General features: G+C 34.7%; 5 protein-coding genes across 6 annotated transcripts; 3 read left to right on the top strand and 2 right to left on the bottom strand.

Moving 5' to 3' along the window:
- The first annotated feature begins 20,009 nt into the window (after positions 1-20,009).
- LOC133824329 (D-galacturonate reductase-like) lies at positions 20,010-24,453 on the top strand. The gene is made up of 4 exons (XM_062257209.1): positions 20,010-20,388; positions 20,626-20,869; positions 21,389-21,568; positions 24,022-24,453. Exons 1-4 carry the CDS (start codon positions 20,072-20,074, stop codon positions 24,232-24,234), a joined length of 954 nt encoding a protein of 317 aa, XP_062113193.1. The 5' UTR covers positions 20,010-20,071; the 3' UTR covers positions 24,235-24,453.
- A 323-nt stretch (positions 24,454-24,776) lies between these two features.
- On the bottom strand, positions 24,777-29,020 carry LOC133824328 (transmembrane 9 superfamily member 2). Its single transcript, XM_062257208.1, has 7 exons — positions 28,774-29,020; positions 28,326-28,366; positions 27,049-27,634; positions 26,810-26,947; positions 26,558-26,714; positions 25,973-26,457; positions 24,777-25,278 (listed from the first exon to the last, which is right to left on the bottom strand). The coding sequence occupies exons 1-7, from the start codon at positions 28,920-28,922 to the stop codon at positions 25,059-25,061; spliced, it is 1,776 nt and encodes a 591-aa protein (XP_062113192.1). The 5' UTR covers positions 28,923-29,020; the 3' UTR covers positions 24,777-25,058.
- A 9,781-nt stretch (positions 29,021-38,801) lies between these two features.
- On the top strand, positions 38,802-42,502 carry LOC133824327 (transmembrane 9 superfamily member 2-like). Its single transcript, XM_062257207.1, has 8 exons — positions 38,802-38,940; positions 39,051-39,222; positions 39,399-39,439; positions 39,549-40,095; positions 40,199-40,312; positions 40,405-40,561; positions 40,673-41,199; positions 42,122-42,502. Exons 2-8 carry the CDS (start codon positions 39,080-39,082, stop codon positions 42,333-42,335), a joined length of 1,743 nt encoding a protein of 580 aa, XP_062113191.1. The 5' UTR covers positions 38,802-38,940; positions 39,051-39,079; the 3' UTR covers positions 42,336-42,502.
- Positions 42,503-48,023: 5,521 nt separating this feature from the next.
- Positions 48,024-52,199, bottom strand: LOC133824326 (uncharacterized). 2 transcript variants are annotated; one of them, XM_062257205.1, is made up of 3 exons: positions 52,043-52,199; positions 50,177-50,250; positions 48,024-48,644 (listed from the first exon to the last, which is right to left on the bottom strand). In XM_062257205.1, the coding sequence occupies exon 3, from the start codon at positions 48,616-48,618 to the stop codon at positions 48,232-48,234; it is 387 nt and encodes a 128-aa protein (XP_062113189.1). In that variant the 5' UTR covers positions 48,619-48,644; positions 50,177-50,250; positions 52,043-52,199; the 3' UTR covers positions 48,024-48,231. The 2 variants fall into 2 exon arrangements, with proteins under 2 accessions (XP_062113189.1, XP_062113190.1); XM_062257206.1 differs by having other exon boundaries at positions 50,177-50,244; positions 52,043-52,175.
- An 11,187-nt stretch (positions 52,200-63,386) lies between these two features.
- LOC133825724 (transmembrane 9 superfamily member 2-like) lies at positions 63,387-67,013 on the top strand. Its single transcript, XM_062258630.1, has 7 exons — positions 63,387-63,622; positions 63,998-64,038; positions 64,151-64,733; positions 64,832-64,969; positions 65,072-65,228; positions 65,337-65,857; positions 66,610-67,013. Exons 1-7 carry the CDS (start codon positions 63,453-63,455, stop codon positions 66,827-66,829), a joined length of 1,830 nt encoding a protein of 609 aa, XP_062114614.1. The 5' UTR covers positions 63,387-63,452; the 3' UTR covers positions 66,830-67,013.
- The last annotated feature ends 5,076 nt before the right edge of the window (positions 67,014-72,089 follow it).

Below are 72,089 nucleotides of genomic sequence, written 5' to 3'. Positions count from 1 at the left end.
CAGGAGCCAGGTACCTTAAGATGACCAGCCCAATAGACGGGACGCTGGGGGGCAACCCAGGCAAAATAATGTCTTCAACCGGCTCGGGGGTAGCGAGCAGCGGAGAAAAGAATAGGACCTGAGAGATGTACTCAACGACCGCCGTGAGCGGCATGGCGAGAATGTCCCTCCAGCAACAGAGGCCACAGCGATTCTTGCCGTTGTACAGGCCCAGATAGACGCCCTCAACCAGGCAGTGCAACAGCTGGTCGGGGGGAGGACATCTTACATCGACCATGATAGGAGGAAAGGCACTCCTTTCGTGCAAAGGATAGCTAATGCCGAAACCCCGAGAAAATTCAAGATGCCTACGCTCCCGAACTTTGACGGATATGGGGACCCAGTGTCCCATGTCAACAAGTTTGAAATTCAGATGGACATTCAGAAAGTATCCGAAGACGCTCGGTGCAGGATCTTCCCTGCAACACTTTCTGAAGCTGCGCAGGAATGGTTTTTTAAGTTCCCTCCTGCAAGCATAGTTTCTTGGGAAATGTTCATAAGGGAGTTCTACGGACAGTTCTACGCAGGTCGTGTGCATCCGACCGAAGCGAACCAGTTGGTTGAAATTCGCCAACAAGATGGGGAGTCAGTGAAAGACTACATCCAGCATTTTATGCGAGCAGCAGCTGGAGCGAAGACGGTCGAGGACGAAGGCAAGATGATGGCCATAACTGCAGGAGTAAAACGTCGTTCTCCCCTCTGGAAGAGTCTCCGAAAGGAAGGGGTGAGAACTACCCAAGAATTTTTTGATCGAGCTGATCGCTATATCAAGCTTGAAGAAGCCATTGCCGACGATGGAAAGCCCTCAGGCAAGGATAAGAAGGCTTCTGAACCTGCCAAGGCCGCCAATGGATCCAAACCTAATGGCAACGGCAAAGGCAACGAGAACGGCAACAGTAATGGCAAGAACGGTGGAAAACGGCCGTATAACGAGCCTTCCACCTCCGACGACAAACGAGCCAAGGGTAATCGTTATGAGCCTCGATTCACTAACTACACTGCCCTCGTTGAGTCTCGGGGAGAGGTTTACCAGGCCACAAGTTCCAGTGTGCCTTACAAGAAACCTGGACCCATTCGAAAGGACATTTCGAAAAGAGACACCACCAAGTTCTGTCGTTACCATAATGACTACGGACATGACACTAATGAATGCAACCAGTTAAAAGACGAGATCGAGTTCTTTATTAAACAAGGACACTTGAGAAGGTACGTACGGGCCTCGGGAAATTCCCAAGGAGAAGCTCCGGGTAGCAACGAGCAGGCGCCCACGCGCCAACACTCGCCACCCTTGCAGCCTGCCCCAGTGGCTGGCACGTTATTAACCATCTGTGGAGGCCCGCACCTCACGGGAACTAGCGGAAAGGCCAGGGAACGATACGCTCGAACCCTGCGCCACGACCAGGACATCGAGATGATGAATGTGGAGGATCGCGCTCCTGAGAAGGCTCGGTCAGAGGAAGGTGAGATAACCTTCTCTGATGGTGATGCCCAGCATGTCCGTTTCCCGCATTCCGATCCACTGGTCGTGGATGTCCAAATGGCTAACATGATGGTGAAAAGAGTGCTAGTCGATACAGGATGTTCAGTGAATATCCTGTATAAGTCTTCTCTGGAACGCATGAAACTGTCCGTTAAGGATTTGGAGCCTTGCAACCAAACGATATACGGCTTCTCTGGGGAAGGACTCGCCCCCACAGGATTAATCAAACTCCCAGTGACGACAGGTACAGCGCCTGCTACAAGGACATTACTCGCCACTTTTGTAGTGGTCGATTGTCCTTCGGCGTACAATGCCGTCATTGGAAGGCCTATACTGGTTGATCTACTGGCCGTCATTTCTATGTGGCACTTGGACATGAAGTTCCCAATGGACGCAGGGGTAGGATGCGTGTTGGGGAACCAGAGAGAAGCCAGAGAATGCTACAACGCCTCAATCACAAAGGCAAAGAATGGCACTCTCTCTGATAGGTTGCAGATGGCAGTTGATACACCAACCCAATCCAGTGAAGAAGTCACCAAATAGGGTGTTGCCCAAAGTGAGGATGGAGATCTGGATCCTCGCTTTGGGGATTTTGAAGAAATTATTGGACCTTTCGAGGACCTAGAGGAGGTCCAACTCAACAATGAAGACCCGACCAGAGTCATAAAGGTTGGGAAAAACTTAGAGCCTACCACGAAGCACGCACTGGTGGAATTCTTGCGAAAAAACCAGGAGGTTTTCGCCTGGTCGCATAAAGACATGGTTGGGATAGATCCTGCAGTAATCAGCCATGTCCTGAATATAGACAAGACCTTCCCTCCAGTGCAACAAAAGAGAAGGCTGCTCGATAAAGATAGATCGCGAGCCTTAAAAGAAGAAGTCGAAAGGCTAAAGGAGAATGGGTTCATCCGAGTGGCATTTTATCCGTCGTGGGTCTCTAATCCGGTGCTGGTCCCCAAGCCTAACGGCAAGTGGCGGACCTGTGTGGATTTTATAGACCTCAATAAAGCCTGCCCAAAGGACTGTTTCCCGCTCCCGAGGATCGACCATCTGGTCGACGCTACTGCAGGACATGAGATCCTCTCATTCATGGATGCATATTCAGGCTACAACCAGATTAGCATGCATCCCTCTGATGAGGATCACACCAGCTTTCAGACCGATACGGGCTTGTACTGTTACAAAGTAATGCCCTTCGGACTGAAAAACGCAGGTGCGACTTACCAACGGCTTGTCAACCACATGTTTAAGGAGTTAATCGGTGTAAACATGGAGGTATACGTGGATGACATGCTGGTAAAGTCTAAGAAGGCAGAAGGACATGTGAGGGATTTACAAGAGTGCTTTGATGTGTTAAACAAGTACCAGATGAAGTTGAATCCCCTCAAGTGTTCCTTTGGAGTCGGATCAGGGAAGTTTTTGGGGTTTATCGTGAATTCAAGAGGAATCGAGGCCAATCCCGACAAAATAAAAGCCCCGATCGACATGAAGTCGCCAGAGAAGATCAAAGATGTACAAAGTTTAACGGGGAGGATCGCAGCCCTGAGTAGATTCATTTCGAAATCAACAGACAAGTGCGTCCCATTCTTCAATCTACTTAGGGAGAATAAAAAGTTTGAGTGGACAGAAGACTGCGAGCAAGCATTCCAGGCGTTGAAAGCACATATGGCACAACCTCCCATCTTGTCGAAGCCGATCGAAGGAGAAACTTTGTTTGTTTATCTGGCGACTACCGAAGTTGCTGCTAGCGCGGTACTTTTGCGGGAGGAAGAAAGCGTACAGAAAGCAGTCTACTATGTCAGCAAGAGGCTGATCGGTGTAGAATTACGATATTCGCCAATCGAAAGGTTAGCATATTGCCTAATTCTAGCCTCTAGGAAGTTACGTCCTTACTTCCAAGCCCATCCTATCACAGTTCTAACTGACCAGCCCCTTCGGCAAGTCCTCCAAAAACCTGAGGCGGCTGGGCGATTGTTAAAATGGGCAGTCAAACTAGGGCAGTTAGATATAACCTATTCACCGCGAGCAGCAGTAAAGGGACAAGTCTTGGCCGATCTTATTGCGGAGTTCACCGAACTCCCGGACAGTGAGCAGTGCGAACTGCCTGAAGCGCCCGTGCCTCAAGACAAAACTCCTTCGTGGAAGCTATTCACGGATGGTTCATCCAACGAATCCCACGCTGGAGCGGGAGTGATATTGATAATGCCGGAAGGGCATCGATTTCACTGCGCCATCAGGTTCGACTTCACCGCATCAAATAATGAAGCGGAATATGAAGCACTCCTCACTGTATTGAGAATGGCAAAGGATATGAGCATAAAGACGCTTGATATCTACAGTGATTCACAGCTGGTGGTGAATCAGGTCCTAGGAGAATATCAAGCACGAGGTTTGAAAATGGTGGCCTACTTGAATAAAACAAAGGACCTGCTAGCCCTGTTCACGAAGTACACCCTCCAGCAAATCCCGCGGGATCAGAATTCAAACGCAGACGCCTTAGCCAAACTCGCAAGTGCGAAGGATGCTGACACTTTGAACATTGTGCCAGTAGAAAGACTGAGTAAGCCGAGCATACAAGCAGCTGAGTCCAGTAAGGAGATTCGGATGGAGGATACATGGATGGCGCCTTACTTGGAGTATCTGACAAATGGTTCGCTGCCAACAGATAGAAACAAAGCCAGAACTCTACAAAGACGAGCTGCTAGATACATACTGGTCGATGGCGTTATGTACCGAAGAGGATATTCGATGCCACTACTCAGGTGTGTTACACCAAAAAAAGCTAAGGAACTCATGAAAGAGGTGCATGAAGGCTTCTGCGGGGATCACGCTGGGGGGCAGAGTTTGGCAAAAAAGATTCTAAGGTAGGGCTACTTCTGGCCAACGATGAACGAAGATTCGATGGAGTTTGTACGAAGATGTGATAAATGTCAAAGGTACTCCAAGATTCCACGAGCAGCTCCAAATGAATTGAAACAAATGCAGAGTCCGTGGCCTTTTGCAGTATGGGGGATAGATTTGATTGGATCCCTACCTACAGGGAAAGGCAGAGTAAAATACACAGTTGTAGCAGTTGATTACTTCACCAAATGGGCCAAAGCTGAACCACTCGCAACCATCACGACCAAGAAAGTTCTCGACTTTGTCATCAAGAACATTGTCTGTCGATACGGTTTGCCCAGAAAGATAGTTTCAGACAATGGGACCCAGTTTGACAGCGACTTATTCACCGATTTCTGCGAAAGGCATGGAGTTATTAAAAGCTTTTCTTCAGTCGCACACCCCCAGGCGAATGGGCAAGTCGAAGCCGTAAACAAAACTCTTAAAGACACCCTGAAGAAAAGACTAGAGGAAGCTAAAGGAGCGTGGCCAGAGCAGTTGCCTGAAGTCCTCTGGTAGTATAGAACGTCTCACCGAACAACGACAGGACATACTCCATTTTCCTTAGCCTATGGGTATGAGGCTATGTTGCCTGTTGAGTTAGATCCCCCCTCACATCGGCGTTTGACTTACGACCAGGAACAGATTAGCCAGCTAATGATGGATTCCCTTGACTAAATCGATGAGATACGAGAGAAATCTCAACTCCGAGTTGCTGCATACCAGCAAAAAGTCGCCCGGTACTTTAACTCCAAAGTTAAAGAAAGAAAATTCAACGTCGGTGACTTGGTGTTACGACGAGTTTTCTTAAATACCCGCGACCCTACTGCTGGAGTACTCGGACCCAATTGGGAAGGACCTTACCAGATTGAAGAAGTCCTTCATCCAGGCACCTACAAACTTGCACGCTTAAACGGAGATCTCGTTCCACGCTATTGGAATGGAGAATACCTGCGCAAGTATTATCAGTAAACAGTCCTTTTTAAAGGACTGGCTTGTATTAAATTTCAATTTTTACAAGTTTTGCAAAGAGGGTTAGCCACGTTGTATGGCTAACTGCTCGTATATGTAAGGTTCTATTATAGAATCACTCGTAAAGACATGTTTAGTCCATTTTTAATACGAGATTATAAGGGACTGTGCGCAGCCAGTCATTCTTGCCAACCATTGTGAATTTACATTTACAAGTATTTGTTCATTACGTGTGTTGTTTTGCTATATTACAAGTATCATTTTTCACACGAACAGGAATGTTCGAACAGGCCATGGTCAGGGCAAGTGACCAAGGACCTAAAGCTCATCGATCACTTGGGGGGCATATAAGGCACATCGATAGCAAAGCATACTCGCAAGGTATGTAAACACATGAACAAAATGAGTGAAAGCATGCTACAGTACTTAGAGTATTTTTCAAAATTTATGTTTTGTTAAATCATGCCAAAGTACTATGCTAAGTTCGGTCATACGGACAAATGTTATAATAAATAAAGATATTATAGCATCAAGATTTAAGCTTTTACACCGCAAGCATCGCTGCTTGGATGTAATTGTTCGAGTAAAAGAAAAAAGATTTACTGCCCGTGCAGCAAAGTTTAAAACGAAAATATTGTCTTTACATCACGACCCGTGGGTCGTGTAGCCAAAAAGAAAGAAAAAATAAGGGAAAAGTTTAAGAGGCACTTGGGGCTGGAGGGTCCTGAGCAGCATCCTGGTTGGTCGCATCCTCAACAACTTCTTCTTCTACAACAACAATGCTTGGAGAGGCGGGGATCCTTACTCTTGCCTCCTCTTCGGCCAGTTGGGCAGTGCAGCGAGCCAACTCGGCAGTCCTGATGTCTTCAGAAAGATAGCTGAAGTCGGCACCCTGATTATGTTTCCAAAAGTTGTAGAAACATCGGAGCGTCGTCCTCTTGTACCTCTCCAGATTTTTGGAGTTGTCGAGTTCCAACTGCACGACTTTGCCTTCGAGAGTAGCAATGGCCTCATCCTTTGGCTTGAGCATCTCTTCCAGCCTTTTGATTTCGCGAAGATGGGTTACGCTGGAATCTCGATACTGCTGCCGCGACTTTATTGCAGCTTCAGCCTCTAACAGCTTAGTCACCACAGCGTCCCTCTCTCGAACCATTGCCTCCAACTCCTTGGCATGCCTAGCCTCTGCAGCCGAAAGCTCCTCAGCTGCCTTCACCTGATGCCTCTCAGTGGCCTTTGCCTTAGCCTGCTCGATGGAAGCCTGGGCACGGGTACGAGCAGTGATAGCAGACAGCAAGGCCTGTGAATAAAGGAAAAAGTTAGAGCCTGGCGTGAAGAATAAAAGACTAAGGCTTAAGAAATGAAGAAGTACTCACACTGGAGATTTCGTTCAGGGTCCTGTTCAGAATCTGGTCGACCCCCATGTTTTCAGCCTCGACCATTGCATCCTTGACACGGTCACTTTTACCGATGCGTTCAAGGCGATCCTTGCCTGATCGAAGGGCACGGCTCATGAGTTTGGCCCCGAGAGCTTCTTCACGAGTAATTTCCTCTCTGGCGGGCGCAGCCGGAGGATTTGGCGGGGCAAGAGGGGTCTGCTTCTCAGTAGGAGCTGGTGGATGAGTAGAAGTTTTCCCAGTTGGCGCGTCCTTGGGAAGATCTTCTGTTCGACCCTTCTTGGCTGGGTGACCTAGGCTGGATTCACCAGTTCTCCTCTTGGACCTCCGTTGGAGTTGAGGAACTTCCTCTTCCTCCTCAGCCTGATACATGTCAAAGATGTTGGGAGTGGCCATGTCTGCATGAAAGTAAACACAGGAAAATGATAAGATAAGAGGCAGATGAAAATCTATTATACAACAGAAAAGAGGTAACAAAGTGAATACCCGAGCTATAACTACTGGTCGCTACACTATTGACTCTATTAGTCATATACTCATTATCTGGCATGAAGAAGTCTGGCCCTAGGTTTGGAGCATATGTAAAGTTACCCTCCCCGTCAAACATATGACAGGGAATTGGCAAACCATTTAAAAGCGAAATAACTTTACCGTTATCATCAGAGGATTCTCCCAAGTCCACAATAGGCTCTTTGGCCTTTTGTTTACCCTTGCCTTGGGGAGCAGAAGGTCTTTCTGCAGAAGGATTACCCGTGGGCTCCCTGATTGTAACCCCCGTTGGCCTCCTCCGAGGAGGAGACATAGGGAGTTGCTGCTCGGGAACCCCCTCGGCAGTGGTTTCGTCCACCACGGACCCTCTAGTTTCATGGCGAGGAGCCAGGAGGCCAGACAACCTCAAGTTTTCTTCAGTCACCAGGGTCTTGACGCTTTTTGCTGCGTCGGACATCCTGGCCAAAGTATTTGACCTCAACACCATGTCTGGTGTTGGGGTCGGACGTAACCAGGGGCCTGAAAAACAGATTACAGTTTAAGAAAAATGAAAGGGAACACCTCGACAAAAAGTATCGACCAGTCGAAGACAAACACTTACCTCCTCGAGTGAAGGCCAGGTTGTTGCTGGTTATATCCGGGGTAAGGAAGTACTCCTTACTATACTGCCCCACATTAGAGATGTGCGTAGTGTCACTCAGGAATGTTCGGTTGGTCTCCTGGTGACAAAAATGGAAGAAACCTGTTCCGTGCTGTTGCGGGTTAGACTTAAGGTCAAAAAGATAGTTGACCTCATGGGGCGAAGGTTCTGGCCATTTCTTAAGTTTATACAGGATATAGAGTGCGGTCAGCATTCTATATCCGTTTGGAGTTATTTGGAAGGGGGCAACACCGAAATAATTGGCCACCCCCTCAAAAAAGGGATGAAGAGGGAGATAAGCTCCCGCCTCAATGTGATACCGGGACCAGGCGCTGTTTGCACCTCCGAGGAGGTTAGCCCTCTGGTCTGCGGCAGGACGTATAATGGAAACCCCTGTCAGAGGGAATTTCCTGAAGCAGTTAGCAACCATCTGAAGGGTCACTGAACTGGCCGGGGAAGTATACCACTCGACATCAGGCAGATTCTGATGGCGAGGGCGGGCCCTAGTTTGGATATTAGAGTCATGAACAAGATTTTCTCGACCACTGGTCGAGGGAGCCCTAGCCTGCGAATCAGGCTGGGCAGGAGAATTTGGGCTGTTTTCGGACTCAGGTCTTTTCTTGCCTGAAGACTTGGAACGAGCCATTGGAGGAGAAGGATGGGGTCTGGAAGAGGATCGCGAAAAAGGGATCTCGTGGACACGGTCAGCCGGTTGTTTTTCTCCCTCGAGCAGTTGGGCGAGAAGGTCGTCGTCAATGGGCCTTTCACCTCCCCACAAATCTGGCATTAAAGTCTGCATACAGAAGAATGGGGAGGTGAGGATAGAAAATTTTTAAAAGCTTTTTAGAATAACGCTGGTCGAGTATAAAAGTTGAGCTTTTATACAACAGCATTCTAACAAAAAGCTAAATTTTTCTACACGAACAGTTTGAAAAACGGATCAAAGGGTGAAAGTAAAAAGTTTTCTGAAAAAGCTTTTTCAACTCCCCTTAGGATGGGAAAAATTTATTTTTTCAACTAGCTTAAAGATCGAATTTTTACTTCGATGTTACGTCCTAAAAAGCATGATCCTGGATTTTAAACTAACTCGTAACTCTATTTTGCCTACAAAATATTCTTTCTACAAGCATCTCAAACCAGAAACAAATAAACTCAAACAGTCCACATTCAGAAGCATGCACCACGAAAAATTAGAAGCATGGTAATTCGAAAACTTACCAAGAAAGTGACCGTGGAGGTAGAAAAAAGGGTCTTCGGAGATCAAGGAGCTCTCGGACGGGGTCCTAAAAGTACAGAGGGAACGGTCTTCGGGAACGTTAAGAGCTCTGGATTTTAGGTTTTCTTGTGAAGACGATAGCGTGCGTAAAAAGAAAATACAGACTTCGAATGTCTTATATAAGTTTGTCTGTGGCATTAAAAGGATGTAATCATCAGTTTCCCTTTTTTCAAAGCATAGGGAAGCGGGATGGCCGTCAAAATCTTTTATGGGGAACCGAAAGGACATGATTAGACAGAAGTGGGTTACTTTTTTCAAGAACACACGAAGGGTTCTGACACGTCAGGCGGGGTTACCGAAGAGTCGTTCGTTCAAAAGTTTATTTACTGCTCGTGGTAAATAAACTTGGGGGGCAAATGTTATCCAAAAAATTAGCATTGGTGACGTGGCAAGTGATTCCTGGACACGTGGCTGACACCTGGAAACGTTCTGCTAGAGTATCGACCAGAAGACACATTAGAAGCAGTGCGAACCAGTCTTACCTGCGACCAGTCTCGTCGATAGCTCCGCATACAAGGCAACATTAATGGGAAGATCTTTGTAAAATCCCGAATTTATCTCACACAATCTCCTGAGTATCCGATTATTCAGGAAAGGATATCTGTAACAATCTTTTGTAATCCCCCTTGAGCCTATAAATAGCAAGAGATAGCTCAAGGGAGGGGCTTTTGGCTTTTGAATCATTTGAGACTATAGTAATTCTCCTAGTAACATTGTATTGTTCTTCAGAAGTTAGTGAAACTCATTGAACCCTAGTTCTTTGATCATTATTCTGACTCGTATATCAATATCAGTCTAAGTGGACGTAGGTCATTACCAGATCCTGGGGCCGAACCACTATAAAATACTGTGTCTTATTTACTTTTTTCATTACGTTCTTCTCATTACTTTCATTCATATCAAGCATATTCTGACTCCGTGTCAGTTGGCCAAATCGTGGGTCAACACTCAGTAACTGTCAACCAGTTCTGAGTCAGGTTAATGAACTCGTCAACCTTTGCAGCTCAGACTGCTACACTGTAGTATTTCTCGTTGAAGATATTTCTGAACTCTTCCCAAGTCATAACTGCCACATTCCTCCTCTGAACTACTACATCCCACCAGATGCGGGCATCCTCTCTGAACATGTAGCTAGCACAAGCTACCCTCTCGTTCCCCTCAACCCTCATAAAATCCAGAATAGAGGAAATCATATTCATCCACTGCTCTGCCCGCAGTGGGTCTGGTCCACCTTCAAAGGTGGGAGGATGCTGCTTTATGAACCTCTCATATAAAGGTTCCCACCTGTTCTCCACAATAGGTTGAACCGGCACCGGCGCCACAACCTGCTGAACTGGCAACCCAGTGACCTGTGGAGGGGCCTACTGCCTCAACTGTCAAAGCTCTTCCTCTATTCGTTGCAATCTTACTTCCATTTTGGCAAACATCTGTTGCCAATTCTATGGGGCAGGTGGAGGGTCCTGACCCTGGTTGTCATCCTCGGCCCTACTACCACGGAGTCTCGATGATTGTCGAGGCATCTCAACAAATATGCCTGCAATCAACGATGCCACTCATCAGGCATGATAACAACATCAAAAACCACCTCCCAATCACATCAGCCAACCATAAACGATAATCCACATAACATACAAATAGCATGTAACACTTAACGGGCCATGCCCTGGCATCATGCATATGTTAAATCATTCATCATGCTCTGTATAAGATAAGCAGGCAAACAGGGCATTTGAGCAAATATTCAAGCATATAGGTCAATCATTACCAACCAACCCTGAGTCGAGCTTGTCACTGACAGCGAGCGTACTTGTTCGGTCAATCTCCAGAAACCATAAACCTTGGCTTGCTCTGATACCACATTGTAATGCCCTACTTCCTTAGAGTCGTTACTAAGTGGGTTTAAAATGTGCAATTAACTCGATAATCGAGTTTTTAAGACAAAACTGTAATTAAACCATAAACGAGTCTTATAATTTGAAAATAATTCCATTCATCAAAAATCATAAAGCATTTAACACTTGGGATCCCAAAATACTGTTTAGAAATATTAACAACTCAAAAATATAACTAAAGTCGGCTAAATGACAAAATCTAGGTTTAGTACAACCATCTCCCAAAATACCCCTAGCCGTGGCAGCCAGGCAAGCCAAACATGTACACGCCGCTTCACGCTCTCCGTACTCATCGTTGGTCGACTTTCCCCTTGCCCTTACCTGCACCATAAAGCACCCGTGAGTCGAAGCCCAGCAAGAAAACCCTCACAAGCAGATAACATAAGCATATTTCACATTCAACATATAATCAAGCCATCATCAGGCTAAACACGTACGGCCATGCCGTCCCAAGTGCTTTACCAGGCCCTGGGTTCGCGGTCCACACAGTGAGGATATCCCAGGTATCCTTTAGGGTCTCGCCCTGGCAACTCGCACTCCGCATGCTAAACGCTGCTCCCGGCCCCTTGCCGTTCTTGGCCCTCGCCATTTCTGGCTCTTGTCGTTCCCAACTCTTGTCGTTCATTCACATATATGCACACATAGCATAAGTAAGCAGATACTTAAACACATATAAACTCAATCAAAGGGGCTACACCCTGCAACACAATCATGTAGGGCTGAGCCCTGCAACACAATCATAAGGGATCATGCCCTGCAACACAATCATATGGGGTCGTGCCCTGCAACACAATGATATGGGGTCGTTCCCTGCAACACAAGCTCTACGGGAACAACATTTTTCTTACCTGTCTCCCGAGCTTCCAAGCACCGATGTCCCGAGCACAGTCCCCTAGTCCGAGCCTCGCTGAAACCTTAGTCACAACGCACCAACAATATCCATCCATCAAGTTATAATCCATTAAATAACTTTGGGTCATAATTCTAGTCTCTGGGACATTGAATTCTATCAATCCGGTGATAAAATCCATCCTGAGCCTTAACTATTGGATTCCCGAGCCTAAAACCTCTTTAAAGCCCAAAAATGCGCTAAGCGTCGCGGCCCCAAGAACCCATGCTGCAGCCCCCAGCTCAACCAGAGGCCCTGCCTCATTTTTGCCCACACGCGCTGCGGCCCTGCCTGTAGGGTGTCGCGGCGCGCCTCCACTTTCAGGCGCCCAGATGTTCTAAGGGGCCGTGACTCAACAAGAACAATGTCGCGGCCCGACCCCTCGAGCCCAGAAAAATCCTCCACTTTTGCCACGAAAACCCATCCAATTACCCCAAAATCAACCTAACAACTTAATTTAATCATCCCAGAAGTTATACCATGGTCTCAGTAACAAAACCTAACAAGAATTCTAGCTCAAAACCTCATCAAACTCAAAGATGATTCTTCATCTTTCCAACATGCAAAACTCTTAACACACCAGCAGAAATTCAAACACAATTCAAATCATTTAAAAGCTTACCCTTGCTTAATTGAGTCTCTGAGTTAATCTCCTAAGCTCGAAGCTCCTAGCCTCCAAAATTCTAACTTGATTCCTTAGTTTCCAATTAGTTTTCACAAAAAACCTCCAAGCCTCCAAGGAAGAAGATAAGAGAGAGATAGAGTGGGAGAGTTGGTTCCTAAGTTCTGAATGTTTCCTCAACTTTGTTTTATTCAACTTAAGCTTCTAAGGTTACCTCAAAGCTCGGGGTGCCAAAAACGTCCCCGAGGGCAAAATGGTAAATTTCCCCAATATTCTTTCCTAAACATTCTATCTTCAAATATATCTCCAAATATTTATTTCTATAACCCTTTAACCCCATAAACGTCTAATACCCGAAATACCCCTCGACTCGGGTTTTCGACCCTGTTGTGACTTTCTAGCTAACAGCTCCCTAGGACTGTCTCAGATTGTGCAACACAGATTTATCACAATTATTACAATGATCACATTTATGCCATCAACGGGCTAAAATTACAAACATGTCCCTAACAATCAAACGGGGCCTACATGGATATTTAATTCACCTAAACATGCATCTCTAATCACATGCTCATATAAATTCACATATTATATAATAAATCATTTATTGCCCTCCAGGCACGCTAACCAATGCCCTAAGCCTTATTAGCAAATTTGGGTCGCTACAATAACTCTTTTGGTAATCTTTATATTCTTGTTAGAGTTGATTATGAGCCTAAATGGGTTGAAGCTATTACATGCCACACTAATGACCACAAAGTTATGCTTCGATTTTTGAAAGAAAATATATTTTCCCGTTTTGGTTCACCACGCTCTATCTTTAGTGATAACGATACACATTTTTGTAATAAGCCATTTGAACATTTGATGAAACAATATGGCATTACACATAAAGTCTCAACACCATATCACCCACAAACTAGTGGTCAAGCTGAAGTGTCTAATAGGGAAGTCAAACACATTTTAGAGAAAACTGTTAATCCAACTAGGAAAGATTGGCCCTTAAGACTCACTGATGCTTTATGGGCGTATCGTATCGCGTACAAAATGCCCATTGGCATGTCACCCCATAGACTTGTGTATGGGAAGGTGTGCCACTTACCTGTTGAGTTAGAACATAGAGCCTTTTGGGCTATTAAGCAGTTAAATTTTTCTTTATACAAGGCAAGTGAGAAAAGAAAGCTTCGACTAAATGAACTAGACAAAATTAAGAATGATGCATATAACTATTCAAAAAAGTATAAGGATCGTATGAAATTTTACCATGATAAAAATATTTTGAGAAAAGATTTTTCTCCAGGTCAGAAAGTCCTTTTATACCACTCTCGGTTGCATTTATTTCCAGGAAAATTACGATCTAGGACAAAAATTAAAACCATTTTTAGAATTAAAAATCGATGAAGTGGATGAAATCCTCATTGAATATCCTATTTACCAGGTTATTTGATTGCTTGTGATTACTCTTGGTAACTTGTGTTCTATTTGTTTTAATATTTGTTGGTTTTAATGTGTGATTTAATTTGTGTTACTTGTATCTGTTACTCTCTTGACGATGCACCACATCAAGGTACGACCATTCTAAACTCTAACCTCTTGTAAAATTTAATTTATATTTTGACATATTGAGGACAATGTTTAAATTAAGTTTGGGGGTGGTGAGTTTATATGGTTATTATTCTTAGGAGAGTGTGTGTTTTGTGAAGAATTTTTTTTTTTTTTTTGTGTTTCGTATTGTTTTGTTTAAGAAAAAAAATATATAAAAAAAACTTTGGTGATATCTTTTATTTCCAATGATAAGAACCTTGATTGAGTGTGATTGTAGTTCTCTTGAAAATATGAATATTTCTTAAGCTTTGTTTCTAATTATTGGGTCAATTTTGCTTAAATTATATATGTATATATATATTTCATGATAGAACACTTCTAATTTTTATAAATTTATATGAAAAATAATTGTTCTTAAAAATATATTCTAGAAGGCAAGATTGACTATTTGATTAAATACATAAGCTTAGTCTATAATCATAAGTTTTTTAGAGCTATTATCATTGTGCAATTTTTGAGGAAATACTTAAGATATCACCACTAAAAATAAATGTGTGTTTTAATTTTCTTTTGCTTGAGGACTAGCAAAAATTTAAGTTTTGGGATATGATAATTCTACAAAATAGAGTTATTTTACCACAATTTTTATGCTAATTGTTGCTTAGTCTTTGAGATTTTAAGTAATTTTGAATTTATTAGTCTTATTGTTATTTTTTAGATTTTTATATGTTTTTATAGATATTTTATTGTAATATGTTGTAGTTTAATTATTTGAAATTAGTTTTGTTAGATTAAAAGTTAGAAAGGTGATTCTATTGAGCGTAAATGTCAAAATAAATTAAGTTTTAATTAGTATTTTCATGGAACTTATGTTGTATATTTTATTATTGGAAATATTTAGTTTTACTTTAATTTATGTTTATTTTGTAGGAATTATGATGCATTTATGGGTTGAAAATTCAGAAGAAAAAAAAGAAAAGAAAATAATTTGAAAAAAAAAATGGCATTTTTTAAAAGACTAAAGGAAATGCCTCACCAGCCCCCTGCAACCCACGAGCTCAGCTCAGCCAACGCCTTTCCCTCCCCAGCTACCTCCAGCCTTCAGCCCAAATGCCCCACGGCCCAGCCGCCTGCCACAACCCACCAAGCCACCTGCATCTCTCCTCTTGAGCCCACAACATGGTCCCTTTGTCCCACAATGTCTAAAAATGTCAAATTTTTACCCAATTTTTCTACACATTTCACTACAAATTTCATCATGACACCCTAGAATTTACCCCTACTTGCCATATTATTATTCATTTAATTAATTTAAATTTATTATTTTAATACTCTCATTTTGGCTATAAATATGTGATTCCAATACCATTTTTGGGTGCATAATTTTTGGGGTATTATCATCTTTTCTACACTTTCTCTCTACCATTCTCTTCTCCATTTTAGTATTTTCCAAGAACATTTTCAAGTATGTATCTCTTTTGTATTGTAATTTCTACTCTAGTTATGAATTTCTAATCTTGTTAAGATTATTAAGGCGATGATGAAACAATATGTATCTAGATAATGTTTATTTTGTATGTTGATTTTCCATTTTGTGCAATAAATTCTATGGATTTTCTTCTTCAAATATCTTCTTTCATCTTAATATCTTGTATTTTTTATTGTTGGAACATATTTATTCTTCATTTGTGCAAAATCATAATATTTTTTTATTAAGGTGTGCCATTAAATTGAGCACATTCAACCTTAGAACAAAAATATTATGTTTTGCCTTATAAGTTATGTTCTTTGATTTCTTTGTTGTTTTATTAGATTGATTCACACTAAATACTTTGAAATTATAATTTTATAAGTGAAGAAAAATCCTATCTTTTTAGAAATAATTTGTGCTTAAATTATAAATCTATTTGGAAAATGATACTTTGATTTGTTTTAACTATCACTAAAACTTGGGAATCAATTTACTAATAAAGATTATTTAACTTACATTTTGTGGATTCTAGTATCTTATCTTTCTTTTACAACTTATTTACAAATCATAATTGGTTTATTTTTTCTTCTCTTAAATAGCTTTATTTTCAATATTTTCTTGACATTAAGTTTTATCAATCTTTGGAGCTATGTTAGAGTTTATTTAATTTTTGGCTTAAAATAGTTTCTTTTTTATTGTAGTCAATTCCTTTGGGTTCGACCTCATGCTTACACTTACACTATACTCCATATACGATTCGTGCCCTTGCGAGTTATAAATATTTAAAACATACTCATTTTGGTTCCATCATTAGTTCAATTAGAATTAAGATGTTTGATGGAGTTGACAGAACTCTTGGTGATGTGAAGCACGTTCCTAATCCAAAAAGAAATCTTATTTCTGAGTACTCTTGATGCAAAAAGATACAAGTACATTAGTGAAGGTGGAATTTTTAAAGTTAGCAAATGTGCCCTTGTTGTGATGAAAGGACATAAGAAGACAATTGATTTGTATGTCTTGCAAGGTTTTACTGCTAAAGGTGATGCAACTGTTACTACTTCTTTGTTAGACACTAATGTTATTAGACTTTGGCATATGCGTCTTGAGCATATGAGTGAGACTGACATGGCAAAGTTAAGTAAAAGAGGACTACTACATGGTCAGAGTATTAGTCATTTGCAGTTCTGTGAGCACTGTATTTTTAGGAAGCAGAAGAGAGACAAACTTTCTAAGGGTGTTCACAACACTAAATGAATTATTGATTATGTTCACTCTGATTTACAGGGCCAGTCTATAGTACTTTCTAGAGGAGGTGCAAGTTATATGATGACTATAATTGATGATATATTCAGAAAAGTTTGGATGTTTTTTCTGAAGCATGAGAGTGATGCATTGGCTAGTAAAATGTCTTCGCATTAATAATGGTTTAGAGTTTTGTTATGGTGAGTTTAATACTTTTTGCAAGTTTGAAGGTATTCTAAGACATTTTACAGTCCCTTGCACCACAACAAAATGGTGTCGCAAAGCAAATAAATAGGATTTTAATGGAGAAGGTGTTGTGATGCATGCTCTCCAATGCTAATCTACCAAAGTCTTTTTGGGTTGAAGCCGCTTCTACAACCTATTTTCTTATTAATCGCTCTCCTTCAACCGCTATTGACAAAAAGACTCTACAATAGGTATGGTCTGACACTCCTGCAAATTACTATGATTTAACAATCTTTGGATGTTCTGCTTACACACATGTTAATAATGGAAAACTAGAACCTAGATCTCATAAATGTGTCTTTCTTGGTTTCAAAGATTGTGTTAAAGGGTATAAGCTTTGGTGCCTAGAAACTAGTAAGGTTATAGTTAGCAAAGATGTTATTTTTGATTAAAATGTTATGCTTAATGATTTACCTTCTAAATATTTATGTGATAAATAACAACAGAGTTCTAGCTTGTAGGAGGAATTACAGTATGATTTAGAAACGGTTTCAAGAAGTTTTTCTCAGTCCAGTTCTAAGGTACAAAGTGACGATCGTCTCCACCAATTCAAGCACAACCACAACATTCTATAGCAATAGACAGAGCTAGAATAATTATTAAGCCTCCACAGAGATATGTTGAGGCAAATTGGTTGTTTATGCTTTAAATGTGGCAGACAGAATTGATTCCAATTAAGAACCTTCTACTTATTCTGAGGCAGTTAGTTGTAAGGATGTTGACATTTGGATTAAAGCTATGCATGAGGATATGGAATCACTTCAAAAGACTAACATATGGGATTTAGTGCACTTACTTAAGGGTAAGAAAGCTATTCATTGTAAATGGGTGTTTAAAAGAAAAGAAGGCACACCAGAAGTTGAAGAGCCCAGGTACAAGGCAATGCTAATTGTTAAAGGATACAGCCAGATTTTAGGTTTTGATTACAACGATGTTTTTCTCCTATTGTCAAGCATAGTTCAATTCGTGCCTTACTTGGTATAGTGACACTGCGTGACTTTGAGCTTGAGCAGATGGATGTGAAGACTACTTTTTTGCATGGAAAGCTTGAATAGGATATTTATATGCAGAAGCCAGAAGGCTTTACTATTTCATGAAATGAGGATTATGAGTGTTTTCTAAAAAAATATTTATGGCCTGAAACAATCACCCAGATAGAGCCAAGTGTACAAAAGAGATTAGAAAGGTTATGATACAACTTTCTAAGGAGTTTAAGATGAAAGATTTAGGAGCTGCAAAGAAGATAATTGATATGGAGATTCAAAGAGATAGAATGATGGGTAAATTGTATCTGAGTCGGAGATGATACATTGAGAAAGTTCCTAAGAGGTTTAATATGCAAAATTTCAAACCTGTCAGTACTCCATTAGTAGCTCATTTCAGACTTTCATCTGTTTTATCACCTCAATTAGATGAAGATGTTGATTATATGTCTAGAGTTCCATATTCTAGTGTAGTGAGATCTTTGATGTATGTTATGGTTTGTTCACGCCCAAATCTATCATATGCAACCAGTATTGTCAGTAGATACATGGCCAATCTTGGTAAGGAACATTGGAAAGCAGTGTAATGGATTATGAGATACTTGTGTGGGTCTATTGATGTTTGTTTGCATTTTGGAAGTACTAGAGATGGAGTTTTGGGATATGTTGATTCTGATTATGCTGGAGACCTTGATAAAAGAAGATCTGTTACATGCTATGTTTTCTCGGTTGGTGGTTGTGCTATTAATTGGAAATTTACTCTTCAGCCTACAGTAGTTTTGTCCAGTACTGAAGCAGAGTATGGAAATTCCAGAAGCTTGTAGGGAAGCAATTTGATTGAACTGTTTTTTCAATGAGCTCAATGATGGCTTGAAGATGTCCATAGTCTTCTGTGATAGTCAGAGTGTTATTTATCTTACAAAAGATCAAACGTTTCATGAGAGGACGAAACATATATTGATGTGCGCTTTCATTTTGTGTGTGATATCATTGATCATGGAGACTTATTAATTGTGAGCAAGATCAACACCCATGATGATCTTGTTGATATGATGACCAAGTCTTTACCTGTAGCCAAATTTGAACACTTCTTGTACTCGGTTGGTGTTTGTTGAGTTAGCCCTTTAGGGGTTTGTGGAAAATGAGGATTTTGCATTATTTATGATGAAATTAGTTACGAGTATAAAAATTTGTGTCAAGGTGTAATTTGTTATGTTTGTTACTCAAATTTTAAAGGCTCAGCTTAAGAAACTTTATCATTTTAGGATTTCTATATGTATAATCTTTAAATTGCATTGCTGAAACACTCTTGTATCATTCTTTGACATAGTGAATTTCTCTCCTCTAGCTGTAACCTTTTCCCTAAGGATTTCCAAGTAAACGTTTGAAATCTTTATTTTTCTGTTCATTGTCTATTATTATATTTTCTACCGTTAGTTTTTTCTTCTCACGTGCCAATTGATCCAAACTTTACATGAGAGTTAATAATAGAATTGATTTTTCTCTCTTAGAGCATCAACAGCGCTGGTGTCAACAGTGTTGCCTTATATTCATGTGGGTCTCAAAGTCAGCATAATACCAAATATTCAACTCTAATTTTTGGCAACGTTGCCCGTAGTTGTCAACTTTGCTTTGTTTTTATTTTTCTTTTGTTAGTTAAGTTTGCACTAATTAAATAAAATATAATATTTTATATTTCTCCCAACATTGGCAGCTTTGCCGAGAGATGCTCTTTTTTTTTTTTTCTAGTAGTTGGATATTCTATCTTAAGCATCTAGATGGTCTAATTTCTAGAACGCCGGCCGGTGCCTCAAGTCAACCATGAGCTGATTCAAACCACTCAGCCAGCCAATACACTTAATATTTTATTAAAACATATAAATTCAAACAAACGACCATATGAGTAGTTTATTATATACGGAAACTTCCTTAATTATAGGTAGCTATATATATATACATATATAAAGAGAAGTGACTACTTTATATTATTAGCAAGAAGGTAGATATCTCAATGGCCATGGCTATTCCTGAAATAGAATTGAGGAGTTGCGAGAAGGCAATGCCTGTGGTAGGGATGGGGACGTCGTCGTCTCCTCCGGCGGACATGGAAACGGCGAAGAGCGCCATTGTTGAAGCGATCAGAGCAGGGTACCGGCACTTCGACACGGCCTTTATTTACGGGTCAGAGCAGCATCTGGCCAAAGCCATCCCCGAAGCCTTACGCCTGGGGTTGATCAAGTCCAGAGACGAACTCTTCATCACTACCAAGCTCTTCGCCAGCTTTGCCGAACGCGATCTTGTGGTGCCCGCCATCAAGATGAGTCTCAGGTATATATGCACTACACATATATATATATATATATATATTTTAGAAGAAGAAAAAAATCTACAGAAAATGGTGATTTTTAATTCAATTCTTTGTTTTCCATTCAATTTATTTGTGAGGACTCATTTGACATGAAGCACAAGTAATAGGGTTTGTTATTTAGAGGAGAAATTGGATTAATCTAATACCACTACTTAATTACAATTTATAATAATTACTTATATTTTGATGATGATCAGCAAGCTTGAATTGGAGTATGTTGACATGTACATAATCCACTGGCCATTCAAATTGAGCAAAGAGGTGAAAAGTATGCCTGTAGAAAAGGAGCTTATTCAACCCTTGGATATAAAATCAGTATGGGAAGGCATGGAAGAGTGCAAAAGACTTGGCCTAACTAAGGGCATTGGAGTCAGCAATTTCACTTGCCAGATGCTTGACTACCTACTTTCCATAGCCAAAATCCCTCCATCTCTCAATCAAGTAAATAATATTATATTACCAAAAATAGTTACACTTTCATATTGAATTGTATAATCTTAATTTTTAATTTTTGATGAATAGTGAAAATCTGTATCGGTTTGGTGTTATACCTACTATCCATTATATCATGTGTTTATACTTGTTCGGATCCTATATTTTGTCTCATTATTTGTTTGGACTTTGTGTTTTGACAAATTACTTTTTAGACCCTATATTTTGTAAAATGGTTAAAATAGAACCATAAACTCAATTTTAATGAAGAAAAAATTAAATATAACAACACAATTTTTAAGCAGAATGATTTTATTTTTGTTCTGGATTGTTAGTTTGGTAAATTATTTGTGATTTTAGTTAAAAAATATTGATCAAAATCGTGTTTAGGTTCTATTTTAATCATTTTACAAAATATAGGGTCTAAAAAATAATTTATCAAAACACAGAATTCAAACAGGTAACGAGACAAAACAAAAGTTATATATCTTTATATTATAGTCATATTTATGGATGGTTTGTATGTAGGTGGAGATGAGCCCAATTTGGCAGCAGAAGAAATTGAGGGAATTTTGCAATGCAAAGGGTATTCATATAACAGCTTACTCTCCATTGGCTGGAAGTGGGACTAAATGGGGAAACAATACGGTTATAGAGTGTGATGTCCTCCAAGAGATTGCCAACGCCAAGGGAAAGACTACTGCTCAGGTAAATAAAAATATATATTAATCAACATTTTTTTGTGCTTTCATTATATACTTTTACTCATTATTAATACACACAAAAATAAAAGTAATATATATGGAAGACTTCTCAAATTATCCATAGATGAGTACTAAAAATTATGATGATATGACAACATAATGATTTGATATAACAAATCACTAATAGGTAAATATTTTTTTTTACATTAATTTTGAATTTAGTTTTTTTTACAATAATTAATGTTGCTTCCAACCAATAAAAAATACTAGCAATATTTAGAAATTGACATGCATTTAGAAAATGAAAATTTTACATATTATATTTTCATAATAAATACATTTTTTTTCATCCGTAACTCTTCCAAAAATTTGAAAAAATTAAAATTTATTAAGAGCTTTCCAAGTTTAAGTTAGAATGTAAAATTCTATTTGCAATTTTCTAAAGGCAGCTATGACTATACTACTGATTTGTCCATTTCTCACATTTTTTCTCAAACTTGGAAATATTGTTTTGACTTTTTAAATGTGTTAACATCATATAATGTCGTCCATATATACCTCTTATTCACATGAATAAAGTTATGGTGCACATATGGTGTTAGTGCATAACACTATAGATATTGAGTCCTCTAGCATTGAAATACTATATTTAAATATAGAATATAACTGAAGGTTTATATCTTTTTGGACTCTGTGTTTTGATAAATTACTTTTTGGACCCTATGTTTTGTAAAATGGTTAAAATAGAACCCTAAACTCAATTTTGATAAAGAAAAAATTGAATATAACAACACAGTTTTTAAGCAGGATGATTTTATTTTTGTTCTGAATTGTTAGTTTGGTAAATTATTTGTGATTTTAGTTGAGAAATCATTGACCAAAATCGGATTTAGGGTTCTATTTTAACCATTTTACAAAACATAAGGTTCAAAAAGTAATTTGTTAAAACACATGGTCTAAACAGGTAATGGGATAAAACACAGGGTCCAAAAAAATATAAACCCTATAACTAAAAATGTATGGGTGTTTTTTTTGCAATTTTAGTTTATTACAAAAAATTGTTATTTAAATCAAGAAATCATAATTTTAATTACATTAATAAATAAAAAAATTAAATTAATATAATCTAAATGAGTATGTAATATAGTTTTATAATATTATTATAATTAAAATGGAGAGGCCTGCAATAAGGTTACCATTTAGTGATAACTTTTATAGTCATAATACAAAATTTGTAACTAAATATCAATTGTTATCACAACAAAAAATTATATATATGACTATAATATTTAGATCCAACTGCAACTGATATAGTTTTAGTAATAATCTATTATAATAATAAAGTTTATTATGCATAAAAAAATATACGTTTAATTATAACAAAATGTATTTTTTGTAACTAATATTTTTAGCCATTTTTCTTTATGGAAACCACATAATTTTTAATGATAACATATTTATGAAGATATTATTTTAGTTATACAATTTTTATTTTTAATCACATAGTGTGTAGTGACTGAAGGTTAAAAAATTATTTTGGTATGAGGAGTGAACGAGAAAATAAATAAGTTTGATGAATAGTGGAAAAAAAAACAATTTTTTGAATAAAGATATTGTTATTGAGTGATGTTAGAAACACATAATTTTAAAACTAAAATTATATTCTTTGATTTTATTTTATCTTTTGACACTCCTAAATAACTAAGTGACAAAATAAAAGGAGTTTCTCTTAAATACACATCTTTTTTATGTATTTTTTTAAAAATATTTTTACGATCCTTAATTTTTCTTTTCAATTTTACTAACTCAAGTTTTAAATTATACGATTTTAAAGTTTCATAAATATAAAATTATGGTTTCAAAATAAAGTAACTAAAAAACAACTAAGACACAACTATGAATTAACTAGAAAATAACTCGACAACTACTCACCACATCAACTCAAAATAAACTAAAAATAACTAAAAAAAATAAAAATAACATAAAGAACAATATACTTCAGATAACTAAAAACCCAAAAAAAGAAAGCAAAATGTAAAAATTGACCTAAAATAGTAAAATTGAAAGAGAAAATTTTTGTTAGAATGTAAAAAAGTTTTTTTTTTTTGCAAAATCAAGTATTTTTTGTAAAACTACCAAAAAAAATATTATTGATAACTTAAATAATGGTCTTAAGTATAACAATATACTTCTCTTTTTTCCAAAATAAAAATAATAATAAATAACTTCAATAAAAATTATATGATTATATTTGAATTTTGTAGAATTAGTACTCTTAGTCTTTCATACTAAACATTTGGAATTGGTATTTTCTGTAAATAATCCTCAATGATTTGGATGATTTAAAAGTTATGTGAATCCTGCATAGTCACGAGTGGCAAGTCCCATCCATAGAATAACAATAAAATGATTAAAGAAGTACATTGACATGATAATTATAAATAATTTTGTGTGAAGATTGCGTTGAGATGGGTGTATGAGCAAGGGGCTAGCTTGGTAACAAAAAGTTACAACAAGGAAAGAATGAGGACAAACGTGGACATCTTTGATTGGTCCTTGACCCACGAAGAATCACAAAAGATAGCTGAGCTTCCCCAACGAAAGATAGTTACTTTTGCCTCTGTGGTAGGGCCACACGACCTCGTACTTCAGATTGATCAAGAGTTATGATTAAATCATTTCAAAATTACAATACTCTATAGTTTCCAAATGTTAAAAGATATGGCATCATTACCACGAGATGCGTTGCAAGATTTTTCTTTTCTTGTATTATGATGTTTTTATACTTTCTAAATAAACAATGTATCAAAGGTTGACCTGCTTCAAATTTATGAAGCATATATTGAATGAAAATAAAACAAGTGTGTACCAACAATATTTTCTCAAAAATATATCAGATTATCAGTATTATGTTAGCCACATTCACTCTGTTACCGAGCATAAATCATAGTTTCTAGGGTTGGTATTTTCTTTTTCAAATGCAAGGGCACCATAACACAATACCCATTTCTTGATTGAAATAACTTAGTTTGGTAGTTGTTTGAAAATCGAATATCAGTTCAGGAAGTAAAACATACACGAAAGGATCTATCAAATTTGGTGTAAAAGACTTGAGCTATGTATTATATAATACTGAAAGCAACGCTTTAAATTCTCTTTTTTTTTTTCTCTCCATAATTCAAATAATCTCCATGGTGGGAAAATAATTGGTGTAAAGAGATAAAAATAGAGGGTCACTTTTTGCTAACATGGAAAAAGTCGTTTCAGCGAGTAAGGTAAAAATGTGGTTATACAATCTCTTCCCCACATTAACATTGTAAATACATACAGTCAACATAAGTAGAGCCCAATATATCCCTAAACCCTGGAGCAAACGCAGAGCAGAATTCCTAAATGACCAAATCCACCTAACAAAAATCACAGACCTTCCTCCCTTTGATGCAGCAGAAGAAGAAACCAGCACAGATTTTACCGAAAGCATCGACCAACAATGCTTACTCACACTTGATCGACCTGTAAATATGGCGAACAAAGAGCAGCGCAGCACGGAAACCCACCATCCCGAGCATCAGGAAGAAGCCGTAGCAGATGCATGCCATGTAACCGAAGAAGAACGAGGTTTGCATGAAACCAGACATATCTGATCGGGCGTAGTAGTAATACAAGCAGTATGCGTAGATAAACAGACCAGTTGATCCACCGCACAGGAAAGATCTGCACCAAATCAAGAGAAAAAAAAATTCAGTACAGATTTCTTTCGTGCACCATTTTTACACGAAGAGCAAAAATTGACTCCCATGCACATACACCTGTAGAAAACTATTATATGAATACCTACTACCCGAACAGAGACGGATGAAAGAATATTCCAGAAAATAACATATACCTACCACCACAATACACTATTTTCCTGCCCAATCTCTGCCTAAATGGCTAGAAAAATCAAGTAAAATGTTCCCTATTTGATTTCAGATAGGGATCAAATCACAATGCACAACTAGCTACAACAATTAGTCAGACTACTTTAATCTACTGATTGCATTGAACCTGTGGACCCAACATTGAAAATTCAACCAAAAGGAGAGTAAAATTAGGCTATTTTTTCAAAGAAAATAATAAATGCACCCTCCCTCCCTTCCCCCCCTCTAGCCTCCCTCTATATCTTCTTTTTTCCAAAATTTTATGACTGATATTATTCAATTAAAATAGATGGATAAATTTCTCCCTCTCGAATTTTTTTAGCCATTACAATAATATTCAGTTAAACTACCTAGTAAATTGGATGTATCAGAGTAACACACCAGGAACTATAACCATTAGAGTGAAATGCAGATCTCAAAAAAAAATTAATAATAATAATAATAATACAGAAAGAAAGAAAGAAGAAAGAAATGCAAGATGTGTCTACCTCCACCACCATTCATGATCTTCAGCAGCAAGTTGGAAGTACGTCAAAGCCACAGTGATGAATGCAGTGACAATCAAGAGGATGATGAAAACAATAAACAGAATGCTGTAGATGGTGTAGATCCTGTGACCCCAAACACTTGCAAATATGTAGTAAAGCTCAATGTAAATAGCACTAAAAGGAAGGAACCCTGCCATTGCCATCTGAGGAAGTGTACCCCTGTACCAAGGCAAGGGTGGAATTTCCCGAGGATATTTTGTGGTGCGACAAGGAGCTTGGAACTCAGCTTTGCTATTTTTCCCAGCAATACCACCCAACACAAGCAATGGTGAGGTTACTAATGTCCATATAAGGACAATGACTACAATAGTGCCAAAAGGAAGAGCTGCGGTTGCACTATAAGCAATTGCAACAGTGTTAAGGAAGCAGAATGTGAGGAACAGGGGCCCGCAAAAAAGGCACCCTGTAAGCAACAGATTTCTCACCTGTCAACAGAAAATACAAAATAGAATAAGTTAAGTTTACAAAAGCGTTTTCACAAATATAATTGATATTCATTGGAGGGAGAATCTTATATATAATTACCCAGTTTGTTCCTTCAAGCTGACAATAGAAAGCAGTTGCTGTGTATCCCGCAATACCAGATGTGAGTGCATAAATGACCACCAAAGCAGTGAATAAAGCACCTCGGTTGTATGGGTAAAATACACCAACTAATGCAAGCATGAAAATGAATATAGTGCTGGAAATGCATAGAAGTGGCAGAATAACATGGTTAGTAAGACACTAAACAAACCTAGAATTTATAGATACAAATAAATACAATAAGATCCTCACAGAGTGAACAATTGTGTGCCAGAACCAAGGGCAGCAGCAAACACTGATTTGTGCTTTGGGAACCGAAAAACATCACCATGGATATACTTCCATCCTGTCTCTTCTTGATCATCAGCAGCTTCCTCATCTTGTGCATACCTTTCAAGTATATAAACAATTTTGATAAGTATGTAAAAAAAATGAAGAATCATAGGCACTCATATGAAATTCTTTCTGTAAATTCACAAATAAAACCTTACTTCATGAAATCATTTTTCAAAACCCGCATGAGGATTGTTGCAAGGAAACCAGTCAACAGAAGCACTGTAACACATGAATTTATGATTGAGAACCAGTGAATTTCCAAGTGATGGGGCAGTGAAGACGATTGTGAATACTTGTCCATTCTCTTCTCAAAAGGAATCTCAGTTTCCCTCCATTTCACAGTGTATGTGAAATCGGTATCAGCCTCTTTGTCCTCTGTCAAGTCTACAACTGATGAAGGATCAGTCTTAGCACTGATTTCAATCACACGATCTTTATTGTAGAGAATGTCAAAATGGATATGCTTGTAAAGAGAATATTTGACTTCGCTTGGGTCAGTTTTTACATCTTTATCAACTTTTCCTATAAAACCCCAGATTGGCAAGTCATCGTAGTACATTTGAAAGTAGTAATCCTTTTTCACAGCTTCCCTAAACTTAGCAACATCTTCCTTTGAGAGCTTTTTCGAACAAGCAACCTCAGACTCCTTCTCTTTTCTAAACTCAAGCTTATAAGGAGCACTAACAAGGCGATCTCCATTCAGCACCTCTCCAAGAGCTTCTTTCTTCTCCTTCACATCACCTATTATTAACATTAAAAGATAATATTTTAAATATTTCAAACAAAAATGATATATATTCAAATAAAAGCTTCTGTTTACTTAGTTTTCCTTTAATACTCGAGTCATTTTACTATTCCATTTTCTAAACAAATTCAAGAAGCGCTCAAAGCTTGCACTAATTCCGAATCTGCAAAATAATTCATTTCCTACAAATTGTAACTTGGAGAGCCTTTCTTCAGATTTGTTTTAACAGCTAACAATAAATCCGATCCATTGGGCTGAATTAATGTTCCATTTCTTACATTGCCCACACATGGGTTACAGGCCCACGTTGCTGAGCTTGATCTCTACAAACAAGCTAGCAACTGAATAGATCCTCCATATTCTTTTTATTTTCCCTTATAAACAACAATATGAGCTACTATTAATTTGTGGAACTTAAATTGACAGCCATACTATTCACCAAAACACCATATGCTGATACGCCCATAGCAACTAGCCAATTACTATACACAAATGAGTAGACAGTAGACAACTCAAAAAGAGTACCGCTCCACACATATCACAGTTACATTCATTTGTTCATTGACCTCAAATGGGATCGAAAAATTATCTTGAATCAACAATACCAATTAATAAGTTTCAAAAAATAAATACAATACAATTACAAGATATAAATAGTAAACGGAGAAATGATAGTAAAGCACAAACCTCCTGAACAGAAGGGCAGATCGAAGTAGCGATACGTCTCACTGAACCAAGAGAATCAAATACAACATAATTAACACAATGCCATTATAAACAATAAAACAATTACTACCACATTTACATAACCACAAATCCAATTTCAATCAAATATTTCAATATAAATCTAAAATTAAAAACCCATTTTCAAAACCCCCTTTTGACCCCAAGCCCACCTCACATCAACGTCGGTGCACATTACAAGCAAAAAAAAATCTCAGCTAAGTCAAACAAAAAATTTCCCAAATTCGACTTCAGCTCCACCATCATAATATCGAATCATTTTATCGGACAGAGTCCAAAAATCAGGTGAATTCAAACCAGAAAATTTGGTTCAAAACCAAAGCGAAAACGAGATCCGAACCGCGAACAGGTCAGATCCGAATTCAGATCGAGGAATCAGAAAACATTATACCTGGGGTTGTGGAAAGGGCCGACCTTGTTGGCGTAGAGAGGGACGACGTCATTATCCTTGTAGCGGTGATCCGAGCCATCAGAGCTAACGTGGGTGGCACAACAAGAGATTAGGAGCGCGAGAACGAGGAACTTGAGAGAGTCCTCCATTGATTCTCTCTGAATCCTCAGATCTAGTAGACTAAGGAAGAAGAAGACAAAGAAGAACGAAAGAGGAGAAATGAGGAAGATATAGCTCTCTTCTCGAACTATGGACGAGAAATTTTATTTAAGAAACGACTCAGATGTAGATCTTCATATTTTACTTTATTTCTTTTTGGCCACATTCTTTTCTCATATTTACGTTTTGAGCTAGATCTTATTCTTTTATTTCAAAAAAACACTCTTTTTATTTTTTTAAGTGTTATACATTTGTTTTGTGTCTGAATTAAAATAGTCGATTTTACTTATTAAGAACAATTATGTGTTAAAATTAAAAGAATTCTTCTGTGTGAAGATAGTTTTCATATGAAGTTTTTATGAAATAATTATATATTTGTGTCAATTTAGTGCATTTAACTAAAACAAATTAATTTATTGTATGGTTTTCTTCTTTTTTTGCTTTTTATATATATTTTATTCCAAGTATATAAAATTTAAAATGAGAATCTGTTTTCATTAAATAATAATAATAATAAAGATCATCTGGGAATAAATATACTTCACTAGTATTATTAATTTGACTTATTTTCCTTAATTAGTTTGATATTAGTAAAAATTTATATTTTTACCTGTCTTATTTTTAAAATATATAGTATAAATGATATGGCAAAGTATAGTCACGTGACCCACTTTTCCTATTATACGTTTCAATAGTGTATAATGTGATTAGTGTGAAATCCTTTCTTTTTTACTTTTTATTCTAAAAGACATTATTATTATTATAATAATAAATAGTATTTTTACTTCCCAAACTATGATCAGAGTCTGATTATGCCCACTGAATGAATCACAATATTAAAAATTCGTCTGAACTATACACATTACTGAAATATGTGACTTTTATTAGATTTAGTCTTACGTGGCTAATAAATTAATGATGTGGTAATATCATGTGTAGAATAATTAGTGATTTTGTCCCTTAAACTTTGATCACTACCAAATTATACTCTTTTTATTAAAATATCTAATTTTTTCTTAAAAATATTAATTAAATTCTTAAAAAATTAAAAATCTAATTAATAACAAATAATTCTTTTTATACTTTTTTATTTTTATTATAATATAAAATAAATCTATTTTAGAATAAAAATTTTAAATAAATACTAAAACAAATAAAACACTTTTAATAAATTTAAAAGGAGGAGAACGAAAGGAAAAAACTTAGTTTTATGATTTATTTTTAATTTTTATATTAAGATATATTTATTTTATATTGTAAAAGAAAATAAAAAGTAAAGTATATATATATTTGTTATTAAATAGATTTTTAATTTTGAAAATTTAATTAATTAATTTGAAACTTTTAGTATAGTTTATTTCAAAATGAATTTTTTTAAGGACTTAATTATTTTTTAAGAAAAATTATACAATTTGGTAGTGGTCAATATTCGATTAGCAAAATTACTAATTATTATTCACATGGTACTGTTATATCAACAAATAAAATGTCATATTATTAATCTGTTAACCACTTATGGTAAAATTTAACATAAGTCTTATATTCTTATAACGTGTATAGTTAAGATGAATTTTTAACTTCACAAATTATTCGGTTGGGCAAGAATGTTATTTTATTATAATTATTATTATTATTAAGTAATGCACAAATCAACTTTACTTAAATTGAGGTTTTTGTACAATTTTAATATTTTAATGGCACGTGACCAATTCCATGAATCTCGTGCTAATCACGTGATTAGTTTTACTGAAAAGTCAAAGCAGCTAATCACGTAATAGATATCTGTAGTGTGGCTTTACTTATAAGCAATTTTGTAATAACAACTTTTAAACTATAATAAATTATTAATTGAAAAGAAAAATCAGAAATAAGATTAATAACATTTTATATACTTGGTACTTCATAGTTTGATGGATCACAAAATGAAATATTATAATTCAATTACACAATTAAGTTAATTTAGGAAAAGACGTAAAATGTCAAATGTCATTTTATTTATTGTTAGGAAAATTATGACTAGTCTCCCTCTTTTATTTATTTATTATTTAGTACAATAATGTTTGACCAGCAATTAAAGTATGATGGTGTACCTAAAACAATATCACACCAAACTTTTTTTTTCTTTTTTTTTTTCCGATTTGCCACAAAAATAGTTAGATATAAACAAAAAGTTAATGACTTAATGCCAAGTTTAATCAATCAAGCAACAACAAAGGTCTTATTTTGTTTTATTTTTTGGTTTTATTAAAGAGAAATAGATTTTCACATCATCTTTTTTACAAATTCTCATCATGTTATTTTAGTATAATACTATCGATATTTTTTGTGTTTTTGCATTAATTTTGTAATAATCACAAATTACTTAATTTGACCTAAAATTTACCAGGAAAAAAAAATCAAGTTTTGCACCTTCTATCTAACTTTGTTGAGATAATCAATGTACTTGGTGATAGGTAGTTAATTACTATGGTTTTATTATTTGATTAATGACCAAACATCCTTGTAATTAGACTTTTGATTTATTCATTTGGCATGAGTAAAAGTTCCCAATATTTTTTTATTATTTTGGAAAGATAGTTGATTATATGAGAATATTTTTTTCAAGAGAAGGTAAATAATTTATAATATTAATTTTTTTGTTAAAATGATATAATCCAAATTATGAATAATTATTCAATTATAGAAATTCCAAACATATTTTTTGAAAGAATGAAAAAAAAAAAAAAAACGAAGATGGTAAATATGGAAGGTGCACCAATAACATAGGGGTAAAAGAATTAGATCTAGAGTAAGGGAAATGTGAAGGCTTGAGTTAGTGAAAAAGCACTAGTAACTTCACTTTTAAAATTTACACCAAATATCCTACACAAAAAACAAAAAAAAAAAAAAAACACCAAATATGTATTATGAATTTTTGCTAAAAATATTATAACTTGTAACATCTTCCATCTTTTTTTTAAAAAAAAAAATGTAAGTATATTTCATCTATGAACATACTAAATTTAATTAAATTAATAATAAATATTGATATTCAATGAATAAGCAACTTAGTTTTTATAAAAAGTATTACTATAAGGCACTATATGATATCTAATACCTCGGGACATGTTATGGGGCAATTTAATTGTAAGTTCCACATATTTTAAGTTGAATTTAAATTATAAGTTATGTTATAATCATGTGTTTAACGCATGTATTTTTATTTGACAAATCATGATCTCAGATACATCTGGTTGTACTTTGGTTGCATCTGGAGATCTTCGTAGTTTCATTTTGTTGGAAAAAACTTATACAGGATCTTTATTTATTTTCATGTATATCTAATATTAAACAAATTAATACGAGATAGTCTAAAACATGTTTCTAAAATTGAATTCAAAGATAAACAAATAATATAATACTTACAGTATACGCAGTAGAATTAAAAGTCCTTCATTCAGTTTCTCTAACTCTTGTATCCTCTCTGTCGCAGAGTACTATCAAGAGACTGAACCGATCTTCTATTTTCTTCACGATCTTCCAATGTATCCTTAGAACCACCTAGACAAGTGTGGGCAATTCTCAACACATGAGATAAATATAGAGAGAAGAAGAGAAAATAACAAATAGGCTTAGAAAATGACTTGTGTTTAGAGAGAATCTAAAACTATTAGAAAATCTAACTTGAGATTTATCAAACTTCTCTTTTTGACTTCTCTCTAAGCACTCCTTTTATAGACTCAATTAGGCCATTTAATTTAATTAAAAAATCAAAAAAATAATAGCCATTTTGAAGCCCTAAGTCGAAATTATCATGGGCAAAATGCCCGTGAAATTTCTCATTTGATTATAAGCCCGTTGGACTTAAAATCAAGACTTGTATTATTTTCTATTGATTTAATTAATTAAATATTTTATCAAATTAATTATTTATAATTTGAACCTTGATTTGAACTTATTTATTAATTTAGATACCAATTTATCTTAATTAATAAATCTGTCATAATTTCTCTTTTCTTCTCAAAATTACACAACTCTGTGAAACTATCCAAAATTGACCTGGTCAACTTTGATAATTCTAATTGATGATTAAATCAATTAATTGAGACTATCTAGATGATTTTATCCAAGGTACAATGGGGACAATGGGCCTATGAAATCAAGCTCCAATGAGTTATCATAAATCTAACAAATAAATTTACTAACTTATTAATTCCTCGTGACTCCACTATAGACTTGGAATTGCACTTGTGAATTCATAGAACGCTCTATAACAAATATAGATACGCTATTAATTATCCATTGTTACAACCATAATTGTCACTCAATCCTCTATAGACGGTCTACAATGAGATAGGACTAAAATACCGTTTTACCCCTCATTGTATTTTATCCTTAAAACACTTGATTCCTTGTAAATGATATTTCAGTAAACTAATTTAATTACTGAAATGAGATCTCTATCATTTAACACCTTGAACCAAACTAAAAGGAAACCATCATTTCACTTCTTCATCAGAAGCTATTGATGTTCATATCTATGATTAACACTCCCACTCAATTGTACTACTGAGTTCCCAAGATGTAAGTATGGGCTAGTCCGTAGGGTAAGCTGGTAACGAACAAGTCAAATAACTCAAATAATACAATCAGTTAGAATACTAACAACTCAGAATTGAGATTGAATTAACCTATGGTCAACTATATGATATGACTATAATAGATAATAACGGTATGTTTACTTATCTTATCAACTGTCAATATCGGTCATGTCCGATGTAACAAATACATCCGATCTTATCTACTCTGCTAATGTTCTGGAAAGAACATAACACTGTAATGTGTAAGTAGATCATATCGTAGATTGGCAAGTCAGTGTAAATTCGGTGCACTAATTAATCTTAGGACTAACTTATTTTGAACATATAATCATATTTATATTCCACTGTGATTACGTCACTATAAATAAGATTAGCTATATGCTCGGGATTTAATAGAAGTTTATATTAAACAAATTGTAACGCCCCAACTCCTGGGACCGTTACGGTGTGCCTTGTAAACAGTGCTAAACTCGCTAATCGAGTCATTTGGCCAAAATCGTGAACTAAGTATGATTAGCGATTTAGGGATTAAAAACTTTGGTTAAGATGTAACGTTTCACTAGAACGTTTAATATATACATTGGGATCCCAAAAATAAAGTTTCAGAGTCTATTACAGCAAACATTTACAACAGGCCGTTCTAAGCGGCAAAACAGGGTTCAACCCTAGTTCCACTTTAAACCTCGGCCGTGGTGGACGAGCAGCTGCATATGTACACGTCATCACCTAAGCTCTCCAACTCAAGAATGGTCCAGCTTCCTCTTGCCTTTACCTGCACCACGTAGCACCCGTGAGCCGAAGCCCAGCAAGAAAAACCAATAAAGCATGATATAATATCAACAACGATCATAATAACAATTCAGGACTATCAGTCCAAGCAAATAGGTGACAATAGCCAAAAGTCACAATAATGAGCATCGCTCCTTCTAGCCATGTGACGATAGGGTCACCAGGGCTTAACCGATAAGTGATTCTTTCTTAAGTTTGGTTAGGACAGGTGCAAGGTGATTAGTCACCAACATAACCTTCCTCACGACTCTAGAGTCGAAACTATGGACAACGTCCCTTAGCCATGTGACAAACGGTCACCGGGGTCATATACCTTGGCTATAGTCATCTGGTCGTAGACCAGGCAAGCGCTTAATAGTTCTTCGACCTTAGGGTCGGCCTGGCATTAATGCCATAGAGCCATTCAATGCATGATTCTCGACTTAAGCTTGATTAGGACAGGTGCAAGGTGATTAGTCACCAACATAACCTTCCTCACGACTCTGGAGTCGAAACTATGGACAACGTCCCTTAGCCACGTGACAAACAGTCACCGGGGTCATGTACCTTGGCTATATTCATCTGGTTGTAAGCCAGGCAAGCGCTTATAAGTTCCTCGACCTTAGGGCCGATCTGACATTAATGCTATAGAGTCATTCAATGCATAATCATCGACCTTAGAGTCGGTCTAGCATTAATGCCATAGAGCCATTCAATGCGAAATTCTCGACTTTAGAGTCGGTCCCTGACTAGTCAGTGTCAATCACAAGTAAGACATGCCACCAATCACATATTTCATGTTCCATATCCATAAACGAGGCATTTAGCATGCTTACTAAACAGGTATTAGTGTTATTAGGGCCATGCATAAACACAGAGGCTCAAGCTCTGAACAGTATCATACTCAGTACATAAAGCACGTCCCAAACACATGTTTCTCATGCATCATACGCAACATATCCAGCAATCCAACATGTGCTAATAACAGCCATGCATGTCACATTTAATAGTCAACCAACATGCATCAAGAATAGCCATGCATGTCATACATAATAATCATCCAACATGCATCATAATAACCATGCATGTCATACATATACACAGGGTGCAGTTTTCTTACCTCAGATTCGAGCTAGTACCGATATAAGAACGGTCCTTGAGAACGATCAACCTTTAAACCCTTAGCGGTCACCTAATCATAACCAAATATGGAACATCATCAATAACATGATAATCAAAGGTTCCACACCAATATCTAGCCCCCAAGAGATCAATCCAAACTAATCCAAGTAGTAGTGACACTCCCGAGGCCCATAGCTAAGTTCCCGGGGTCAAAACGAGCAAACGGGGTGAAAACAGGGCAAGGGCTGCGGCCCTAGCACCTTGGGCCGCGGCCCCCAGGGTTCTCTGAGGCAAGGGCCGCAGCCCCCTCTCTCAAGGGCCGCGGCGCCCAGCGAAGACAAATTCCCGACACCTGCTTCTTCGAACTAGGGCCGCGGCGCACAAGAACAGGGCTGCGGCCCCCAACCCTAGGCCATTCCCAAACGTGTTTTAAACACTCCAAATCCTCCAAAAACATACCCAAACATTCCCCAATCATCAAATCAAAGTTCCCAAGCTTCCCAATACTCCAAAACCCTCAAAACCCAAAGCTCAAACCGACCAAAAACTCAACAATCAACAAAGTCCAATTCTAAGCTTTAAAACTGTAAAAACTTAAAACTTCAAACTTAGATTACCTTTGATTGGGTTGTTTTCCGTCAAATCCTTCGGTTAAGAAGCTTCTAATCTTTCCTAGGATCGCTATACCTCGACCCTCGCTTGATTCCGACTCCTAGAACTCAAGATTTCCTCAAAAAGGCTCAAACGGTAAAACGGTCTGTTTTGAGAGAGAACGAGAAGTTTCTAACGTACGTTCTTATCTGTCAAGCTACTTCAAGCTTAAGTAACCTCAAATAAAACCTAGTGCTCAGGGTCCCGAAAACACCCCCGGGGACACTATAGTCAAAACTTCCAGAATTTCACCCTGATCTCAAATATTCCCAATCTATCACCAAATAAACATTTCTATTATCCCAAAATTGACCTCGTTATGACAAAACCGCTAATCCATTATATATAACCGTCTCATGTCGAATAGCTCGAATATATCTCCATAATAATGAAATTTCATTCACAAATTACAATATGCACCCAATTTACAAATATGCCCTCAACAGGCCAAATTACCAAAATACCCTCATATTTAACATATGAACCCATATGCATGCATTCACCATCATATAATAATGTAACTCACGTAAACATGCATATAATCATTAAATATCATAATAAATCAATTATGGCCCTCCCGGCCTCCTAATCAAGGTCCTAAACCTTATTAGGAAATTTGGGGCATTACACAAATAATCATGAAAATAAAACATGTGAGCAAAGTGATTGACCAAGTCAAAAAATGATTTCTATTCTTTTATTGATAATAAAATGAGATTACAAAGAATTTGAGTTTTAATTAGGGCATAAAACCCCAACACATTTACCTCATGGAATCAGTTTGTTTAGTTGGGTCTTAACTAATTCTGTTTCGTTTGTTAGTGGGTTTTTCTGATAGCTTTTTTACCTGCCTTTACATATTGCTCAGTTTTGGAGTTCTAATAGTTGAGCTAACCATTTTCATTGTTACCATGAGTTTTTCTTTATTCTTGTTATTTTTCTCTCTATCATTTTTTGTTGCAGGTTTCTTAGTAAGAAGTTCTTTGTTTTCCAGATTCGTCAAGGAGAAGAATAGTGAGATCTGTTCTCAATGCTTCTGAAGGGATTTCAGAGTTTTTGTGCTGAAGGGATTTCAGCCATTATTCTAAGGGAGTTAGAAGTATAGAAAGTTGAGTGGGAGATTCAACTTAGGGTAAATTGTAAATATTGTTGTGTGTTGTAGATTGATCTTTAGCAAATTGACATTTTGCTATTGTAATTTGTAAATAACAAAAGTTTACTATAGTGAAGTGATTTACCCTGGTCTTTGTGACCCAATGAGTAGCTGATTTTTATCAATGAATCCTTGTAAAAATCTGCTAGTGCTCTTTACTTTCCATCATTTGTTATGTATTCTTTTGATTGAACAAGTCTTTAATTCATAATTTCAAAAAGTAACTTTTCAAGGTATAATTTAAATCAAAATATATAAGACTTAATATTTATTTGCACCAATAACAATACAAAACCGAAATACATAATAGAAATGTGGCATACTAAAAACAGATCTTTACAATTATAAACATATAATATAAAATAATTACAAAAATTACATGTAAAATTTTATTTACAAAAATGTATTGCCACCTCATAAAAAAATATCAGATTTTAATAGTTATATACTTGAATTTGAAACATTCCTGAAATCCTGGATTTCCCGTTATTTTTGGGTTTTCAAAAGAAACATTTTGGTTACTTAAAATTGTGATAAGTTACCAATTTGTTACTTTTTTGTAAAAAAGTTTATTTTTAGAGCATATTATTTCATATAAATTTTGTTTAACTCTAAAATTTATTTGATGAAACTTTTTTATCTTAAAATATGGATTGGTCATTTTTAGGTTATATTATGGTGTTTCATTATTTAAAATATTTTTACGTTACCGATTAATCATTTTTTAAAAACTAATGAATTACAATAAAGTATAACAAGTTACTATATATCTTAAAAGATACTTTTAGTATACTATATAGTAATTTTTTTAATAAAAAATTTTAATTTACTTTTTAGTCACTAATATAATTTACATGTGAATCATAGTGATTTTTTTTATTAATCAAACAAAAAAGAAACTTAAAAATTACTTTCGAATTATAATAATAAATACATATTTTGGTCTTATTTTATTAATTTTTGTTTAATCAAGTTAATTATTGAAGATACCTTTCCATTTTTTTTTAAACAAAACTGAAAAGAAACTTAGTAGTAACTTAAAAGTTACTTTTCAAACACAATACAAAACACAACTCATTCCCATCATCTTCTCTGGCGATGTCAAGAAACTCTCGACATCCAATGAGTGGTTAGGTTTTGTTCCTCTTGAAAAGCTCGATCTAATGGTGCCACCCTTGATATACAATGTGGTCGGAGATTGCCGGAAAAGATGGTCAAAATGTCGTCAGCACCGTCTTTAATCGGCGCATGTGGTGGCTTCTGACGACGGATGATGACGAAACTTTAGTCAAAGCTTCGCCAGCGGCTGCTCTTCCTAATGGTCTAGCGTGTGTACAGAATGAATGCTCTGGTGGTCGGCGAGATCTCATAACAAGAGAGAGAATGAATTAAGTTACATTAAATTTTAAATCGGTATAAAAAATGTTAAATATATAATTAAAAAAATAACGGTAAAATTGAAAATAAAATGCAAAAATCAATACCAAATGCAATTTTTCCTACTAATGAATCTTGTTTGGGCCTAATGAAAAGGCCCAAATTGATCACCCTTAAAGCCGAAAATGCAAGGTCTCTGATTCAACGTGGCGCCAAATTTGGAATCTTCTCTCTCAAGAAAAGTCAAACCCCACTAAAATAGTCAACGCATCACTGAAATCCAGACATGGATCAAGATTCTTTCTTACATTTTCACCATCCGATCTCCTCTCCCCCAGCAATGGTGCCCAGCTCAAGGTTATATCCTTTCTCTCTCTACCCTCTATTATTTTCGTCGTGCTGTGAGTGGCTACATCTTCATGTCATTGCATTGCACTGCTTTGATTTTTTTTTTTCTGGTAATGAAGGTCCCGAAATTGAAGACTGAAGGAAAAAAATGGTGAAGTTTCTTATTATTATCTGTGCTCTAATATGTTGTGGTGGAAGCCAAGTGAGATCTGATACTGAAAACCACCGCTACAAAGCTGGTGACCCTGTTCCTCTATATGTTAATAAAGTTGGTCCCTGTCAAAATCCCAGGTGAACTCTCAAATCATTCGTTCTTGTTTAATATTGGGTTGATCTTAATGACTGGCTAAAATCTTCTAAACCGTACTTTGCTAAGTTGGTATGGGATTTTCAGTTTGGACTAGCTGATGGGTCATTTTTAGTTTGGCCTTTTGCCCTTTTCTCATAAACTTTTCCTTCTCTGTCAGTGAATCACACAGCTATTTTGATCTACCATTCTGTCAACCAGGTTCTTTTTGTTTTTTTTTTTAATCATAAACTTTTTTTTCCTCTTAACATATATTTGCATTTCTTTTAAAGTATTTTTCTCAATATTTTTTGGAAATTTGTAATGGCAGACAATTTCAAGAAGAGAAAGCGAACTTTGAGTGAGTTGTTGAGTGGAGATAATCTCATCAAGGCTCCATATGAACTTGAGTTTTTAGCTGACAAAATGTTTGAAGTTGCTTGTACCAAAACTTTGACTAAGGAAGAAGTTTCTCAGTTTCGAGAAGCAATCAATAGGAATTACTACTTCCAAATGTACTATGATGACTTACCAATCTTGGAATCTATAGGGGAGAAGTACAACAACGGAGGCTACACATATATACTCCACACAAACATTCATTTTGAAATTCTTTTCAACAAGGACCGTGTAGTTGAAATCAAGATTCGATTTATCCCTGGATTAGGTGCAGACATAACTGAGGACAAGGAAAAGTGTGTTGACTTTGTTTACTGTGTAGAATGGAAGGAAGTAGACACTGCATTTGAGAAAAGGATGGAGAAGTATCACGTGGAGTTCAATTGGTTTCCAATAATAAATACATGTGAAACACTAGTCGTCATGATTGGTTTCCTTTTGAAATTTTACATTCGTGCTCTTAAGAAGGGTTTTTCTGAGTAAGCATATATGTTAATGCTTAACTATTTCGTTGCATATATATATATATATATATATATTTTCCTTGTATATTATTGTTTTTATAACTAATGACTACATTAGGAGCATGCAAGAGGAGAGAGGGTTGAGGTGCATTCAAGAAGATGTATTTACATTCCCAGTTCACAAGTCATTGCTTGCTGCAGCCCTTGGTTCTGGTACTCAATTGTTTACACTGTAAGTACCCAAACATTCTAGTGCATTGAGCTATTAAGTTAGAATTTTGACTGATAACAATTTGTTTCAATGCTCTTGGCATGCATTTCAAGTACCATACTCATTCTGATACTTGGGGTAGCTGGTATGTTTTCTCCGCACAACCGAGTACCTTTATTGACTGCATTGATAATTATATACACAATTACTTCTAGTGTTGCTGGATATACTGCAACTTCAATTTATTGTCATCTTGAAGGAACAAACTGGGTATGTAATATGTCCTGATGGTTGTTCTTCTACACAACATAACTTTTTACTAGGATGCTTTTACAAGCACGAGCCTGTGTACTGATTCTTTTTTCAATTTTGTTATGACAGTTAAGGAATTTGCTCCTAACAGGATGCCTTTTTACTGGACCTCTTCTCTTTACATTTTGCTTGCTTAACTCAATAGCCTCTAGGCCCTCTACTTATAAGGCATCCGTAGCTCTTCCTTTTGGCACAATCATAGAGTTTGTTCTTATTTGGACTTTATTTGCTACCCCATTGCTTCTTTTGGGTGGGTTTATTGGAAAAAATTCCAAAGCTGAGGTTCAAGCTCAATGCCAGAATAACAAGGATGAGTTAAAAGCTTTTTTAAATGGCATAAAAATCTGTCGAAAAACTCTAAAAGTTCCATGGTACAGGCGTTCGCTTCCTCAGATGGCATTGGCTGGGTTTCTTCCTTTTACTGCAATCTTCGTTGAGCTTTCATATGTGTTTTCTAGCTTGTGGGGTCATCGGATTTACATTCAGTACAAGTTTCTGTTTGTCACCTTCATTCTTCTTCTAATCACCATTGCTTTAGTCAATGTGGGCTTGATATGCTGCAAGATTGTTTCTAAAGATCACAAATGGTGGTGGAGGTATGAACTTTCTTTTGAACTTATAAATCTTTGCTATTGTAAAGTTATTTGGCATGCTCAAATTATGGACCTGGTATGGTTTAGTTATAATTGTTGAAAGAATGTCAATAAATAATTGAAGCTGATTGATCCTTGTTTCTCTGATTTACACTAGATGCAGCTCTAGCATAAACTGAGAGGATTGATATATATCCATTGATAAAATAATATTATGTTTCAACGAATGAATTTCTTATTTGAGGGGTTCTTATTGGTCAAATGGACTCTGCTTGCTATAAATTCTTGATTTTGAGTTCTTATTTTCATATTTAACATATATGCTTTTAGTTATTTTACTAAACAGGCATGGATGACAATGAATATGTATAGATATTCTCTGGTTGATTACCTAAACTTGAGTGCTGTGAATGAAGTTTTAGGATTTAGTAAAATTATCCTCAATAGTTTGGCAACATGTTAAGATGATTCACCTCTCTCTCTCTCTCTCTCTATATATATATATATATATAAAAAGAAAAAAACTTTGTGCATTTATTTTATTTCTGAAGCATTTTTCTACAACTCTTTAGTATATCTGATGAGTTTTTAGTATGTTTTAGTGGGAGATGTAAGCTAGTAAACCTGCAAAGACATTACCTTTTGTCTGATTATGGAAAAATCAACCAATATAGCTGTGTTTTCCAAATGATTTCTTGATTTAGTTTGTTCATCATTTCATTTGATCAAAGTCGATAATACAATACTATACTTGTACATATTATTATGTCACAGTTTCATCTCATTTTCTTGCTTATAATTTGTCTCCTCACTCGTGTCAAATGAGTTAATCATCACTAGACACATTAACTCCCATTCTAGATTTTGATTAGTTTTCTTAACATGATCTTTAGCAATAATGATAAGTTTTTGGTATTTGATTCAGGTCATTTGTTTGTGGTGGATCAATTGGATTGTATGTTTACGGCTTTTGCATACATTACTACTATAACAGATCAGATTGGACCGGTTCCTTGCAACTCTCATTCTTTTTTGGATACATGGGTTGCATTTGCTATGGCCTTTTCTTGATGTTTGGTACTGTTGGTTTTGTGTCCTCTTATCTCTTTCTTCGCCACATTTACCATTCTCTTAGTTAGTCATGTTTCGAAAACTTGATATGGTAAATGAGATGAGATGAGATGAGATGATTGTATTACATCTTTTTTATCATGTATTTTGGTGAGATAATTAGATAGTGTATTACAAATATTATACAATATTTCATTAAAATTAATTAATATAACTTTGGAAAAATGTTTTATTCATAAATTTGACACAACTTTATCATTGTCAATCCTTGTTATAGGAGGAAAAAATTGTATATTTGTATCTGACTTCTTTTCTTCTAATTGTTTTTTCATTCAATGTTATATGATTATTCCTAGCAAATTACATTTATCTTATGTTTATGTTTGAATCTTGGATTTTAGGTTGGAGAAAAAATGAATTCCAATTAATCATTTTCTATTCAAACAAAAAATTGATAAATCTCTTTTTAGAGAAAAAAAATCGAAAGAAAGAAAATTGAATAAATAAATAAATAAAACTAATAAGTTTGGAGTGAGAAAGAAAGAAAATTAAATAATTTTAAAAAATATTTTACTTCTCTACATTTGTAGATTTTTAGAACTCATGTAAACATTTTTTTAAAAAATATTTATTTAATTTTATTTATTTCTCTCTCCAAATTTATTATTTATTCTTATCTATTATTTTAATTTATAAAAATATTTAAGGATATAATATTTAAATGATGTAAAGAAAAAAAAATTAATATACACACTTTGTCTTAATTTTGTAATTAAAAAAATTAATATGAGACTAATATGGGATTATCAAGGTAGTCAATAGCCTCTTAAAAAATCTAAGAAATAATTTTTTTATATGTTAATTATAGAGTATTTGATCTTCTTGAAAAAAAAAATATAGGGAAATTGGCGGCTAAAGTCCCCATTCTTTTAAAATTAAAACACTTAAGTCCCTGATCTTTTATTTTTTAGCGACAAAAATCTCTAATATTTATGTTTACTCCCCATTTTAATGGACAGATAACAGTTTGAGGAAATAGTACAACAATTATGTAATGTTAGGGACTTTTGCTGGCAAAAAAAAAGATAAAGGACTTAAATGCTACACTTGTAAAAGAAGAGGGACTTTAGCCGCCAATATCACTAAAAAAAAAAATAGCTAAGAGATATTTGTGTTGAACTTTTATATTAGTGTGTGTGTGGTAGGTAGTAGTGTACTACACATTATAAGGTAATAAAAAAAATGAAAATCTCAAAATATTATATTGTTTGTTATAAAGTTTTTGATTATTTTTTCTTTCTTCAAATTGAAAAGAATAAGATGGTTTCAAATTCTCTTCTGTTGACGGTGAGAACTCATCAACAATATAGGATTGAAAAACTCAAAGTGTGTTGCAAAAACTGTGTAGAAGGAAGATAGAAAGAACTTGAAGGAGAAAGATGCAGAACTACAATGGAGCAAAAATTGTATATTCCTTAATTGTCTGAGCATATAAAGAATTTTCCAACCCCCCATTCTGAGGAATGAAGGTCTATTTATAGTTGGGCACTAATGGCCTTTGGTACATGGTGGTCCCAAGAGACAAGATCGTACGTAGGTACATTATCAGGGTATTGGTGCAGAACGTAATGGTGTAGAGGGTCGTGGTATCGACTTTGATATATGTTCAGGGGTGTGCAGAGCATGCCACCACTTCTTGCACTAATTCGTGTCACCATTACTTGTCAGGTCACACATTTGCCACATGTATAGTTGTATATCTCGAACTCATACACGTGCCTTGTACCTGATGGTCCTTTCATTTTGAAGATACAAATTCCCTACAAGCTTCCTTATATTTCGCTAAGTGTTAGAGAGCATCGTGGGCTCTTCATTAACATAGAATGGATTTCCTTTACAAGGTTTCCATGTTGAGGCACCTTCGTGAAATAGGCCTTGGATAGTGGGGCCCTACTGCATATCGACCTCGCTGCATGGAGTTTGGAAAACCGAGCTTCGCATAGCGAGGCCCTCCCTTGTGTTTTGTGTGCCTCACGACATGCTGTATGAAGAACCGGGCCCCATTATGCGAGGCCCTCCCTTATGTCGCAGCATGGAGTTCAGATAACCGGGCCTCGCGTTTGATGCGCATCTAGGCACGCGGGCCTCGCGCCAAGGGGTACGAAGGCTTGAGCCTTGCCACCTGGTGTTAACCTTCGCCCATTCAACCTCACATAGCGAGGCACCCTTCTTCACGCGAGCCTTGCGCCAAGGCGTATGGAACCTTAAGTCGTGCACCAAGGAGTCTCGCCACCTGGTGTCGACCTTTCCCACTCGGCCTCGAACCAAGTTGAATGAGGCTTTAAGCCTTGCATAGAGGAGTCTCGATCTTGAGGCACCCATGAGTGCCGGAATAGTGAGTTGGGCCTCGCTACGGGAGGCCCTTGCCTATTGAGGGGTGCGTCAAGTGGTTGTGGGGGTATGTGCGCACGTCTAAGGCTAGCTAGGCCTCACATAGCGAGGCCTTTGCCCCTACAACGCTCACGCTGACGGATGCTTCAAGGGAAATTATTCCATATTCACACTTGCCCTCGAGTGTATAAGTATACTTTAAGTGTTCTTGTAGACTTCTTCCTATGTTCCTTGTGTGATATAAATGACATTTATGCTTTGTTTTTCTTGAAGGAGCGTGGAAGGCTCACCTTTTGAATGATATCTTATGGTGAATGAGGAAATAAATAACTATGGTTAGACAAACCTGAAGAGAGGGGTAAAGAAAAAATTTCTTATATATGCACTCAAGGTAGAAAAAAGCTTACTTGATGTGTTGAAATGCGTATGTTGAGTGGATACGCTGTTGGTGAAGAAAAAGTCGCTCTTCCACGAGCCCCTATTGGAAATAGAACCCTCAACGACGGGTACCTTGTAAGAGCCACGACTTTCTTCTGGAGCTAATAGAAGTCATGGGTTGTTGGGTTCGCCATAAAAGTGTACAGATGATGGACCTCACTTATGTAAGGCCCCCGAGAGTGCACTTGCTTATATAATACGTACAAACAACTAAGCACAACCCAAGAGTTGGAGAGGTGCCAGCTCAAAATAGTTGAGTACCTTAACGAAAAATGGGTGAAGCGGCAATACCCCACCAGACTTGATTACTGAGTCGCTGAAAGCTACAAGCCCCTCAGGCGGCTCAAATGCACGGTCATTGCAAGATGGAATGATGAAGTTGATGTTCAGTGACAGTTGATGGGCCTTTAACATGTTGGAAAGCTTAACACGGGTAAGAGTAGACACGATGCCCGCGTCCTCAGAATCGTCAAGGATCCCCCTTGGCATGTTTGGTACCTGGACAGAGACAACAGGCGATTTGTGAGCAACTGACTTCATCAACCTCCTAGAAGGCCCTCTACATGTCCTACATCTACCCGCATACTGCTTGACCCTATGACGTACGGCCGGGGACAGACGAGGAAACAGGGAAAAAACCATGGAAAGGAACTCAGGTTCAAATGGATCACAATTAACACCCCCACAGGCAAGACCCCCATAGCCTGTGGTTTCATCACCATAGGAAGATTGAGGTTCAGGTGGCAGGTTTTCCTCTAGGCATGCGATTTCAGATATACAATCTTGAAGGGTTGATTTTAGTCAGGACATATGTTTCATGCCACGGGAAGAAACCTATACCCCCACCACTAGTAATAGATTCGAGTTCATTCTCAAGGCTCCATGCCTTCTGCCCGAGGTAGGATAACCTCTGTAGGTAGAGCATTCGCACACCCCCATTTGGAGAGGGTGCAAACGTTGGCCTCAGAGTCGGAGGATGACAACTTGATAAATTCAATACCAGGTGAACCTTTAAAACACCGTCCAGACGCCATAGGCAAGTTAAGACTCAATGACGTGTGTGCGTGAAGACAACCCTATATCTACAACATGAGTGTAAAGGGTGTAAGAAAAAGACTCATATATATGCGCCTAATGAGCCATGAGAATAAAAAAAACCCCTTAAAGAACAGGTACATACCAACCTATGACCCTACCCTCGTATAAAAGATAAAAGAGACATATGTATCACTGGGGGAGGAAGGTATACGTGGGAGCGTATATGTAAATCCATAGATGTGCGAGGACAGACTTTTAGGCGTGTGAACAAGGACCGAGCAACAAACAAGAGCGGACCTTTAGCAATGAGAGAACACCTTGTACCCCTACAGTGCAAACATGGTATGAGAAAGAGTAAGTAAAAAAATAAATAAATAATGGAGATGAATCTGATGAAAAATGACAAAAATTACCTCGAAGATGCCTTTATAAGGGATAGAACCTTTCTTAGAAATAGCTAGAAATAACTTAAATGAGATACCACTAGGCTAAGCAAGTTTTGGTGTGAAGAGATGAATCCAAGTCTTGGGATATTTATAAGGAAAGTTAAGACTTCCTAGCCATTAGATCAAACTAGATGAATGGTGGAGATCAAGAGTCTTGGCAACCTTGAGATCCGCACTTAGAAATGATTGGCCCTCATTCTATCTTAAGGACACACTTGGATCACCACCAAAGTTAGTTGATTTTTGTGTTTCTTTATGAACTACAAAGAAACACACCACCAAGGTCCATTTTGTGTTTCCTCATTCACCATAAGATATCTGAACTCCATGCCGCGACACAAGGGCGAGGTCCGGTTCTTCATACCACATGTCGCGAGGCACACAAAACACAAGGGAGGGCCTCACTATGCGAGGCTCGGTTTTCCAAACTCCATGCAGCGAGGCCGATACGCAACAGGGCCCCACTATCCAAGGCCTATTTCACGAAGGTGCCTCAACATGGAAACCTTGTAAAGGAAATCCATTCTATGTTAATGAAGAGCCCATGATGCTCTCCAACACTTAGTGAAATATAAGGAAGCTTGGAGGAAATTTGCATCTTCAAAATGAAAGAAGGACCTTCAGGTACAAGGCACGCGTACGAGTACGAGATATACAACTATAAAGGAGATATACAACTATAAAGGTGGCAAATGCGTGACCCAACATCTGTATCCGACAAGTAGTGGTGACACGAATTAGTGCGAGAAGTGGTGGCATGCTCTGCATACCCCTGAACATATATCAGAGCTGACACCACGACCCTGCTGACACCACGACCCTCTGCACCATTACATTTTACACCACTACTTAGAGCATAACAGGGACTATTAGTGCCCAGCTATATATAGACCTCCATTCCTCAGAATGGGGATTGTAAAATTCTTTGTATTCTCATACAATTAAGGAGCATCTTTCTCCTTCAAAGTTCTTTCTATCTTCCTTCTACACAGATTGACAAGTTCTCAGTCAACATCTTCCTTCATAAATACGTGAAAATTAAATAAAAATGATAAATTATAACAACAACTGCTACAAACATATTTAAGTACCCTAAAATTATTATTAATTTTTTTCCCACCATTATAAGAGATTTTTTTACGTGTTTTAATTCTCATATTTTTCACAATAATTTTTTTGGAAAACCATATTAACTATGATTAATCATCAACCTGCTTAAACAAAGATTGTTTTGTGTGCTCAACGTGGAGAAAACGACTAACATTCATAACTATTATATATTATAGGCCCTTGTTATCACAAAGTAAAAAACCTGCCATTCATTATGAACTTCTCACCAACTAAACCGATCAGAGGGTCTAATTTCAAGAGGATGCTTACTTTTATTTTTTATTACAAAAAAATTAAAATACAACAATATAGTGGATGGTGGCTAGGTAAAGGTAAAAAATGATCACGTCTTATTTCACAGACATGTAGTGAGAATATTTGATTCTATGCAATTGAAACATGTATAATAAGTTTTGACATTATACGGTCTAAAAAGAGCCAAACTTGTTATTGCAAACATTGAAGGAAGGCAAAATACCAAGTTCATGAAACTAACCAACAAAATTGTCTCCACAAGAAAAGTTCACAGGCACTCGCAAAATCAAGGCTTGGTCTTGTCTTCTTCCTTCATCTTTTTCTCCCACCTGCGCTTCTTGTAGTCAAGCAACATTTGTGGCATTTTCTCCATCAATCTAGCCGTGTTTTCTCGCTTCTCGGCAGCTACTCTATCGTGTTTGTGTCCTTTCCTCTTGGTTCTCATTTCTTTCCTCTCTGGATCATAATGCCAATCTTGCCCAGCAAGGAGAACTTCCTTGCGGAGTCGAGCTCGCCGACGTGCACTAAGGCCAAGTGGCTTCCATGCTCCCAACTCCCAGTAACCCCAAACTCCTTTGGATAACTCATTCTTATACTTTACCAACTTCTCACGCCATGGATACTGGTATTCTCCAACTGCCTTCACCACGGCTTTTGCAGCATTCCCTGCCATTGGATTTCACCTTCAAAAGGGTCTCTCTGGAAGACCAAGCACACAACAAAGAGAATATATATAGTTATCAAAACCAATATAATTGAATTTTACAAGGAAAAAAAAAAGAGAGAGATTGAACAGTAGCAGGTAAGAATTAAAAGGTAACTTTAAATAAAATTTGTCAAACATTACCACACCTCTCAAACTAGAAAATTATTGCAGAGTTGCATAGATATAAAACCTATGAAAGCTTTCAGTGGAGCATAATGAGCCTCAAATTGGGTTCTAAAAAAACAATGGCTCTATGTCAGGGATGGCAATATGGGTGAGGTTAGGAAGAGCAAAAATTAATTCCACACATGCCAAAAGCAAAGCATGATAAGCAACTACAGAACTACAAATAAAATCAAGACACATCATAAAAATCAAATATACGCACACTTTTTGGCCTCTGGAGATATCAAACAGTTTGGTTTTAGTTTAATTCAGCCAATTTGTGCCCATTAATTCTAAATTCTTCTAAACCTAGATGGTAAAGTTTTCAAACAAATCTATCCAATTGCCTGGTATACAACTCTTATAACTATTCAAAAACCGCAAGATAGGTCAAATCCAACAATATTAATTGTTGCTTTTGAAAAACATACATTTTTTTCTTGTGCCCATTAAGAAACGAGAAAAAATATTAGAAAGAAGGGTTTATAAATGATGATAAGAAATATCTTTAAAATCAGAAAATGATAGAAGATCTTCTAAAATTATCTCCAAAGGTTCCAATATCTAAGTAGATTAAAAAGAGAAATACAATGAAATAATCCTTTGTATTAAAGGTCCACACAGCTACCCAACATTCAACTTTTTCCTAAATTTGTAAACACCCTATGCCCATATCATGAAAGCTCCTGTTGTTTCTTTCTAGCAAAAGAAAATCAAATGACTACGATTACGAACTATAAAGTTGAACAATAACTACCATAAAATAGAAAGCTGTAAGACAAAAGTAGCACTAGAGGAATATGGAATAAGATTAAAATTAAACCATAGATAAATTCAACAGGACAACCAACTGTCTTTCAAATTATCATCACCACACCACTAATCCCACTACTACAATAGTACTATTTCTTACATTTCATCAAATTCCTAAGCAATAGAACAGAGCCACTACTACAGTTACCAAGACTATTGCACAATGGTATATCTCCTCTATCTTTCTTTTTACAAAATGAATATATATATATATATAAAATTAGTTACAAAGAGATTAACAATACAAATAAAAAGTGCAGGCCATAAATTCCTAAAATAGCTCAATTCTATTCTTCATTGCCCCCTTTTTAATTCAGTTCAGATGATGCATTGGATCAAAGGAAATTCAATAGACTTTTCTACAGTCATCAATACCATACTATCTTCTACTACTACTATTGCCCAATCTTCGTTTCACAAATTATGGAACGAAAATGAGTTGGCAATGGATTACCCCCAAGTCAATTTATGAAAATATCTAATAATCACATACACCCAAATCATATCAGACCTCAAAAAATTTTTGAGTAAAAATAAATCATGGTACCTGGGGAACGCATGGACTATTGCCGTTGAACTCCACGGGAAGGTTCGGCCACAATCTGGTGCAGTGGACTGGAGCTGAAAATTAATTACAGTTATAAAATAAAATTGTCATATATTTAATAGTACAAAATTAATTACAATTAAAAATTATCATAAATAAACATTTTCTTCATACCATGATGTGCCTCACATATATTTAATTTAAGGACAAATATAATTTTTTTTTCCTGAATAATTATCCTGTTTTGCATTGTGAAAATTCCCTCAAACTAATTAATTTATCAAAAATAGATCTTACAAGGAGCATAATTGTGTAATGCTCTATAATAAATTAGCGTCACAATAAATTAATTAGTTTGAGGGAATTTTCGCAATGCAAAATAATTCGGGAGCATAACTTGAAGACTAATCCAATGATCAGCAATACGTAAATATTTCTTTACTGCCACAACACACCTCATTATTACTCCCTATGAACCATATGATATAGGAATAGCTAGACATCCAGGCACCACATAGCCAAAGTCTTCCTAGGCTTATACATCACTATAATTGTTAAGTGTTCACATACAGGTTCTAGTGGGACCAAGCAAGCAGAATATGGCTCCCATTGTCTAAAATTTAGTGGAAATTCCAGCAGCCCAGTATCTTTCATTTTTGGCTAGACATAATATCATTCTTTAGTATTAAAGGTTCAGATCTGATCTTCCCTTGTCTAATCTAAATATAATACAAATTTCAAGGAACTCATGCTGTCAATCAAAGTAAAGAAAAACATAAAAACACACACCCATTACTTAATAATTTGCCTCTTGTTCTTTTAACTTTTCTCACAAAAAACAATTTATTTAAGTAGGAAAATAAAAAAGCAGTAACATAAAAAATTGATTAAATGTCTCTAAATTCTCTTCGTGTCAAATTTAGATCTCATTTCAGTAGTAAAAGGCAGAGCAAATTTTAAAGTACGAATTCTACATTGGACTGATAAGAGAAGAAACTTTACACTTAGACCAGAACGAAAGTTGAACTAAAAGATCAAGCTGGCTAAGACAGAACAATAATGGTTTTGAAAGTTATATGAATAATTTTCAAAATGACAAAACTTGCTTATACAATCATGGTCTTAGAATCCCAATAAAGGAAAATGCAGAAAAACCAACCATTTACAAAACCAACAACTCATATTTGTTGAACCAAATAGAAGAAAGTAATCATAATGTTGAAATTCTGAGAGGTGTCAAAATCCCATTTGCCCCTTTTGGTAGCTGGTAAAATGCATGAAAATCATTGGATTGTTCATCTCTTAAACTTTTTTTTTCTTTCTCAAAGGTTCATCTCTTAAACTTGAGATGCAAAGAAGTTGGGAGACAATGAGAAGCAGATGAAACACCAGGAAAGACAAATACGACTCCTAAAGATCAACTTTTTTTCCCTATTTTCTCATCAACCAAACAAGTAAAAAAAAAAAACTCAACAAAAATGCATAAAGTTCCAAACCCAGTTCACAAATGCATTACACTTTAAAAAGAAAGAGCCAAAAAGAAAAAAGAAAGCATGATTCAATAATTCAAAAGAAGACGAAAATGTACCCAGCTGAAAACCCAGTACCAAATGCCACACAATAATCCAAGAAACCAAAACAGGATCAAACCAGAAAGAGAGATGAAATGTGTACCTGTGAGAGTGATTATGAAGGAATTTGTGTAATGTAATTGAGTTTGTATTATATATACATATATATAGAGAGAGGACACACTATATAATAATAATAGAATTAGTTTTAGCTGAAAAGATCATAGCTTTCTCAGCTATCCCCTCCAAATGGGATCGATATTACAATTCTGTTCACAAATTTCAAAGAAATTACCTTGTATATGACAGAGCCGGCGAGAGGTAGTTGTCGTGCTTTAGAGAGCCGGTGTGAGAGGAATTGTCGACCGTGAAAGAGAGAATAGTGAGTGAGAGAGAGAGATCGAGGAGAGCAGTGAGTGAGAGGGGAGGGTTAGGGTTTGAATGTTGGGCTGGGTCTTTAATTTGGGCTTGGGCCAAAACTTTATAGTTTTATCATTTTTTAAGGGGTTTTTTCACAAATACATATTTTATAAGTTTTTTTTTATCTTTTTTACAACCCAAACTTTTTTTTTTTCAATTTTACTAACTCAACTTTTCAAAAATAGTGTTTTCAAAGTTTTTTATTTACAAAAATATTGTGTTAAAAAGCAACTTAAAATCAACTACACATAAACTCCAACAAAATACAATATTGAAAAAGCAACTACAAAAATCAACTAGACATAAGCCCTACAACAATACAGTATTGAAAAAACAACTACAAAAATCAATTAGACATCAACACGCTACATCAACTCAAAATAAACTAAAAAAAAACCTTGAAAAACTTATCACTACATTTAAAATGTGTAAGAAAATAAATTAAAAATATACATTAGAACAACTCAACATAAACAAAAGATCAACTAAAAAATAACTCAAAATCAACTAGACATTTATCTAGTGTAATACGATTTGGATAAACAACTACAAATTACCTAGACATCAACCCAAAATAAACAAAAATAAAAAAGCTAGCTTGAGAAAATAAGTCATGCTGATGAGTTACATGTGGAGTGACATGTGGTGGTTCAAAGTATACCAAAAATAAACTAAAAATATATCTAGCATATACTAAAAATAGACAAAAAAAATATTCTCAATTAGAAATCAAGCTAAAATATTTTTAAGAAAAACTAAACACATACCCAAAATAAACTAAAATATTATTAAAAAAAACATATAATAAAAAAATTATGATCGCTAAGATAATTTTTGTAATGGACAATTATGATCAAGACACTTTTTTGTCATTGTGCTACCAAGTTCTTTAAGACAAAAAAAAAAGCAAAAAAGTTGCTAGACTAATTAATTATTATATGTATAGAGAGTCATTGGGTCGAAAGCTCAATATTACTCTTACTATTATATATAGGGAAATTTGATTTTTGATGCATAAAAGGGGTCTTATGTCAAAATAATACCAAGCTAAAAAAAACATCACATTTTTATCTTAGTATTCATTTTCATTCCCAAAATGCCCCTAGCAAGTTTCCCTCTTTTTTCTCCTATTTTCGTATCCCTCTCTATCTCTCACCTTCTCCCTCTCTATCTCTCTAAGCTCTCATACACAAAGGCAATCACCATTATCTCAACCTATACTAATTTTTGAGCTAATTTGGATATCGGATCTAGGAGCAAATTGTGAATCATTTCAAGCCAAGAAACTTCATTTTAGATTCTCTTTCGGGTCTAGGGGCAAAAATCGTATGGGTAAGTATACATTTGTTATATGTAGTGAGGAAACTTATTTATCTACATTGCTTGTGCTATTTCGAACAGATCTGTTCATGCCTTAATGTTTTATTGTAATTTTTCACTGTCCAAATGGATTTTCATTCCATCCAAGGGTTTTTTTTCTGGGTTTTTCGTCTGCCTTGATGATTTTTGATGAAACTCGATAGACCTCGATGGACCTCGACGTGCCTCAATAGTGTTAGAATTTTAACACCTCGATGAGGCTCGATGGTCCTTGATGGACCTTGATAAAACCCTCATACGTTTATGTCCATTGGCTACCTCGATGATCCTCGATGGACCTCGATAGAGGCATATAACTTAATATATATAGTATGTGCCTCGATATGCCTCGATGGGTTCATAAGATTTTTTTTGGGAAGTCTGCCTTGATGTGTCTCGACTATCCTCGATAGACCTCGATTGGTCACAAGAATTACATTGGATTGTTTGCCCCAATTGTACTCGATAGGCCTCGACATATCTCAATAGAATCGATTTTTTGCTGTTTCATGTTATAATTTTAATTTTTGATCTTTTTTTTTTTGTTTTTTTGATACAGATTCGAATGTTTCCATATTTGTCGCATTCAATGGTGTTTTGGAATTGGAAAATAGGGATTGTATTTTCAGGGATGCTGAAAATCAAGTTCTGCCTTTGGAGGAGGGTGTGACGTATGAACAACTGTTTGATATTCTGTATGATGAGCTTGAAATAGATAAATGTATGTATGACTTGAAACTTGAGGTCCCGTACACATGCCTCTCATAATCCATCAAACCTACCGTTATAAAAAATCATAGGCATGTGCGTGCATTCATTGGGTTAGCATCGAAATTTGTAGAGAAGTTGATTCCTCTATGTGTAACATTGGTTAAGAAGGGAGGTATAAGAAATGCATCGGCCTTTCCCAGCATTAATAAAGAAGTTTGATTTGAAGATAACATTTCTCCCCCATATCATGGTTTTAAAGGAACTCTGGGACATTTTTTCCCGAGACAAATTCAGACGTTATAGTCCATGATGATATCCCCGTTAGATATCTGCCATATTTTCATGACACAGCAGAGTACAATCCCTATGGTTATGATCCTGTTGCTGATACAACAGATGTTGGTGGGCCAGATATTAGGGCAGATTTGTCAATGCAAAGTTTAGATGTTCTAGTAGTTGAGGATCGCATAATAGAAGATCGGCAAACACCTAGGACCAGCAGTAGTCGTCCAAGTCCAAGTAGAACTGATGATAGTTTTAGATGGAGTTCTCCATTAGACTTAGGTGAAGATCATAGAACATGGAGTGCTCCTATGTTCACCAAAGAGGATATAGAGGCCTCACATCAACATCATTCCTCAACCGACAAAACTTCAGGAGAATTGCACCTTGGCAAGTTCTTTCACAAGAAGCTTGAATTGAAAACCAAAGCAGTCATATTTGTGATGAAGAATAATTTTGAGTTTATGGTGAATAAATCTGGTACTGATGTGTGGTACAGTACCTGCAAGGATCATGATTGTGGTTGGAGATTAAGGGGAAAGAAAAAAAATGCGATCTAAAATGTTCGAGATTACTATATACAACGAAGTACACATTTTCTCACAAGAATTTTGAGATAAGGACCACCGTCAAGCATCACCGTGGGTTGTTGGCCACCTAATCAAGAGGAAATTTGCTACTGATGGTACTCGGTACATGGAAAACAACATAAGATAGAACATGAAGCAGCATTTTGGGGTCGAAATGAGCTATGAGAAGGCATGGAGATGCAAAAAAAATGCTCTTATGTATGTTAGAGGCACACCTAAGGAATCATACTCCAAGTTACCTGGATACATGTGTCAGTTGGAGCATAAGAACCCAGGTACAATTACTGATTTTGTAGTAGAAGATAGTCGTTTCTTGTATTGCTTCTTTTCCCTCGGTGTTTCTAGGCGTGGATTCCAGTACTGTCGTCCTGTCATTTGTGTGGACGACACATTCTTGAAGAACAAGTATGGTGGCCACATGCTCTGTGTTGTTGCGTTGGATACAAACAACCAGTTGTTTCCAATTGCGTTTGCCGATAGATGTGAAAGAGCTGCAAAGGCAGCAACTGTGTTATCACTTGAGATGGAAAAAGATTTGAAGAAAATATGTGAGAAATCAATTTTCCTAGATGTCCAAGTCCTTGGTCATCATGAATTTCTTGTGGTCGATGGTAATGGTGATGGTGAGGTGAACTTGGCCACAAAATCATGCTCTTGTTGCATGTTCCAAACCATTAGAATACCGTGTGTCCATGCTTTTGCTGCAACCAGAAAAAAAAAGCATAAGCATTTACTCATTGTGTTCCCCTTACTATAGAATTGAAGCATTGAGTGACACTTATAAGGAAATTATTTACCCTGTTGGGAACGAGGAAAATGGGTAATCCCTGATCACATTAGAGATATGATTGTCAGCGGCCCCGTTGAGAAAACCCTTGTAGGCCTATCGAGGCTTGTTGAGGCCTATCGAGGTCTCAAACAATATTGATGTTGACCACTACAGTCGAGGCCTATCGAGGCACATGCAAAATCAGAATATACATAATTCTATCGAGGCACAGGAAAAATCAGAATATACCACAATCAAAACCAGAACCTAACAGATACTATTGAGGTCTATCGAGGCATATCGAGGTACTCTAACCCTCCACTGTTTTTTATCTCTATCAAGGCTAATCGAGGTCTGTCGATTGTTATCGAGGCCTATCGAGGTGGGTCAAATTTTTTGAAAAAAACCCAGATCTCTATATTTCCTAGCCCCGACCTATCATATGAACAAAAATCAAGAACAAAATTAGACATTGCAGATTAAAAAGAAAATCCCTCACCTTCGCCTACTCCGATCCTCTAGGTGCTTCTTCGGTGCCTTCCCCGATCACAGGCTTGTGGATTTCGACGGATTTCCTTCTCTGACAATGAATGCTTCTCCTTCTTCGATTCTGTTGGGTTCCGACGGTTCAAAATGTGGGTTTGGATGATTTTTTGGCTTCGGGACCGAGAGTGAGATAAAGAATAGAGAGAGACCGAGAAAGAATTGAGAAAGAGTGTGGAAAAAATGACATGGGTATTTTGAGAAGTAAGGTAAATAATAGGACCAAAATAATATTTATACGATGATATGGTATTTTTTACCTACAACCCCATTGTATGCATCAAAAATCAAATTTCCCTATACATAATAAAAAGATATTAAGAAGAAGAAATGTTTTGGCAGAATAAAATAATTCAAGTTTAATTTGGCTATTTAAAAAAAAAAAAAAAGCAAGTCCCCATTATTTTATGAAATTAATAATTGGTTGCATGCACAATGACCACTTGGCAGTCAACCCATAGGCTAGTATTGCTCCACCACACTCTTGCCTCTGATTACTACTCTTTACTTTTTATATCTCACCGAAATTACATCATGTCTCGTTACTTTTCTTTTTTGTCTTATACTAATGCGTGAAAAAGACAGAGATAGAGAGACGGGTAGAGTTCCATGGTGTGAAAAAAGATGAATTGAATAACTAATTATATTATAATGGATATATTGTCTTTTCTACCCTATGTTTTATTATGTTTTATTCTATTTGTTTAGATTCTATGTTTTTTGAAAAATTATTTTTTAGATTTTATATTTTATAAAATTGTTAAAATAAAATCCTAAACTTAATTTTGATGAAGAGAAAATTGAATATAACAATACAGTTTTTAAGCTGAATGATTTTATTTTTGTTCTGAATTGTTAGTTTTGTAAATTATTTATGATTTTAGTTGAGAAAACATTGACCAAAATCGAATTTAAGGTTCTATTTAAATTATTTATAAAACATAGAGTCTAAAAAATAATTTATCAAAATACAAAGTTCAAACAGATAATGAGACAAAATACATGGTAAAAAAAAAAATAAACTCTATTCTAATTATATGTTATAACTGAATAATGTTGTTGGTACAAAAAGATTTTTAAACACCGAAAGCCACCCAAAAGTGTATCAACTCTAATAACAATAATAATAAAAAATTCTCTATTAACTATCACATATTTAAAATATAAAATAAATATTTGATTTTCTCATTATATATATTTAACATTATTAAATGTATACTTTCTTAATATGAAATTTAAAAAAACGTATAACTGGTTATATTTTAAATGTTATTCTTATATATATATAACTAGCTCAAATTAAGACAACTTTTTTTTTATATAATAAAATAGAAGTTGGAGAGCATAATATATCCATTCTAATGGAGAATAGTCTTTGAGATCATTACCAAAAAGAATAATTTAGGCACATATATACATAGAAAATATGGTTTTCCAGTGTCATCTTGACCAAAATATATTAGTCTCGTAGAGATGGTCTTGAAGATCATTATGAAAACTCAAGTACAAGGAAGGTGTTTCTACGATCAGCTATTGACCAAACAACTTTTCTCATTTTAGCTTGTATCACCCAACCACCATTTCTTCGTCCCAACCTTCGATAGTATCCATGGCTTTAGGGCTGATGCTCTAACTATGAGATGAGAGAAAGAGTAGGAGAGGAAAAGTGTTTAGTAGAAGCTCAGTGACGGTCCATTATATCATTATGTATGTACTTATTTGTTAGGACTGTCGAATCTTGACACATTAGCTCAATATCAATGTTACATAAGCAAATTATTAAAAAAAAAATGAACTAAATACAATATAAAAAACACATTTATAATAGTTATTATAATTAAGGGATTATTTTTGCCAAAAAAAAAATTCAGGGGCAAAACTCTATAAAAGTCTTAGGGGGGAATTTCCTATTTACCCAATTATATTTATCTTTTGTTTGGATCTTAGATTTTAGGAGGAAGAGAAACTAAATTCCCAAAAACTTCATTTTCTATTGTTTGATTCAAACAAAAAATTGCGAAATATCTCTCTCTCTTTTTAAAAAAAAATATAAATGCGGTGTAATGTTATAAAATTTAGAAAAAAATATAAAAAAAATTCAAAATTGTCTCTTATAAATTTTAAGAATAGTTTCTTTCCATTTTTTCCAACTCTTCTTTTTTTCTTACAAAACTTCTCTTTCATAAAATCTAACATCTAAACAAATCCTTAAAATCTTTGAATACAAGTTAAAATGAATTCTGTATTTGTCTGCTACTTCACGTATTGAATTTTGTTTATATAAATATTTGAGACTTTTGAATAGCATGAAACAATAAAGAAAATTTGTAATGAAAAGAATAATAGAGAAGAAGCTTTCGTGGAATGGAGAAGATTACTATTTCTTTTTCAAAGGTTTAAGGGTTTTTCTTTTTGTCGGGAAAGGTTTAAGGTTTTTATTTCAAACAAAATGTGAAAAGATATGGAAGAACCTCTTAATTCATTCCACCAAATAACAAGCATTGCTACTAAAAGACTTGTGTTGCTGTGAGTCTCCTAATCATTTAATAAATTATATATCTCTTCTATATAAGTGTGTAAGTAACGAAATTTTTTGTTTTAACGTATTTTATTTTTTTAATGGAATATTTTTATATTTAACTGAATATTCTTATATTTAACGATAGTTTGTAAACACTTAAACTTAAATAAAATAAAATAAATAATTAAAAAAACTATAATCGCATATTTTTGAAATATTTTATAATGATAATTATTTTAAAATAATAAATAATTAAACAAATTAAAATAATATATTTTTTGAGATATTTTACAATGATAATTATTTAAAAATAATAAATAATAAACTGTTGGACCCAAAACGGGATGTTTTAATATTTAAACTCGCAAGTTCACGAATCGTTTCAGAATATAATGTTCATGTAAGTACGAGGTCGAACCCATGGGAGTTGACTAACATCAAAATAAACTATTTCAAACAAAGCAATAATATTCTAACCTAGTTCCAAATATTTGATGAGATTTTGTTTTAGAAAAATAAAAGACAAGTAATAAAAAGATTTAAGATTAAATAGAAAAATTGTTTTCAAATGAGATATATAAAATAAGATTATTAAGATTTTAGAATCCACAAAATGCAAGTTCAATAGTATTTATAAGTATATTGATTCCCAAGTTTTAATATAGTTGAAATAAATCACACTATATATTTTTTCAAAATATATTTTCTATTCAAGCACAAGTTACTCTTTCAAAAAGGTAGGATTTTTCTTCACTAATATAAGATATAATTTCTAAGCATTAGTTGTGTTACAACCTAATGAAACTACAAAAAATCAAAGAGATTATGTTTAGGCAAAATATGATACTTATGGTCTAAGAATTAGATGTGAACAATTTAATGAAAAACATTTAATAAAAGAATATCATATTTTTGCATAATGAAGAACTAAGTGTAATATGCTTTAACACTCAATAATAGATGAAAAATGCATATCTTTGATAGAAAAATCCATAAACAATATTACACAAATGGGAAATCAACATACAATAAAAAATACTATCTAATTACATTTTGCTTCATCATCATCTTAATAACCTTTGAAAAAGATTAGAAGCTCATAACTAGATAAAAATTACAAAATAACATACTTGACATGCTCTTCAAAAGATGAAAATGGTAGATAGAAAATAGTGAAAAGAAGAGAGAAATATGGAGTGTAGAAGAGGTTGAAAAGATAGATGAAGAAGAAGAGCCCCCCAAATGGTCTTACAAGACTCTATTTATAGGCAAAATATGGAGATTAAATTAATCAAATTAAAATAAATAAATTGATTAATTTAATTGTGTTGGGAAGTGGTAGGATAAATAGAGTAAGTGTAAGAGTATTGGAAAGATTAAATGTTTGGTTGGGTAAAATATTAGTGAAAAGCTAGGGTAAAAAAATGAATTAGGAATGTTTATTTAGGTAAGAAAAATAGGGAAGAGTGAATTGATATTTGAGTGAAAAATATTGGGAATGAAAAACATGATTTTTGGCATTTTGGTAGCTATTTGGCAGCTGGTTGAATGGCTGAATTGGGCCAAATAGCTTATGGCTGATGGTGGAATTTGGGCCTGGGGAAGCTTTGTATTGCTATTGGGCCTTGGTGGAAGAGGCAGGCCCACGGCTGGCACTTGGAGCACTAGCTGAATGTGAATTGGTGCTGAAGGAGCTGCTTTGTTGATGAAGAGCTGGCGTGGAGGCTTCAAGCGTGAGATGCTGAAGGAAGTGATGACTTGATGAAGTGGAGTGGAGTGAAGTGGCTGGTGGAGTGAGACCAAAATCTGGGCTGTTTTCGTGGGCCTTGCTGAAGGAAAATGCCACTTTGTTCTTTGAAAATGCCATTTATTCTCCTTCATTTTTCTTACTTTTCAATAGTAAAAATACACAAAATTCCATAACAAAATAAACATAAACTAAATTATAATAAAATATTTCCACTATAAAATAAATCAAGTTAATTCTTTAAAAATATTAATTATAACTTAATTTATATTTAACATTTAAATTCAAGAATACAACATTTTTTCACCTCAAACTAAACAATAATAATTCAAATAATTAACTACAACATTTTACAACAAAATAACTATAAAAACACACAAAAATCTATAAAATTAAAATAAACCTAATAAATTCAAAATTACTTAAAAACTTAATAAATCAATTAAAAACTCAAGAATTAAGCAACAATTAGCACATAAAAAGTGGTAAAATAACTCTATTTTGTAGAGTTATCATAAACAAATTAAAATATGATATTTTTTTATATATTTTACAATGATAATTATTTAAAAGTAATAAAATCATACGTTTTATAACTTAAATAAAACTCACTTATTAGAATAATATCATATTAAACATATAATATAATCTATTGTGAATTAGCAACAAATTACTTTTAAAAAAAAAACTAGCAAAAAACTTAAATTTTTGTCACTCCCAATTCAGAAAATAGAACAAACACAAACTTAAACAAAAATAAATAAATTATTTAATTAAAATAGGATATTGATTTAAAATTTATATGATATTAATATAAATTTAATAAAAATAATTAATATATTCTATAAATAAAATTAAGCAAACGTGCATATTGTATGTTGCTTGTATCTAGTATATATATATTTATATGAATGTGTGGTACTCAACATACATGATAGATGAGAATCTCATAACTCAAAACACAAAACATTGCCCTTTTATTGTTACAAATTTTCCTTTTTTTAAAAAAATTAAAATTGAAGAGAATGAATCTTGAACTCATATAAACAAATGTTTTTCAATTCTCTTCCATTATAAAAGAGAATTGCTAAGGGGCACTATTAACACAACAAAAATGTTACATATCGCTATTAATGTAATTTAATATCGAGTCTCACACATTGAAATATAATAAGTATTATGATGTATCACTAACCAATCATAGGGTGTCACTTCATATGTTGTCAGACACCTTAATGTGCCAATAGCAATACTCATTATAAAAGTATGCGAACATACACATAATTAATAAAAATAATAAATCACAACAATAATTATTATTTTAGGAAAATTATAACAATAATTGGTACAACCAAGTATTATTATTGTATGAGAGTAATTTCTCTTAGATGGTGTGGCATTACATTGGGATAAGAAAAAGAGAAAATTGGAGAAGCATCTTGTTAAGAGAATGAAAGTGTAGTTGGTGAGCTATGAGCTCAAAGTAATTGAATTAACATCGATGAACTCTAAGCTTAGAATGATTAAACTAAGGTCGACGAGCTTTGAGCTCAAAATGATTAAATAGATTGATAAATTTTGAGCTCAAAATAATTGAATTGAGATTGATGAATTATGGGCTCAGAATGATTGAATTAAGATTGATGAAATCTGAACTCAGAACGATTGAATTAAGATTGATGAGATCTGAGCTCAGAAAAATTGAATTGAGATTGATGAGTTCTGAGCTCAAAATGATTGAATTAAGATTGATGAGCTCTGACTCATAATGATTGAGCAAAGAATGGTGAGTTCTGAGCTCAAAGTAATTGGATAAGTTTGATGGGTATTGAACCCAGAATAAATGAGTAGATTGATCAGCGTCAAGCTCAAAATGATTGAATTGGGTGGAGAAAAGAGATTGGTAAGGTTTGGGCTCATAGGTGGTAACCGCATGTTGAGCATAAGGAAAGTGTTGAGCATTTGAGCTCATTATGTGGAGGATAAAGGAAATGGAGAAGAAAGTTAGTATAGCCGGAAGCTTTTCTAATCTTATTCTTCGTCATATCATTTTTCTATAGATAATAGAAGAGAGACCAAATTTGGAACCTTGGACATTAATTCAGTTAAAATTTGAATAAATTGAGAATTGAGTGAGAAAGTATTGTCATGACTTAAGTTTTAGAGTGTCTTTTGTAAGTACACCATTTTTGTTCCATTCAAAGGAAGAACACATTCTTATGTATGATTCAATCATTTTCATCAACAAAATATAATGCATTGACTTTATAATTTAACTAAATTTGAGAAAAAAATTTGGCCGGACGATTTTGACACAAACAATTATTATTATTATTATTATTGTCTACCACAACATACTCAAGACAATGATATTGCCAAACGGCTCTGCAAATCTCCAAAGGAACCGGCCAAAACGTCCGACCCTTTGACAGTTTGACTTGGTGAACTAACCAACGACCACATGACGACACTCGAAAGTTTATAATTTAACGAAAGCAAAACAAAGCAAGTGGTCAAGTGGACGTAGTAGAATATGAAACCTCCTCCTCCTCAAAAGTCAACGACTGACTGAATCTGAATCCCAACGTGGGACATATTTTGGCTATATCTTCTTCTTCTTCTTCTCCTCATTTATATTTGATTGACTGAATCTGAAACCCCAACGTGGAAAACCTTTTGGCTATATATCTTCACGCTTCACTCTATATCATTTGAGCTTCAGCGAGGAAGAGAGAAGAGTCTTCATCTGAAAAAAACAAAACAATGGAGACACTTTTGGAATTCCTTCTTATTATATTTTGTGCTCTAATTATGGGTTGTGCTTGTGGTGGTAGCCAAGTGAGATCTGATTCTGATATTAACTACGGAAGCTACAAAGCTGGAGACTCTGTTCCTTTATATGTCAGTAAAATGGGGCCCTTTCAAAATCCCAGGTGATTTTACTGTTCATTCATCTCTGTCTTTACTTTTAGAAATTTAACTTATAACTACCAATGCCCTTCTGCATTGTGATTTCATTTGTGAATGTGTTCAAGTTTTTAGTTAACTAATTTTGAGTTGGTATTATGATCAATATACGTGCAGCATTTTTCTAGTTTTATTGTATAATTTGTATTATTTTTTTTTTGGGACATAGATACATGACTTGATCACTAGGAATAAATTTTCTTGTACAAATTTCATACTAATTCAAATGCTAATTATTGAGCTTTTGAAAGTCATTTGTGAGCTGAGATGCATAAGGATTTCACTTTGGATTGACTAATGGATTATGCATTTTGCCTTTTCTTTTTTCATTCTATTTTCAGTGAAACATACCACTATTTTGATCTTCCATTCTGTAAACCAGGTATTTTCATCTTAAACTTAAGTTTTTTCTTTTCCTCTAATATGTTTTCTATAACCTTTTTATATATATATATATAAAAAAAAAATTCTCTGTATCTCTATCCTAATGACAGATTATTTCAAGGAAAAGAAGCAAACTTTTGGTGAGATGTTAAATGGAGATCATCTCATCAACGCACCATATGGGCTTGAGTTTCTAGTAGAGAAAAATTTCACAGTGGCATGTTCGAAAAATTTGACCGAGGAACAAGTTTCTCAATTTCGAACAGCAATAGGAAGAGATTACTACCTTCAACTGTACCATGATGAGTTGCCATTGTTGCTATTCATAGGCAAAGTTGACAAACAAGGGGCTACTAATGATTACAGATATTTACTTCACAATCACATTCATTTTCAAGTTTTTTTCTATGAAGATCACATAGTCAAGATAGATGCTCTACCATACCCCGATGCAGGGGTTGACCTGACTGAAGACAAGGAGACATATGTGGAGTTTCTTTACTCTGTGGAATGGGAAGATGTGTACTTTCCATTAGAGAAAAGAATGGAAGAGTACTCAGATTCTTCATTATTTGTATCGAAACACATGGAATATCATTGGTTTTCATTAATGGACTCATGTGGTATATTTCTTATCTTGATTGGTGGTGTTGTGAAATTGTACATTCGTGTCTCCAAGAAAGAATTTGCAGAGTAAGTAAGCATGCTTCCAAATGTTCTTTGATTAACTATCTATCATAATTGTTTCTTTTTTCTTTTTCCAATGTATTTTTCGAATGATGATTCTAAAGGGGTTCGCACGACGAAGAATCAGTCTCTAACCAAGAAGAAAGAGGTTGGAAATGCATCCAAGATGATGTCGTTAGAACCCCTTGTCAAAAGTCCTTGCTTGCTGCAGCTCTTGGTTCTGGTACACAATTGCTGACCCTGTAAGTATCTAACATAAAGACTCGTTAATTTTAATGTTATGATCAAATGTCTTAAATGAGGTCATAACAATATCTTCCAATTTTCTTTGAATGCATTTTTAGTACCATACTCATTCTGGCACTGGGGCTATCTGGTGTATTTTATCCACACAACCGCGGTCGCCTATCGACTGCACTATTTGTCATTTACACAAGCACTTCTACTATTGCTGGTTACACATCAGCTTCCTTTTATTGTCATCTTGGAGGAACAAATTGGGTATGTTCTGATATTGTTCTCTCTTTACACAACTTTGCTTTTTCACTAATGTGCTTATTATGCAACCATGACCTTATGATTTAACTTCATCCAATTTTTTCATGACAGTTGAGGAATCTACTTCTTACAGAATGCCTTTTTTCTGGACCTTTGCTTTTCACATTCTGCCTTCTTAATGTTATAGCCACAGCTTACAAGGCAACTGCATCAGCACTACCCTTTGGCACAATCATCGAATTAGCTCTCCTTTGGACACTAATTTCATTCCCATTGCTTCTACTTGGTGGGATGATTGGAAAGAGCAACAAGGTTGAGTTGCAAGCGATTTGTCCGAGTAAAAAGGTTAAGTTGCTAGCTCCTTTACAAACCATGAATGCACCTCGAGAAATTCCACCACTTCCATGGTATAGGCACGCAGTGCCTCAGATAGCGCTGGCTGGGGCTTTGCCTTTCTCGGTCATGTACTTTGAGCTTTTCTTTGCAATCAGTAGTGTGTGGGGTCATGGAACTCACATCTCATACAAGATGCTGTTTATCACCTTCATTCTTGTTCTTGTTTTCATTGCTTTAGTGAATGCTTGTCTCACATGTCGCCAGCTTCTTGCTGAAGATCACAAATGGTGGTGGAGGTATGCGTTTATCCTTTTAACTTTTCGTACATTTTGGCTGCAGTGGGATAGTTTTTGTCATTGTAATTTGTAGTATGAACTTGTTTTCAATTGACAAGGAATACCAATCAGGAGTTGAAGCTTGATTTTCTTATTTCTGAAATCTGTTTTCTGATTTCATAGTTATAAAAATGTTTGGCACACACAAACAACAACATACTTGTATGATTTCATTTATGAACTACACATTTGTGGACTCAGCAGTAGCATTTGTGCATGCACTTGTACTAACTATTCTCTACACTTGTTGCATATTTGGTGTGATTTTTAGTTTAAATGGAGTTAAAATAGTAAACCAGTACAAAAAAAAGAAGAAGTGATTTCTCTTTTATTATCAAAGGTTCTCAAGTTCACTAGGTGTTAAGATATTTCAGCAAAGCTTATGTATTCATGGTTTCACACCATCAACAATAGCTGCATAGAAGCATGAAACTTGCCAACTCCACTGTTGAAAATCAAGTACTTAATTAAAATTTTCAGCATTATAATTGATGATGATGTTTTTGAGATTTGAGATCTTCTAATGAAAACTGACTGAGAACTTGAGAAGATGTCACTTGCCTATATTCTATTTGTACTAGTAGTTATGCCATGATGCTGATCTGATATTGGTGCTTTCTTTTTACAAGTTCAATAATGGCCCACTTAAGTTTACTGCTTAGGATGAATGGGAATGAGAATAAGTAACTAATTTTTTTTTCTTTCTGTTTCAGGTCGATTTTTCGTGGTGGATCAGTTGGATTGTATGTTTACTGCTATTGCATATTCTACTACTATGTGAAATCAGATTGGTCTGGTGTTTTGCAAATCTCATTCTTCTTTGGGTACATGGCTTGCATCAGCTATGGAATTTCCTTAATGTTTGGTAGTGTTAGTTTTGCAGCCTCTTTTCTTTGTGTTCACTACATGTACCATCCTACTAAGCATAATTAGTGGCTACTAATCATCTTTAATCTGTGTTTATGTAAATCTTGTCCTCTGGTTTTCATTAACAATCTTTTGTAGAGTGCATCATCTTCACTAAAAATTCTAGTGGTGATGGTGATATAGATTAGTGTTCACAAAGTTAAAACAATAATAGACTAAACAAATCTTCAATTTGGTTCTTGAGCATAGGGCTAGGGTATCATTCCAGTGGCCATTTATATATTTACATAAATATTTTAGTTGTGGCATAAGTTATGTAAAATAAGGGTATAATTGAAAAATATATAAAATCTCAAATATTTTTATTGATTGTTGTTAGATCAAATGTATAACTATTTTTCCTAAGTTTAACTCAACTTAGAGTAATCTATCTATAGTTTAATAATGGGCTAAATCAATTAATAAAGTATGGCACATTATAGATAGTAAATTTTTAATTTTACAATGACGAGTGAAATTAGAAATTATTAATTATTTTTTTACAATGTATCATCTTATTCTTGCAATTATATCAATTAAAAAAAAATACTCTTTTTTCTTCTTAGAGCATCTCTACTGCAGGCTATGATGTCAATCTTGGAAAAAATACAAAATATAATATTTTATTTAATTAATATAACCTTAACTAAAGATAAGAAAAGAAAAACAAACCAACGTTGCCAAAAAATAAAGTTAAATATATGTTATTTTGTTGACTTTGGGATCTATTTTAACATAAATAACAATTTTGGCACCGTCCATTGCTGATACTCTTAGGAGGTGTTTATTATAAAGTGTACGATGAGATGAGTGATAATGTGTAGTCCTACCCATGTTTTGTGCAATTTTTTAGGTGAGAATGTGTAACTTTTTTGTGAGTCCCCCACAATTTTTAGTAGTAAATATCAAAGACTTTGAAAGGTTGAGTTTCAAATTACTCACTTTCCTATGCCCAAACACAATTTCCAAAGCAACCCTAATCTTAGAACCAACGCTCCAAAAATCTATTATATTAGAAGATGAATAATCCTCAACCATGAGGCACATATGGATCACACTTATTGTGTTTCTTGTTATTCTTGATGTTATTAATATGGGTAATCTTGGTATTTTATATGTATGGTTTAAATCTTCATGTTTTCAGAACGCTTATCATTATTTCATGTATATGGAAGAATTGAGAATTTTAGTCAGGGTGTGACATGATTACATTGTAGAGTTTAAATTCTACGATAATTGAGATGATCTATGGTGGGCAATGGACATGCGCAACCTATAGAACAAAGAAAAAAAAAAAAGACTAAAATGCCTTGAGACACCAGTGTAGTGTAGGCCAAATGGATTCCAAGAGCACTATCAATGGTGTTCTACTCTATCTTTTAAAATGCATCATCAAAACACATATTTTTTTATTTTACTTCTAAATTTTACATTATATTATATATCAACTTCTTTATATTATTTAAATATTATATCTTTAAATATATTTTATTACTTAAAATAAATTAAATAATTGAAAAAGAAATAATAAATATATACTAAGAGAAAGCTTATAAAAAAAATAATAATATTAAAATATTATATAAAATATATGTAAATGTAGATATAGAGTAATTAGAGTTTGTGTATAGCTATTATAAATATTAAATATATGTATAAATGAGCTGATGGAATATGTTTTTATGAGTTTTAGCTAAATATTATAGAGAGTGTATTACAAAATATATCACCAAAACATATATTTTTATAATTTACCTCAAACTATTACATTATATCATACATCTGTTTCTCTATTTTTTCTCTACATCATTTATATATTATATATTTTTTAAATATTTTATTCATTTTAAGAAATAAAATAATTAAATATAATAGTATCACACTCATATATATATACAAAAGTTTATAAAAAAATAAAAAAATATTTATAGCTTGATGAATAGTATTTTACTACATATAGAGAAATACTATTCATTTAGGTAAAAAAATATGACTTTACATCACCCATTGGAAGACTACTTAACCATTTTTTTTTCTATATTGTAAAAAATAACACATTTTAGCTCATCCATTGGAAGTGCTCTAAGGTGATGTTTTATTGGAGTAATGTAGTCAAAATAAATCAATTTTTATTTCTTTATTTGTTTAGTTGCATATTAGGGTATTGGAATGTAATTCTAACATAATGATTTTTCTACTATTTTAGTGGAATAACTATTCCATTTGAAAATGAGAAGAAAGATCATTACAATGAAAAATTGTAGAAAAAAAATTTAATAATTCTTTTATCAAATTTTTTTATGATGGTGAAAATAACATTTTTTTTAAGTGGTTTTGTACTCTAATATATTTTTGATAATTTTTTACAAAATAACATCTGTCTAAAATTTTCAATCTACTGTCTAAAATTTTCGACTAGCTGTTTGAATTTTTCGACCTGCCGTCTAAATTTTTGACTAGTTATCTAAATTATGAAAGATCATTTTGCAAATAACTTTAAAAATGAGTGATTTTGCCAAGAGGGCCAACGAGACCTAAGATTTAAAGAATATGAGAGTAAAGTTCTACCTCTAGAGAGTTCAGTGATCGATGCCCACATAATGCCGTAAGGCTGAGTATTTATAGAGTGTTGCAATTTTGCATTTTAAGGTATCCAACACCACATGAAGTGACACCCTATGATTGGTTAGCAATATCTCATAATACTTATTAAATTCAAATAAGTGGAACTTAATATTAAATTGCACTAATAACATTATGCCACATACTTGTAGTGTTGGGCACCGGTAGTGGCCTTTAGCAATTCTCGTATTTATAGGCTTTTCTAGTACTTTTCCCAGCCTCTAGCCAGAGAAAGATCACTTCTCCTGGAATCAGCCGAAGACTGGTGTAGTCTTAGACTGATTAATAATGGGCTGGTTTGTAGTTGGGCCTTAAGTATTGGGCTCGAATCCAATATTGTGTTTCTTGTTATTTTTTGGAATTTAACCAGTGACCTTAAAGAGTATTTTTCATACGCAAAATAAATAAATTAGATGATCAAACTTATCTGTGCATTTGTCATTTCCAGTTAATTAAATCATTCGTATGGTATGAGCAAAGCACAAATAAATTTTAAATATTTGTATTTCATATTCTGTGTAGTCCAATCAAATACAATTAATATTCATGTCATGTCAATTAACGTGAAATTATTTATGATACATATATCAAACCTTAGACTAAATAGCCAAAAATGTCAATTAATAATTACTTCTCCAAATGAGAAAAAAATATAAGAAAATATTAATATCTGACCTACCCAAACTTTATTAGAAAGGTTATAATATTAATAAATCTTAACAAAACTCTATAATAGAGTTGAAATACAAGATGAGTTGAAACCTTGAAAAACATGTGACAAAATCGGAGAAATATCAGCAAATTTTTTGTAATAGTATATATTACAAAATAAAATTAGAATTGGAAATATAATGTTTGGTTGGGATAATAAAATAGAAAATAATTAATTTTTATTTCATTAATTTGTTTAGTTGCATATTAGAGTATTTATAATGACATTCCAACAAAATAATTTTCCATAATTTTAGTGCAATGACTATTTTATTTGAAAATAAGTGTAAATATCATTCTAATGCAAGATTGAAAAAAAGTTAATAATTTTTTTATTTATATTAATATTAATTTCATTCTATTCTTATTCATTTTCACATTCTCATTTTTATTCCTAAATTTTCATTCCTAAAATAGTTTAAGATACTTTAAATTTTCATTCCTAAATTTTCTTATTTAAGATACTTTAAATAGTTTTAATCTAACAATAATCTAATTAATTTACTTAGCATATAAGAAGCTTTAATCGATTAGAAAACTTTGAACAATTTTATCATCTCCTATCTTTCACCGAGATAAGAATTTTTTTTATAATTTTGCATCTAATTTATTTATATATATATATATAATTCTCTTGATTTAATTTAATTTTACTTTTAAAAAATAAACATAAGCTTGACTAAAGAAAATACAATCCCACTCATGAGACGTGGTAATAGTACTAACTCCCTCACACATGCTTTCTTCTCTATAGTTCACAAAATAAATTAAATTATTTTTAAATAAAAAAATAATTAAAAACCTATTTTAAATAAGAAACAATTTAATTAAAATTTTATTTTAAAATAGATTTTTTTATTATTTATTTAATTTATTAATTAATAAAACTCAAGAATATTTTAGTCATATTTTAAAGAAGTTTGTCTAAAATCCAATTCAAGTTTCAAATTATTCTATTTTGTAAAATACAGGTACAAATTAACGTTTAACAAAACATAGAATCTAATCGATAGTTTTTGTACAACACATAGTCTAAACTAGTATTTACCTTTAAAAAATTCATATATATATATATAAAATATAATTTCTTCTAATAATAACTCCCTCACACATGCTTTCTTCATCATTTTCTTCAAAACATTTCCTCTTTATATATTCTCACGTTTTTTATGTGATTTTCTACCCTCTTTTAGTTTATTCTCATTCTCACTCTTCAATGTCAATATTTCATATCACAAGAACCGTAAATGTATTTTTTCTTTTTTACTTTTATTATATCTTTTTCAACCCATATCTTATTGTATCGTCGTTATTCTTCATTATCAAATTTCTTTTTGACATTATTATTATTATTATTCCTTTGCAATAAAGTTATGATTTGGAAAAAATTGTTTCATGTGCTGTCGTTGAGTCCGTGTCTTATGAATCTATAAATACTTTAATTATTTTAGGAGCATTATTTTATTATGGATAACACTAACATTCATTTAATAAAGTACAATTATTTTTCCTAAGTTTAACTCAACTTAGAGTAATCTATCTATAGTTAAATAACAGGCTAAATCATATAATAAAGTATGGCCCATTATAAATAGTAAGTTTTTAATTTTACGATGATGACGAGTGAAATTGGAAATTATTATCCTTTATAGTGTATCATTTTATTTTTGCAATTACATCAATAAAAATAAAAAGAAAAGAGAGACTCTTTTATATATTATCACTCATGTTTTGTACAATTTTTTAGGTGAGAATATGTAACTTTTTTGTGGGTCTCGTACAATTTTTAGTAGGTAATATCAACCATTTTGAAAGGTTGAGTTTCAAATTACTCACCCAACCACAAATTCCAAAGCAACCCTAATCTTAAAATGAATGCCCCAAAAAATCTATTATATTAGAAGATCAATAATCTTCAACCATGAGGCACATATGGATCACACTTATTCTGTTT

The sequence above is a fragment of the Humulus lupulus genome, chromosome 3 (genome assembly GCF_963169125.1).
Source record: "Humulus lupulus chromosome 3, drHumLupu1.1, whole genome shotgun sequence".
In the NCBI taxonomy this organism is placed as follows: Eukaryota; Viridiplantae; Streptophyta; class Magnoliopsida; order Rosales; family Cannabaceae; genus Humulus; species Humulus lupulus.
The sequence above is the reverse complement of the archived record's forward strand: the minus strand, read 5'-3'. Positions and strand labels throughout refer to the sequence as shown.

Bases quoted from the DNA above. Each gene is read 5' to 3' on its own strand.
- LOC133824329 (XM_062257209.1), top strand. From the start codon at position 20,072: ATGGCCATGGCTATTCCTGAAATAGAATTGAGGAGTTGCGAGAAGGCA. The intron at 20,389-20,625 runs GTATATATGCAC...GATGATGATCAG, and splicing joins GCCATCAAGATGAGTCTCAG to CAAGCTTGAATTGGAGTATG. The intron at 21,569-24,021 runs GTAAATAAAAAT...TTTTGTGTGAAG, and splicing joins AGGGAAAGACTACTGCTCAG to ATTGCGTTGAGATGGGTGTA.
- LOC133824328 (XM_062257208.1), bottom strand. From the start codon at position 28,922: ATGGAGGACTCTCTCAAGTTCCTCGTTCTCGCGCTCCTAATCTCTTGT. The intron at 26,715-26,809 runs GTGAGGATCTTA...ATGCATTTCCAG, and splicing joins GGCACACAATTGTTCACTCT to CACTATATTCATTTTCATGC. The intron at 26,458-26,557 runs GTAATTATATAT...TTCTGTTGACAG, and splicing joins AGCTTGAAGGAACAAACTGG to GTGAGAAATCTGTTGCTTAC.
- LOC133824327 (XM_062257207.1), top strand. From the start codon at position 39,080: ATGGTGAAGTTTCTTATTATTATCTGTGCTCTAATATGTTGTGGTGGA. The intron at 40,313-40,404 runs GTAAGTACCCAA...ATGCATTTCAAG, and splicing joins GGTACTCAATTGTTTACACT to TACCATACTCATTCTGATAC. The intron at 40,562-40,672 runs GTATGTAATATG...TTGTTATGACAG, and splicing joins ATCTTGAAGGAACAAACTGG to TTAAGGAATTTGCTCCTAAC.
- LOC133824326 (XM_062257205.1), bottom strand. From the start codon at position 48,618: ATGGCAGGGAATGCTGCAAAAGCCGTGGTGAAGGCAGTTGGAGAATAC.
- LOC133825724 (XM_062258630.1), top strand. From the start codon at position 63,453: ATGGAGACACTTTTGGAATTCCTTCTTATTATATTTTGTGCTCTAATT. The intron at 63,623-63,997 runs GTGATTTTACTG...TTCTATTTTCAG, and splicing joins GGGCCCTTTCAAAATCCCAG to TGAAACATACCACTATTTTG. The intron at 64,970-65,071 runs GTAAGTATCTAA...ATGCATTTTTAG, and splicing joins GGTACACAATTGCTGACCCT to TACCATACTCATTCTGGCAC.